Source organism: Podarcis gaigeae (assembly GCF_964106915.1).
Source record: "Podarcis gaigeae genome assembly, chromosome: 13".
In the NCBI taxonomy this organism is placed as follows: domain Eukaryota; kingdom Metazoa; phylum Chordata; class Lepidosauria; order Squamata; family Lacertidae; genus Podarcis; species Podarcis gaigeae.
Window position 1 is genome coordinate 50006292 of NC_139689.1, and position 72089 is coordinate 50078380.

The 72089-nt window shown below is 43.5% G+C and overlaps 1 protein-coding gene across 3 annotated transcripts; it reads left to right on the forward strand.

The window, feature by feature from the left end:
* The first annotated feature begins 1130 nt into the window (after window positions 1-1130).
* VSTM2A (V-set and transmembrane domain containing 2A) lies at window positions 1131-41837 on the forward strand. Of its 3 annotated transcripts, none has more exons than XM_083709918.1 (5): window positions 1131-1883; window positions 3981-4132; window positions 7239-7277; window positions 13543-13876; window positions 40457-41837. In XM_083709918.1, exons 1-5 carry the CDS (start codon window positions 1808-1810, stop codon window positions 40501-40503), a joined length of 648 nt encoding a protein of 215 aa, XP_083566044.1. In that variant the 5' UTR covers window positions 1131-1807; the 3' UTR covers window positions 40504-41837. The 3 variants fall into 3 exon arrangements, with proteins under 3 accessions (XP_083566044.1, XP_083566043.1, XP_083566042.1); XM_083709917.1 differs by having other exon boundaries at window positions 40599-41837; XM_083709916.1 differs by having other exon boundaries at window positions 1134-1883; window positions 40722-41837.
* Window positions 41838-72089: the final 30252 nt, after the last annotated feature.

Below are 72089 nucleotides of genomic sequence, written 5' to 3' on the forward strand. Positions count from 1 at the left end.
CCAGGTGGCATGGGCTCCTATTTCATAGGCCACTTTGGCTACACTTGTCATTTGAACGTGTCTGTTTCTATCCTACCCTTTGCCAATCATGGGTCAACCAATGTTGATGGACTGCAATCCCCATCATCCCTGACTGGAGCAACAGGAAATAATTGTTAACCTTCATCTATGTGCAGCCCTTCAAATGCATGCAGATGGCCATTTTACCACCTCTAAATTGAAGGGCGAGCCTCAGCTAGTTCCTAGTTATGGCAACTTTCTTAAGCTGGGGTCAGGAATAAGGAGAGCTTGTGTATGTGTTATTGTTTAACAGTATTTCTATTGCTAAGTGATAAAAAATACACTTATAAATTAAAAAGAAGTTTAATTTAACAGCGTAATGAATTTCACCCATGAACTTGTCCCTAAGGCTTCCTCTGCGCTTACAAATTACAAATCAGTAAATCACATAGACACTATAAATTATTTTTTTCTTAACCATGTTGGGAAAAATACAAATATGTAACATCAGATGAAAGAAGCTACTTACCCTTCAACACACACTTTAACCAGCTTTTTGAGCCACAATTAGCATAGTCACAGGGTAGTCCAAACGTGTCTCCCCTTTCCCTCCCCTCTGATTCAAAGTGCATCTATTTGTGGGGATTTAAATTTGAGAAGAGATGCTAGTATTCAAGTCTGCCTGGAAATACCTTGGATTCAAAGGTTGCTTGAAGTTGTTTAAAGGTGAAGGGAGACACTGGGAACATTCTCAGATGTTCTCTTTATCCTTACCTTAAATTTTAGGATACAGCATTGGTCTAGAAACAGTGTCCAGGGATGAGATCTGCTGAGTTCTACCTACCAATTAAACTTTGGCATCTATGTAGAGATTACTGGATTCTAACCTTAGCTGTTGTGCACATAAAACTGTGTGTGTGTTTACTCTAAAGCATGTATTCTGGAATTCAGGTGTCTGGTCTACAGTGGGAAGCGACTATGAGGAACCCATGTAACAAACAACATTGACTGCATATACAGCAAACCTTTCAAAAATCTGAGGCTTACAGATTCACAACACCAAACGGGGAGAGGGAATAAGCTTCGCTCATTCTTAAATATTTCCCCTTCTGTGTGTATGTGTGCCTGAGAGAGATGTCGGGGTGGGGGAGAGAGAGAGAGAGAGAGAGAGAGACCATCGTCTACGAAACCACCGCATTGACCTCTCAGTCTGAGGTGGGAGGCGGAAGATTCCCCCCATCAGCTCAATGAAAGCTGCTGCCCTCCGTGATCATCTCCATTAGTCGCTTCCCTCTCGTGCGTCTTTCAGCACCATGGACAGCGGGCGAGGGAAGCCACCGAGGAGCCACCGTTAAACGCAGCCTTTCCCAGGAAGAGGAGAACGGGAGGGGGGGGGCGAGTTGAAGTGCTGGAAGCTCAGTTAAGCTCCTTTCTCCCTCCCTACTTTTCAAGCAGGCTGAATGTTTAGGGAGGGCGCTCAACACGCAGTCCTGAGCAGCAGGGGCTGACGGAGCTGCCAGGTAGCAAGGAAGGAAGACGCCCGGGAAGCATCCGCTCTCCAACCACGGGGAGGGCTGGATCCGGACTCCAGACACCCGAGAACCCCCAGCCTCTCCTTCTCCGTCGGAAGCCGATCTTGCCCCCCCCCCCCCCCCGCCTTGCCAGGAGAATGCTGGCAGCGGTGCAGCTGGGGCTCCAGCGCCCGATAGCCTTGTAAAAACCCTTTGCCCTGCCTTGCCTTGCGGGAACCGGCGTCTTCTTGGCATTACCCCGATGTGACCCCCCCCCTCCCTCTCGCTCTGGAATAATGGGGATCTTTTGGGCTTATGTTGGATTCCTTTCCTTGTCGGTATTATACATTCAGCAAGGACTTTCTTCCCAAGGTAAGAGCTGCCTTGTTTTTGTGTGTGTGTGTTTGGCCAAAATTGCAGCCGGAGGGTCTGTGGTGGGCAGGACAGGGCGATCTTTGTGGAGGGGGCAAACCATGTGGAATGAAAACGTCGTGCTACGTTTTTGCCTTAGCCTTATTCTCGCCCCACTGGAGGGGAAAAAAGTTCACCCGAAGTGAATATGAAACCGATCTCCTACCAACATGAGCATAACATAGCCCGGCTGAGTAGATGCAATGTTTGTGCGTGAGCGGGGGTGGGGTGGGGTGGGGGGAAAATAGCATGCCACTGTGTATCTTCCAACTCTTGTTTTCAAGATTCATACAGACACAGGGATGTGCTTGTCTGCTTTGAATAGTGCAGTGTTTTCATAGGGTTGTCCCCCTCTCCCCAATTTTTTCAGGAGCCCTGAGGTCCGTATTCTTAAACCTTGCTTTTCGTCTGCAAGTATGTGTTTCTACAAAGCACACCCCCCCCTCCCCATCACTCTGTCAAAGGCGCCTCTTGCATTCCAAGTAGTCCCTGCTCTGCAGAAGCCTTCGAGTTGCTGGAGACTTTGAGGGCTGCAGTGATAATTTCAGCACCATGGATAGATCGTATCCATGCCGAATGCTGCACCCCACAACCGTGCCGTTCTCCGCCGCTTTGTTTGTTTTAACTCTGGAGAGAGGGCTGGCTGAGGTGGTGGTGGGGAAACAGACTGAGAATGCAGAAATATGATCTCTTTCCCTGCTGATGAGGTGAACAGATATCACTAGCAGCGATACAGTGCTGGCTGGGGAGCGGAAGGAGACGCTGTAGAAAACACACATGGAGACTGGTGGTGCTGGGCTTATTTTCACATATGCCTACTTGGAATTTAAGTACTTAAAAAGTAAAGGCAGCTTTTTTCTCATATAGCACTGCTATGAGTCCCGGGGCGTAACCTAGCACATATGCATGGGTTATTTTTGCAGTCTTTTCAGTCTACCCCCTATCAACCTGTAACGTCATAGAATTGAAAGAAGTGGGAAAACTGATAAATTCGACTCTTTCTGAAAACTGAAAGTGTTTCTTGTTAGTTATTATTGTTATTTCTATTATTATTATTTTGTCTATCCTGTCAGTGAGGGTTTCACACAGCTGATTGAATGGATCACATTCTTAAAGCCCCATATATGAGTAGAAAGTGGATCAAGAAGGTTGTGATGATTATGACTTCTACTAAGATATATGCTGGCATCCTGAAATGGACTGTCAACACACATGTCTTCTACTATATGGAACTGGAAAGGGTTGCCATACTGAAGTGCCAGAGGCAAAGTATTTCTTGTTTGTGAATCTCCTAAACTTAAACATGATCAAGTCTTTTCTTGGCTTGATACTGCAAGCAAAACAAGAAAATGAAATTGAGAATAAATAATCACATGACAAGCTACTTCTTCAAAATATTAAGACATAATGCAACAAACAAACAGGACCCCATTCAAGTAGTCTACAATATGTTTAATAATTAATATGGTATAATGTCATCCATAAAATACAATAAATCATCTGAGCTGATTTTCCAAATGGTTCTGCCCTAGATCCCTAAGCTAGAATGCTGAAATACTGCCTTCCTAAGAATATTTGCATGTAATTATTTGTAACTTTGCAAAGTCCAGTGAGATGCTGGTAAGGGTGTTCAATTTGTCCATTAGCAAAATAGGCTTACTAAACAATTTATACATGTTTGTAAGGGATAAAGGGGTGGAGGGAGGAAAGGGTCTGAGAAAAAAGAAAAAAAATGGGGATGCAAAGAGGAATGAGAATTAGACTCAGAAAAAAGGAGGGGCAGGGAGAGGGAGACAGGGCTGCAGTCCTGTGCATACTTACTTGTGAGTAAGCTCCACTGAACTCAGACTTGGCTTAGAAAGCACCTGCCTAAGCCTATGCATATTTACTTGTAAATAAGCCCTGGTGCATTAAATGGAATTTACTCCCACGTAAGCAGGTATCAGATTGCAAGTGAAGGCAGATAAATTTAAGAGTGGGTGGGGGAGGAAAAAGGAAAGAGAGGTGGTGGAAAATTGAGGGAGAGGAATCCCAATAAGATATGCTTTTCTTTTGCAGCCAAATTTACTGAATTCCCTCAAAATGTCACAACCACTGAGGGGCAGAATGTGGAGATGTCTTGTGCATTCCAGAGTGGCTCTGCCTCAGTGTACCTGGAAATCCAGTGGTGGTTTCTACGGGCAGCTGAGGACCAAGACCCTGGAACAGAGGTGAGGGCACTCAGGTATCAATTTGCTGCCCCTGAAATCCTACGCAAGTCAGCCACTCCCCAAAAGCAGAGAAAAAATGGGGACCAGGGGGACAAGGAAAGTCTTGCCCCCAAGGCTTAATATATCTTACAACAGTGGAAATCCATTGGGAAATAGCCACCACTAGGGGATAAAACCTTGAACCCTTCCAGTTGGTTTTTGGTAGTTGATAAATTCATATGCATGGATAATGCATTCTTTCTTTTCCTTTTCTCTTTTTTTTCTCATCAATGACAAGGCACAGTATAGATATCATAGCAATGGATTGAATTTGCAACCCAGGCTGTTGCAAAGACTCCCCCCCCCCCAATAATAATTCTGCTTGCTATCATTCTGTCCCTTCGGGGATTTTCATTGCCTCCTCCATTGTTTCAGACTGATAAACACATGGAGCGGAGATACTTACTAACACACTGCGGGAACCTATTGTAGACAGGATTTCTAGAAATCAAACAGGCCTCCTTTGTAGCAATTCTTCCTTATTTCCTATTTGGCAAGAAACAATCTCACTGGCTTCAGATGGTGCTTGTTTTCATTCCTGAGGCAGTGGGGAAAATCTGCCTCATCTCTATCCTTCCATTTCCTTCCAGCCTGTCTCCTCCCCCAAAAGTTTTTATTTGAAGAATTCATTTGAAGTATCCAGACTGCTTTAGAATTCATACTAATTTTCTGTGGAAGGCAAGCAAACATATAAACCTGTTAATATGGCACCTCACTCTTCCGAGACTGCCTGCAACGATAGGCATTAAATACAGCCAAATGTGAAGAGATCAGCCTCCATCCAAACTATGTAGCACAGTGGCTAAATGTGACAGGAAGGAACCCCATTTTGCCTATAGGTGGCAGGCTGAGCATGTGAGTGTTCTCCAAGGAAGAATCCATTTATTTAAGTAGTATTTCAACAGCAATTAGTCATCAGAAAACTCACAAGCTATGGGCAAGTTCAGTCTTACCCCATGGTCCTCAGACTGAAACAGATCAAGAAATGGGGAAACCCAAACATCAAAAATCCACACATAGCCTGTTCAGGTATCATGCCCATTTTAGATTGGTGATTGCTGTGTACCCCAAATGAACTCTGCAACTCACAAGTTCCCTGGTTAATCCATAAACATGAGCCTATTTTCTCCTTCCCAGTGAGCTGTTCCCACAATTTCGATGATTTCAAACATGTGATCAGCTTAACTTAGCCCCTTCCAGTGTGCCGAGAATTAGATAATTATCTTAATTGCCTTACAGGATGACAGATAATTCTCTGTGGCAGCTGATCTATGACATGAACTCATATATTCAGGGATATTTTAGTCACTGTTCTGATCACTGTTCCTCCTGCCCAAATTTACATCCCTCAAACACAGACATCTGCTTCCTCATGCAATGTCCCACCCTCCCTCTCTCTCTCTCTCTCTCACCCCAACACCCTCCGGTGTGGAGCTTTTACATATGCAAGGAACAGAAGTAGGATTTTCATTTCTGCTATGGCTGCTGCTCTGATCTCTCAAGGCTCTACATTCTATTGGGAGAGCCTTCTTCAGAGGCTAGATCAGGCTTCCTCAACCTCGGCCCTCCAGATGTTTGGAGACTACAATTCCCATCCATCCCTGACCACTGGTCCTGTGAGCTAGGGATCATGGGAGTTTTGGCCAAAAACATCTGGAGGGTCGAGGTTGAGGAAGTCTGGGCTAGACAGTCTGGTGGGTAGTCAAGGAAGACTTGAGCAGTGGCAGAGCCCTCCTCTCTTTTTATTTATTCATTTTACTATCTGCCCATCATGTTTCTCAGCTGGTCAAATTATATAATAATTTAAAATCTGATGAAAATGCAACTAGGCATCTTATTTGCATTGAAAACAGAGCCTTTGGGCAGAAATGTTCAGAGGAGAGGGAAATTGTCCGTTTCATATGAAATATTGTGCCACATTCTTTGTTTTTGTGAGAGTTCTAGCAATCAAAGCATCTAATTTGCATTAAATACTGAGGCTTTTGGAAGTAACCTTTTTGGCCTTGCTATGATCTAAAAATATATCAAAGGCTGGCAAAGGAAGGCTAACTGAATGTACTCAATATGGGGTTGACAGAAAGTATAGGTCCTTCAGAATGTGGAGTTTCCATATGCTTGGTCTGAAAAACTCAGGGATAGTTTAGCTCCCTTGCTCCGGAGCCTTCAGACCTTCTGAAAGCTTGCCTACATATTCTGAAACCTTAAAGAACCACCTTTTACAGGCAGTTGATTGCTTCTAACTAAACTGCCATTAGTGATGAGGCCTTGGATGTTTATAACAAAGCATTTTCTATTCAGATGCAGAATTGCTTTGGCATTCTGGGTTGCAGAAGAATTTAGGGACATGGCATCCAGTTTCTAATGCATTAGTGTAGTACAAGTTCAGCAAATTTACATCCTGAATCAATTAATTATGAACTGCAGCAGGCATCATGGAATCAGGCCATCTAATTTAGCTAGCATCCTGATTCCAACAATGACAAACCAGAGGCATCAGGGAAGTTCAAAAGCATAAAGGCAAAACCTTCCTTATTCTTTGTCATCACGACCTGATATTTAGCAGTACATGGCCTCTGAACATGGAGGTTCCACTTGACTATTAGCATTAACACCTGTTAGTCCATTCCTTTGGCTTAACTCCCCTTAAGTCAATGGCTACCACCACTTTTTGTGGCACATAGGCCAAAGAAACTGAAGGAGGTACGGTAGACACATTTTAAGCCATGTTCAATCACAGTACAATTAGGGACCCTCCTTCAATGAGTTCATTAGGAAACTACTAAGCATTTGCCTTTTTTTGTTGATATGATGTATCTCACAGCTGTGTAGCCAATTCAACTGCCTTTGAGTGAACATTTGTCTCCCACCAGTAAACCCTCCCGAACCAAACTATGCTTGAGCTCTGGTTGTCATAGCTTATTACCAAGCTGGACAGAAATTAGAGTGGGTCCAGGCAGAGACTGTGGGAAACCCCATGCAAGGAAAGGAAGGGAATAAGTGATTTAACCTTTAATGCTGGAGGTTCCTCACCTGTAGTATGCAAAAACAGTTATCCATTCCCCCACAGGTGGAGAGAGATTTGGACAACGATGGAACAAAGATAAGCGTAAGTGCATTACAAAATATAGATTGTTGCTAGATATTCAATTACTTTCCATTTACTGTGCTGTTTTTCATTAGCCACCATCCAAAAATGCATGAGCCCTGGACTAGTGAATGGGATTTATTTTCTGCAGCTTTCCCTGTGCCTTTTGGGGCATGGGCGTTATCAAAGCCTTTGGCACTCTTTTGCGCAGATGAGCTGGTTCACTTCCCTGGCCCTGCTGAGGCAGAATTTAAAGAACCTTTTAATTTGTTCAGGTCTTTAGAAGGGGCTAGGTTCCTTTGAGGCCCTGTAGCTTTGTAAAAACCGCCGTTTTAATTGTTGGACATTGGGTTTTCATTATATTTTATGTTGTTAGCCATCCAAGGCTCCCTTTGGGAACGGAGACTAGGATAGAGAATGTATGCTCCTGTATACAGAAAACATTAATGGGTGTTGTTAGTCAAATTGTGGGTGGCCCTTGCCTCTACCAGAGCTGGAGGTTTTGTGGAGAGTCCAGGCAAATGAAGACACTCTCCATTCATGGTCCTGCCAGACATGCACAGGGGATATTATTGATCCTATTACATGCTGGAGACCTGCAAGTAATACCTAGGGCAGCTGTGGATGCCCCCAGGATTCAGTAGACCCTCCTGGCCATATACCTGGGGACTTCACTTGGAGTTTGTTGAGATATAAAGGCTTCTGCATGGGCTTCCATGCTTACTGCTTCAGGTTGAGACTTCTCCACTTCTCAGACCATCTCCATGTTTACAACGGCATATCAGGGAGAATGCAGTGAGCACATAGGTGCCTATTTTTATTTTATTTACCTCTTCTGTCCCATAAGGAATTCTTTGCTTTCACACAGGTTCCAAAATGGGGTCAAAAGTTCAGTTTGACAATGTGCAGATCTAGAACCCTTACAGCATATGAACTAGTAAGAAAAGATAAAAGCAGTGTGCCTTTAAATCTGGTCATGTGATAGAACCTATTGTCCCCAACCCCAACCCCCTCCAAGCATAAACACACAACACAGCGAAGAAGAAAAATCCTTTTGTGTGTGTGTGTGTTGTTTTTTTTAAAAAAATGAATATGGGTACTTAAAAAGAAAATTGCTACAGAAAACAGCCTTTTTTGTTTTTGGAACCACACATCACACTTTCAATAACCTTAATGGAATTTTTGCCCAGCATGACAAATAACAAGCCCTTCAGAATACTCTGTATTTCTTTAATCATTATTACCAAGAACTGAGGAACATGTAGGACCTAGATTTTCTTTCTTTCCCTCAATATTATTTTATTACTTAGCTGAAATGCAATTAAATAAATATAGGAAAGTGATTTTCAAAGTGCTACAATGCCATGGAACTATGCGGGAAACACACACAAAAAACCTTAATAATGGAGGGAGAGAGTAGATTCCAGGTGTTCTTGTATTAATTGAAGCATACAGAACTTGAGACCCACCAAAACCATTAAAACCCAGTAACCCAGGAATTTTTGCCCAGCATGACAAAAAACAAGCCCTTCAGAATACTCTGTGTTTCTTTAATCATTATTACCAAGAACTGAGGAACATGTAGGACCTAGATTTTCTTTCTTTCCCTCAATATTATTTTATTACTTAGCTGAAATGCAATTAAATAAATATAGGAAAGTGATTTTCAAAGTGCTACAATGCCATGGAACTATGCGGGAAACACAAAAAAAACACCTTAATAATGGAGGGAGAGAGTAGATTCCAGGTGTTCTTGTATTAATTGAAGCATACAGAACTTGAGACCCACCAAAACCTTTAAAACCCAGTAGACTCCAGATTGCCAAGCTTTTTATTAACCCTGACATCCCTATCCCCCACGCTTTGGACAATCTCATGCCTGCAAGTTTCTGTAGCACTGAGTTGAAATGCCTCTCCCCCCAAAATTTGCTGCAGTCTTCTTGGGTGGGAAAACGGGAAAGTAGTGATTAAGATGAGGAGATCAAAAATTGGGCCTTTCCACCAGTGGCAACATTTCTCTCAGTGCCTGCCAGTCACCGTCATCCCTCCCCAACCCCATGGGATGATGTTATATGATTGCAAGTGTTCTTAGAAAGAGAATTGTGTAAACTTGGAACTGTTGGCACTACAAAAAAGGTGAGGCAGAGGAGGGGGGGGGGTTTCCTCTTGTCTACTGACCTTCCAACCCTCCTTCCAGCCCCACATTCTCCACTAAGAACTTTTGGCCCAGCTTTATTTGGGCGGTGTTTTTTGCTTAGTCACATTAGCTTTTAACATCTATACTACTTGTTTGCTTTCAGTATGACTCACAGCAGCAATTAAAGCAATTAAAACCAGAAAGAAAATGTTTAAGGATGGGGATATTGGAGATGTGCAATATCCCTACCCCTCACCCCAGGAAAAATAATGCACTCAAAGATCCTTTCACATCCTTAAAATTCTTTGCATACTCATCCTGAGTTCTCCTGACCAAAAGGACAAAATGTCACTTTAGGCAAGGGAAATTCAGTAGCCGTTCTGATCCCATATTCCACCAACTTGGTCCAATGACAGATGATGACTGTGTAGTGCTGTTGAGGGGCAGGCGACTCCTCTGGCACACTGGAAATTGGATCCTGCATTAAACATTGATTGAGCTTTTGGACCAGTCTGGTAAAGTTAGTTGTAACTAAGACTGCAGTTCTAGGCAGGCTGGCCTGAGTGTAAGTCCCATACCAGACCCTCCAAGTGTCCCTATTTTCCAGGAACGTCACTGATTTAGAAATGCCTGATTTAGAAAAGGTTTCTGATTTAATCCTGGAATGTCCCACTTATCCTTAGAATGTCCCTATTTTCATTGGATAAATGTTGGAGGGTATGGAGTTGTCTGACCCCTGAGCCGTCTGAAGGCAATCCTGTATAGGGATGTCATTTTAATGTTTTATTATGGTTTTATATATGTTGGAAGTAGCCCAGACTGGCTGTGGCAACCCAGTAAGATGTGTGGGGTATAAATAGTAAAATTATCATTATGGAATGGGACATCCCAATTTTCATCAAAGAAATGTTGAAGGGTATGCCATAGGATATTGTGGGATTTAACTCCAAGACAGAACACATTGGTTAGGCCAGGGGTCAGCAAACTTTTTCAGCAGGGGGCCAGTCCACTGTCCCTCAGACTTTGTGGGGGGGTTGGATTGTATTTTGAAAAAAATAATGAATTCCTATGCCGCACAAATAACCCAGAGATGCATTTCAAATAAAAGCACATATTCTACTCATGTAAAAACACCAGACAGGCCCCACAAATAACCCAGAGATGCATTTTAAATAAAAGCACTCATTCTACTCATGTAAAAACACACTGATTCCTGGACTGTCCTCAGGCTGGATTTAGAAGGCGATTGGGCTGGATTCGGCCCCTGGGCCTTAGTTTGCCTACCCATGGGTTAGGCCTACTGCTCCCACAGAGATCAATGGAAGAAGGCAGTTGTGTATAACTTAACTATCGCTGCTATCAATGGGAACTAGGACCAGATGTGAGAGGAGGGAGCTGTGAGGTGGAGTCATCCCTCCCACCCCAAATAAACCCCCTAAGATCAGCCTGTGGGGATCAGATCAAGACTTGGGAACTGGTGGTAGGTGATGCTCACTCCCCACCCCCCAGTGTAATTTTCTTAATAAAAATTACCTCCCAAATTATCATTTGCCTGTGGCACACTTGGTAGCTTCAGGAGAACAGTTTTGGTCAGGAAGATGGTCAGAAGGAATACTAACCCCCCTCCCAGCAGCGTAGTTCCAATCAGATCCCTGTCCCTTGCTGCACCAGTTGCTATCTTTAAAGAAAGGATATTGGTGGAATAAAGCAGGTGTGTTGGACCCCAGGCTTGAGGGCCAATCTTGCTCCTCTTGGCCTCTTTATCTGACATTCAAAATTCTCCCCACGCTCCACCTATTTTCCCCAGGCAACATGCCATCGCTGGTCCCGCTTCACCCTGCAAGAGTGCAAGCTCTGGCAATGCCTCTCTTTTTTCTTTACCTGGACGGAGGGCAGAAAGGTTTGTGAGAGCATTTCTAGAAGCCAGCCTACAGTGCAAAGGTAAAATTTGCACACATTTGCCTGCCCAGAAGAGAATGTGGCCCCTGAACATCTGGTTTCAAGGCTAAGTGAGCCAATTTAGCCCTCTAATTAAAAGCAGGCTTAGTAGAAGGAGGAGACAAATGCATGTTTGAAAAGAGCTCTCTGGAAAAACGTTGATTTATTTTAAAAGCCATTAATTAGAAGCATAGAGTTTAGAGGGCAAGAAGGATAGAGGGAAAGAAGATAAGAGCAAGAGGTGAATGAATGCTATGCTATCAAAATAAAACTATAAATAAAGCCCTATTATCTATATGGATTTTGCTGGTCCAACGCCTTTATGGAGAGTTAAGTTCTTTGTCTTCCCAAATTCCACATAGCTAGATATCATTGAGCATTGACATTCCTCCCAGAGTAGGTGGGGAACTTTCATCCCATGGCACCATCCTAGCTGGCCTTGAGCACTGTTTTTGCACTGCAATTAGGCTTCAAAAAAGCTGCAGTGTGTGTGAAGGGTAGCTTTAGAAAAGCCTGATTGTTGCATGGGGGGCCCTTTCTGGACTTTAAAAAATGCTAAGATGGAAGGGAGAAAGAGAAAAGCAGAGAGAGGGAGAGGGAGATGAGGTGGGAGGGAGAAAAGGAGTGAGAAAGAGCACATGGATGGAAGAGTGTGAATGGGCATGCATTTGTATGGATGAGTGAGGCGTTCTGGCCCAGTCCACCATTCGCATGCGGTCCCCAATAGGTCTTCCTCACCCCTGACTCAGAAGTTAAGAGTTCTGGATTGTGAAGTTCAAATCAATGCTATAACTAGACATGCCTGGAAATGGATATATGACATATTGAACAAAATAATCTTTGTGAGATTAAGACTGGTTTTGGACATTTAAGGGTCCTTTTGCTCAAATGCAGAGTTGTCATAGCTCATAATAGCTCCTCCTGCTGGGAAGCTATTGTGCAAAATGCCTCTCAAAGGTCACTATCCAATCAGTGATAGTTAACAGAATGATATGTATAATTTCTCTCCCTGCACCTGGCCATTTTCAATGGCTGAATGTGATGTAGAGTCCTAGCCGGCAAGTATAGGGCAAATGAGAAATTGCCGTGGTACCACTCTGTCCTGCCTGCTGCCCACATTCAGTCTGCAGTTGATTTTTGACACGTCAGCCACTATTTTAACAACTTACCTAATCACTACATGACCTTTAGTGCCTGTTTGGCCCCCTCCCTGTCCAGTTTGTGTCTGGGGCAGATGCTCTTTAGTGTTCTTTTTTTAGATACAATATTGCTTAGCATCTTGCTTTAATTATGAACCCACTAGGTGGTCTTGGCCAAAGCCATCATCTCACATTACAAAACTCATCCCACCATCTGCAATGGGGGAATAATAAGGATGCCAGCCTACTTTACACAGAACTGATAAAAGAATTTGGAAAGACAAAAAATGTGAAGGGCTTTGTACACTGAAGAAAATGTTATGTCAATACTAAATATTTTTATATTGTCAGAAAGGTTTATATATTTATTCTGCATTTATTTTATATACCCCCCACCTCAAAGCAGTTTACAACACATTCAGAAAATATCAACACTACCCTATAAAGACAACCAACAAACTCACACCTATTTGTAGACAGTGGGGGAGGGAGGCAGCCAAATATTTTTGTGGGTGAATTCTTAGAACTATCCTTTTTTTAGAAATGCTGTTTCACTTAATGTTGAATTAAACAATCTATTTTAATGGGTGAAGGAAGCAATGCAATAGGAGAGGACTGGGAAGTATAGGGGCACACCTATGGCTTCCCTCAATGATGTTAAAATAACATTAAATACTGATAGATCTAGAGTTGCACCCAGCATGCATGGATGGTGAAACGGGAGGGACCATTTTTCCAAATATTCTCCTGGGGAGGAGAGGTACGTGAGGTATCTAGAGGTACTTTAAAAAAAAATCCCCAGAAAATAGAATTTCCTCCTCTGCAGAATAGTTACTCACCTCCAACACATGCAGAACCCAAAAACCCTTAGTCCTCTGGGCAATGGGTGGGGGGCAGAATTTGCTTTCTCTTCGGTTCTACAGTCTTGGGGCAATTGGAAGCCAGAGTAGAATTGTTTCTGATAGAGAGAAGGGAATCACCATTCCTGCAGCTGCTCCTTCTCTAGATGATGGTTGGAACACCTGCTGGTGGCAACGTCTGATGTGATATGTTGTTTCTGGAAATTTTGCAGACAGTGAAAGTACAAGGGAACGACATCTCCCACAAACTGCAGATCTCCAAAGTCAGGAAAAAGGATGAAGGGTTGTATGAGTGCAGAGTGATTGACGCCAATTATGGAGACCTCCAGGAATACAAAGTCCAGGCCTATCTCAAGGTCAATGCAAACAGCCACACCCGACGAATGCAGGCCTTTGAAGCTTCCCCAATGTGGCTACAGGATAAACCTCGTAAAAACATCTCAGCAGCCATCCCCAGTAGCATCCATAACTCTGCCAGCCAACGTATGCGCCCCACCTCCAGCCCTCCAGCAGATGCCAAAATCCCCAAACAAAGCCCACAATCAGGTATGCGTAACTATTTTGAGCACTTGAAGGATTTTGTTGCTAATGGCTTTGCAACGTGTGATGTTTTAAAAAATAAAAAGGAGGAGGGAAAGGCTGGTTACTGGACAAAAACATGATATGCACTTTCTTACACCTGAAGCACAGTTAGGAAAACACATTGTACAAAAATCCATACTTTTGTACTCCTGACTATAAAAGACAAAAAGTGCCCTTATGTTTTCACCAGGACTACACAGCTTGTTATCCACCAAGTTAGATGCACGTAGCCCATGAGCCATGTATGTATGGATGCCTTTGGGGGATTGCAAAAAAAATAGGACAGAAAGGAGGGATTGTCAAGTGCCTAGAAGGCCTCAATACATGGCTTGATCACTCACAAATTATGTAGGTTTAATTCAAAGAAATTGCAAGGTAGCACATCTCAGTGACCTAAGCAAAGGTTTTAATAGAGAATATAAATAAATATCAAGGCCCAAAGCAAGAGGAGTTTTATTCAAAGGTGCTAAAAAAACTATTATTACTATTATTACTAAACTATTATTACTATTATTTCTCCCACCACCTTTCTTTTCTTTTCTTTCTCTTAGTTTCCTTGGTGTCTCTATAGGACTAAGCTGCACATTGTGTGACTCACTAAATTGCAATCTGCCAGCTATGTGCTGTTTCCTGCCTACTGCTTGGCCACTCTCCTTGTTTTTGAAGTCTCGTGCAGGCAACAAAGCCAAGGAGGTTTAGTCCTGGTGGACCATCAAACATGGCTGGGGGGCTGCATTTGTCATAGTGGTCTATAAGTAGGGGTGGTTTTCTCTAAATACTTGCTTATTGATAGTAAACAAGCATTTAGAGATAAAATGCGTCTAGATATCAAATGAACATCAAATGGAGAAAGAGAGAGAGAGGGAAACCGTAAAGGCATTTATATTTTGGAATGTAGCACTCTTCCAAATATAAATATCAATTCCCTCATCACCTTTGGATGTAATTCCTCAGTTTTGGAAATTGAATTAATGTGGACATCCTGTCTGCTTACCTGCATGAAACCACTAGGTAAGCCAGTCTTGTGTCATTCTGCCAAATGGCGAGGAGAATTTGACCACTCCAAAGTTCCCCCAGATTTCTGACTGGGTGTGGAAGTGTGGAGAGTTGGGGTAGCTTTACGACTAAGAGACTGAGCGATGAATCATGATGCCTTTGGCATGAGTAGGCTAGGAGGCCTTTTTAAGTAGGCTACTGGGAATAATAATATTGACCCATCTTACACAATTGTTATAAGTACAGTAAGATGATAGAGATAACTAACAATGACAACAGTAGCACTGATCACAGCAATGCCTCATTTGTAGGCATATGGGAACTGAGATGTGGATTTCCATAGTGTTGAATGAACAGACGAGACGTGAATGTACACAGCAGTACATTTGCTGGTGTGCTGCCCTGCGGTCAGATGGAATTTAAGAGGAAACCTAGCAACAGAAGGGGGAAATATAAAAAGACTCTGCTGTGGATTGATGAAAACAAGCATTTTTCCTCTCTCTCCAACACTGTAAAACACCCCAGCGGCAATACATGTTCTGATAAGACAAATGTGCAAGTTAAATATTATTTTGGTTATTTTCTCCAGGCAGATCAAATTCAATATGGTGCTGAGGACTATGTCTTGCTTTAAGGACATGTATGATTCTATGAATGCCTACAAATGCCTTAAATGTCTCGTTGATACAAGGCTACATGGCAGAAACACCACTTTTATATACTCATATTCTGTGCTCCCACTGGCGGTGACAAGTTGCAAGGACACTGCTAGAGACTTTGGTTTCCATTTGACAAGAGAGCACCGAGGGCTTATGGTGTAATCAAATATAGACAGATCTATATCTCACTGTTTGCAACTATTGGTGTGGATACATAGCAAGGTGACCCATCTACAAGAATTCTTTTGAACAAGCGAAATTAAATACTTTGATTTGCCAACATTTTCCTGCAGCTCAGGAAAGAGTGTTAGATGGTGGTTATTCAGCAAACATCCTCCAATATTCACAGCTGGGCAATAGTTTTATTGTGACACCAAACAGAGCAACATAGATAGAAACTGTGGGCCTCTAAATGTAAATAGTTGCAGCAATAATAATAAAGTAGAAGGAAGTGCAAAACAAGAGAAGAGACAAGGAAATAGTAAATGGCAGCATCTTGAACCCCCTTAGAAGCAGGTGGGTTATGATCATAGTCAAGGTCTTTGTTGCCATTCATAGAGTGGGTCATGTAGAAGCTTTGCATGTTGTATCGACAAATGATTAAGGGTTATTTCCCCTTGAAGCATGTGGCTTCGTGTTGTTTTTTTACTGGCTCAGCTTCAACTGGCAGGTTTCAAAGTGATTCACTGTTGCGTGTAAGCTTTCTCAGCAGCATTGTGGTCTAGACAGAGGGGTTTGGTCCGTGAGGATCTGACATGTGGATGGTGACGCATTGCAGTAGATCATTTAACTCACTGATCTTTTGGTTCCTCCTCAAGCACACGAAGTTGTGACGCTCCTCGCTGAAGGGGAGTATTTGTGAAACTCAGCACCGTCCAGGCAGGTCTCAAGCATTATCACTCTAGAGCAAATTTCAGAGTTCCATCTGGCATTTCCTGCCAACACATCTAACAAATGCACCTCTAAAAATACAGAAATGGATCACAAAATTCATGTAAATGAACTTTCTTGTTTTATTCATAATATCGGAAAGAATTGTCTTGAATTTTGAGTGAACAAAAAATGAGGCAACTGTGGAAGATCTTACTCTGAACTTGAAGGGAACTGAGAACTATGATCAGCGTAGGGTGGACCAGATCTTGGTCTTCTGAGGGCCAATTCTGACACATGGGCAGGACCACCCACCTGTCAGTCATTTGATGTGACAATGATGCCAGATGATTGGTATGGGGGTGGTATCACCCACCTACCAGAGTTGACCTACAGGGCAGGCAGAGAGGTTTGCTTTGCCAGCCTGTTCTTTACTGGAAATGTGCTGTTGAAGAGGCACCCAGAAAGATTGAACTTTCCGTTCATCAGTCGATGAACAGAAGGTTCAGTGTTGTTCTCTGCAGGGGTCTACTGGCAAAGCAGGACCCAGCAGGATTGAACCCCACCCATCAGCTGATGTCACTTAGTGAGATCAGATGATTGACAGGTGGGCGTGGTTTTGGGAGATGGTGCACCAAGATTTGCCTACAGACTGGAGGTTTCCAATCCCTGAAGGAGAGATTAACAATTAGTAGTAGGGGAGATTTCTCCCTCCCGTTTCATAAATATTCAATCATAATTTTTTTGCACTTTTCCAGATTAAAGCTTGTTTCATCAGGAATTTTTATTCTTTACCTGACACTAACTTTTAGATCCCCCCTCTCCCTTAGCTTTTATTTAAGATTTTGTGTAGCATCCTTATGTTTCTGTGGGAATTGTAAAGGAGAACTATTCAGTTGTGTAGTATTTTGAGTTGTGAGCCTTGTATCCCTGTTGCAGAAAGAGGCAGAATATACATAATAATTCATTTCTACAAATAGTTATCCTACTGTGAACTACAAGATGCTTTGTTTGGGTGTTGGGCAGAGGGGGGGTAAAATACAGGGCTGCACTGAATATCTTTTAGCTTAAGAAGTTTTTTAAAGAAAAGATTTCGTGGAAAATATTTATGAAAAGCCAAGTAGTTTTCACCCAGCGTTAATAAAATGTAGCATCTGCTCTTGAATGAAGTTAAAACATCACAAAGTATTTTTCATTCTAAAGGAAAACCTAATCCAAATGGGCAGGCTGTTCAGAGTTACCACCTCTTCTATTTTATTTAGCTAGATTACAGCAAATGGAGTTGGCCAACACACCATAGGGCCTTACTAAACATACAGCAGTCATTCTGCACAGTTTGTCCCCAGTATCTGGTAGTCAGGTATGATGCTACCGTAAATGGAGGGTCCATACGACTACAATGACTACTACCATAGCTGTCAACTTTTCCCTTTTTTAAAGGGAAATTCCCTTATTCTGAATAGGATTCCTTGCAAGGAAAGGGAAAAGTTGACAGCTATGGACTACTACCCACCGATAGCTCTTGCCTCTGCTTTTCCTACTGCTATACACCCCCTTCCCCGGATAATGTTGATTCCAGCTTTTAGAAGGTCTTTGAACAGCCTCCATGGTCCTGCCCCCTCAATGAATCTATATCCTCACTGCAGCAGTTCCTATGTTGGTTCCTGGTAGTGGGCATAAACATGCCAAGCCTTGATACCGGCCCTGAAAGAGGAAAAGGAAGGAATATATATTCTTGCTAAAACTCAGTTCCTGAATTCTTATGTCTATTAAAGAGTGATTTTATGTTGTTCATATTTATTTCTGTAGTGTGCATCAGTGCGTGTGAGACTTTATAGAGTAGAAGAGCCAATCCTTGCCCTTGGGAGCTTGCAATCTCTAAATTTCAACAAGAGGCAAGAGAGGAAGAGAGGGTCAGAAAAGTACATGGCTGTTTCAGCAGCATGTGCTTTGGCATAGTTGCACAGGTTGTGTCAAAGGCTCGATGGAAAAAGGTAGTTTCCAAGAAGGATTTGAATGAGTGAGAGAAGTTGCATCGTGCAGGTGTTTTCAAAGGTGGTTCCGAAAAGATGAGGTGGCAAAGGTGGAAGGATGAGGTCTTCTGGGGGAACTGCAGACTGCCATGATGGTCAGCAGTGGAGTTGGGAAAAGCAAAGAGATATATTAGGGTATAAGAGTAGAGAGATGAAGTGAGGGGAGACAGAAGACCATGGTGGACTTTGAAGGTAAGGACAGGCAGTTTTGCCAGATCTGGAAGTGGAGAGGATACCAATGTGGGGATTTAAGGTGTCACATGATCAGAGCAATGGGAGACGTGACAGCAGAATGCTGGATAGATGTAAGGAGATCCAACAAGAGACAACAAAAGGGCACAGCAGAGAAGATTGCAGTAGTCTAGGTTTAGAGAAGACCTGAAGTAGCAATAGGAATAAGTTGTCTGCTGCAGGAATTTGCAAATGAAGGGTTCCCTCGGCCTGAAGCAAGATGAGCGCCACACCCCATAGTCACCCTTGACTGGACTTAACCATCCAGGGGTCCTTTACTGCAATCATTTCTCTCAGGTACAGTAAAGAGGAATGGGCGGGGAGAGGGGAACGCATCATATGCCAACCGAGAGGGCAAGCAAAACATCCCTACTTGGTCCCGAAGTGAGAAGTGATACTTACACTACCACTTCTATGACATGAGGATGGGTGCAGTGATGCTGGCTATAAGGAGCCATGCACCACTCTCCTTCCTTGGAGGTTTCTAAGCAGAGGGTTCTAAGCCCATCTGTCAGCGATGCTTTACTTGAGATTCTGGCATTCCAGGGGGTTCGACTCAATGACCTTCAGGGTCCTTTCCAATTCTGTGATTCTATAGGTGCCACTGGGCTCAGGCGTCAAGTGGCAGGCTGAGATGGAGGAGGAGGAGGAGGAACAGGAGGATAATATGGGGGGGTGGGATAGAGACTGGAGAAGACTGGTACTCCCACAGCATATAGCTGTTATGGATGTGGGAAACAAGACTCCCTAGAATCCAGGAAGAGCATCAATCAACCATTCAGGGTAGAGGAACCAGAGTCAGAAGGGGAGGGCACAGCCTAGTTGCCCAGGACGCAGCAGTACTCCTGTCACTAGGAAGGGAGCCCCCTCCCCCAATGCAATGAGTATCTGCAAGCTTCACAGTCTTACAAGTCTCCACCCCCATCGTTCTGAGATCCGGTGCCGAGGGCCTTCTGGTGGTTCCCTCACCGAGAAAAGTGAGGCTACAGGAAACCAGGCAGAGGGCCTTCTCGGTAGTGGCTCCTGCCCTGTGGAACGCCCTCCCATCAGATGTCAAGGAAATAAGCAACTATCCTACTTTTAAAAGACATCTGAAGGCAGCCCTATTTAGGGAAGTTTTTAAGGTTTAATCCTGTATTGTGTTTTTAATATTCTACTGGGAGCCGCCCAGAGTGGCTGGGGAAACCCAGCCAGATGGGTCGGTTATAAATAATGTTGAGTGAAACTGGGAACTGACTTGTCTGTTTTGACTGTCAGACCCATCTTCTTCTGGAAATGCAATGGCGTCCAGCACACTTTCGCTGCATGGTGCTGAGTCATTCTGCTTCTCCCGGCTACAACAGAGTTTTCCAGTAGCAGCGTGTTGGTGTGTAAGGCTTTGTCAGCACGGCAGTAAAACTCTCGTACACAGCTTCTTCTATTCTATGAAGCTTTAATGTACAGCAGCAAAAATAAAATAACAGCCAGGAGAGAGCGACGGCATGTTGCCTCTCCTTTGCAGCCAAAACAGAAAGTGAAAGTAAGTTCACATTCGTAGGTGAAGCGCACCCCGGGGACAGGACGTCTTTTCCCTTGAGGTATTAACCCTGTAAGCTCTTGGACACCTCACAAATAATAAATTATTATTATTATTATTATTATTATTATTATTATTATTATTATTATTATTATTTACAAGGCATGAGACTTTCACATGTAAGCCCACCTTGTCCCATCTTTAGAAGCTTGGCAGTTGGGCATGCCAACCTATTGGGACACCTCTGTTGTTTCTACATAGTTGCACATTCCTTTCACCGAGCTTGGTCTCCACAGGGCAGAAGCACTGCTTCTAGCCGAGACCACACTCTCCTTTCATCCAGCCTGAGCATAAAGTCTGCTGTGACTCCTTAGCTGCTACTGAGGCTGTGTATTGTGTATTGAGACTGCGCCTCAATAAAGGTCTCTTCCTTGTTCTCAAGTAAGAGCCTCTGTTGCTGTGGTCTCAGCAGAAGTCAGGGCCGTATGGCATGGTGCACATCACTCCATGTCCTGCCTCACCCTCAAGAGCGAGCTGAGAGTTGTGCCCACACCACCCTATCATTCAGACAACTGGGGAAAGGGGATACACTGTTTATTTTCACCTCATGTCTAGAAAGCACTGAGGAAAAGATGAACTGAAACAGCCACACAGATTTCAACAGAACTCGAGACAATCCCACCTCTGTATGCAATTACAGTGCATTCAAAGGCTCCTATCTCATTCTCTTGTCCCGTTCCAGTTCTCTTGGAGAGATTAAGACAAAACCTGGCTTTCTTTGCTTTGTTTGAACTTACTCTAGGTGCTTTTTGTCAGAGAACTGACAAAAGATAGTGAGCCTATTTCATTTTTACCTCCAGGCTACTGTGACAAAGGGAAATGACTGTGCTTCTATCTAGAGTGCTGAGGCTTCTATCACGGTGCTGTCTTTTCAGCAAGTGAAGGACACAAAATTTTCCACTTCACATTTTGATATCAGTTATTATCCAGATTTCCTTGACAACTTTCACCACCAAACTCAATAGATGTTAGGCATTAAACAGGGGTGAAGAACATCTGGACTACGGGCCTAATTAAAAGAAGTCACACATGTGTTTGGTAACTATAGGGACAGCTACAAAGGAACTATCAGGGTCTTCAAGGGGGATTACTGGGAAATAAGAGAGGCCTTTCCTGTTTTGCCATGTGCCGTGCCAGATTTACATATAAGCTAAACAAGCTATAGCTTAGGGCCCCACTCTCTTGGGAGCCCCCCCAAAATTTAAAAGTATTTCACTATTAATGTACTTCTTCTTAATTGTATTTCAGTTCAACAATTACTTTGATAAAATACATATTTTGTTAAGTGCAAATGGCTTTAGATACCTATTAGGTCCATAAATTAAATGTTTACCAGATTTATTTCAATGAATCCGGGGACACAATCAATCAATCAATCAATCAATTTTTTTTAAAGGGAGGAAAAAAGTTATTTTTTTTTAAAAAAGTAATATCTTCTCTTCTGTGGTCTCCTCTGTTGCGGGGCCTTCCTCCAGGTCTTTCTTGGAGCACTAGCCATGCTTCCCCTTCCCCTCTCCCTCCTTGCACTGCGTTGCCCTACAGGCTTACTTGGGAGTAAGCATTAGCAGAAACCCCCTCCTCCTGCTGCTGCCATGCCCACCTGTCTGGGCGTCTCCTGCACAGGCATCATCCGGTGGGCGCCCATCCATGCCATGTTGCACCCAGTCAGCAGGTCTGGGGCAGAGCCAGCAGCGAGCAAGTGGAAGGAGAGACACTTGGACCAGATCAGCTCATCTCCTGCTCACCTCTCGTCCACAATGGCCAACTACAAGCTGGCCAACAAGCTGAGCTGCCGCTTGCAAGTCGAGCACAATGCCAAAGCAGCAGCAGCTGCAATCGCCCAAGCACCACCTGGAGGCCGATCAGGAGGCTGAGCTGGCAGCCTTGGGCAGCGGTGCCAGTGGCAAGCTGAGTGCCAAGTTGCAGCAGCACACCGAGCTCAACGACCCCGCGCAGCTCTCGCCCAGCATCGCATCTTCAGCCCCTACACCGAGTCCCCATATGATGTGTCTTCTGTGCAGGGACGAATTTGTCCAGGGACGAATTTGCAAATCTGGGGACTGTCCCCAGAAAATGGGGATGTCTGGTAACCCTATAGCATATATTCAACACAAAAAAACCAGTGACAATTTGTTGTTGACAAAGGACAGCTGGACATATAAAGGGCCCCATCACCTTCAGAAGCTGAGGGCCTGATCAAACCTATATCCGGCCTTGGCCATGTGAGGTGAAACAGGAAGATGCTGCCTCCTGCCGTAAGCCATGCTTACTGGGGTCACACGGCAGTGACCTTTGGCAAGATCCAGTGCCACCCTGCAGGATTATGCCACCCAAGGCAGCTGCTTCACTCCATGTTTTGTTTTGTTTTTTAAATAATTTTTATTAACAGGCCAATCAAATCACATTAATTCCAAATCACATTAATTCTAAATTACACAGCCAAATTTTAAATTTTTTTTGTTGGGTTGGGGGTATCCATACTTCAAGCTCCGAACGGGATCCAAACATCTTTCTTACTGCTGCTTTAATATTCACAGTTCTGTCCAAATAGTATTCACAGTTCTATTCCATCTTCTCTTTGTTGTTTTCCTCATCTTCTTGTTTTCTTTATGATCTCTGATAGTCTCCACAAGCGGGTTGAAAACAAACGTTGTATATCCTGTGTGGATTTTACACTCATCCAAGAGCCATATCAAAATAGACAGACAGCATTTCAACACCTCCATACAAAATGTTTCCCACAGTCTGTCCTGGTTTCCACAGACCTGCCGCTCTCATAAATTTTCTCAGGGGGCCCTGCCAGGCCAATCTCACATTCTGATATAGTAATGAGCCAAGTCCTCCTCCCCCTCAGTCCTCCTGCGGGCAGGCCTGCCATAACAAACTCTTTTTATGACTGCGTCACAGAGAACTTTATTTCCTTTCTCGATGTTCTCACACACCATATCTTTGATTTAGTAATTAATTTCCACACAGTTCTTACTCCTCCTGCTTGTGATCAGTAATCGCAATGATTCTTTCTTAGGGGGAAGGGTTATTGGGTACTCACATAAGACACACACACAAAAAGTCCCTCCCCCTTTTCAGTCTCACTCCGACATACCAATCCTTTGATGATTCTTTTTCGCTTGATTTATTGTTGAATCCAGTCCGTCACTCCACATCCCAGAGATCCCTTAAATTAGCAGTCTTTACTCCCGATCTTCACCTGAAGTATGTGCATTTGCTTCTTTTCTTATTGTTTATTTCGAGCTGATGCAGCCAGTGCGCGATCAGAGACAACGTCTGGGGGAGCCGGACCCACACAAGGGCTTTGTGCCTAGTGCCCTCACCCCCTTCTTTTGAATCCGGGGGTGATTTATGGCCACAGCAGGCAAGGGAGTGTTCCCCATTCTCTTGGGCAACAAAGGGAGGCTGCATACTTCCATTTCAGCCTCTTAATTACCTCGTGTGAGCCGGAGAGATGTTATTGTTGGCCATCTTCCAATGCGCCCCTAGCGCCCCCCCCCCCCGCTTCACTCCATGTTTTTAAACAGAGCACTTCTCCCTTTGCAGAGGCTTTGAAGCTTCTTCAAAGGTGCACTCCCAGTGTCAAGTAGCACTGAAATTCCATCTTCAAAGGAAACTGATTACAGTTACAGTGACACTCCTTCAAATATTGGCAAGTGTCCATCACCTGACATCTCTCTGACATCAGGTGGTTGATAGGTGAGCAGCCTCTGTTGGCGTGTGAGTTTATCTTCGACACCTATGAATTTTGCTCTCTCTGTGTGCAGCTTGGAAGCTTCAGTAAAGCTGTTAAGCTCACCAATGTGAAACAGTTGTTGTCTTAAGCAGAGTTGTTTAAATTGACACAAAACACACACCCTGTATTTTCCCACTCTATAAAAGGTTACACAAAAGCTTTTGTCTCTCTGGTGCCAGAGGGGTTTCTATACTTCAATGTCCTTGCTGAGCAAAGTCCGCGTGCAAGTTCTAAGCCAATTTGCGCAGAGTCCTGCTACTGCTTAGAACTCCCTGAGTCCTGAACTCTAGCAATTGTCCAAGTCTTCCTCCCAAATGAGCTCTTCTCAAAGAGTTCAGGTAACTTCACAGTTCTGCAATGATCCACTCCTTCCTGACCATGACCACTGACCCACCACCAACATTGCAATCTGATCCCGTTTAACACAAAGTTGCATGCCTGGTCTGCCCAGTAGCACTGATAAGGAAGTCACCAGATTCAGCCAGGTACATTTCAGGAATGAGCTCTCTCCTCTTTAATGGAATTACTGGTAACCTGTTAGCTGCATTCCTTAACACACTCACCTACCTATAAGAGATGGTCTGCAAGGGGATGGGATTTAGGAGCTGGTTGTATTGACTTTCCCCTTCCTGCACTCATTTCCTCTGAAGATTCTAAAATAATATTTTGCAATACTGATAGCTCATACACAAGGATATATCACAGAACACCAATACGTTGCAGAGATTTCTGGGAGATGTCTTAAGGCGTCTGCTTAGGTAATGAACACAGAGTGTGTCCACTTCAACAATGTTGCCGAAGAGTCACCTGTGGCTGTGCTTTGCAGAAGAAAATGAGTGATGAGGAAACCTCCTCTCTTGGGAAAGTTTTTGCACCATTGTTATGGAACTTCTCACTGAAAAACTTCTTATGTGTTTTGAGGAACCCAGGCCACTGGTATAATATATTTGACTATATATAATAGTTGACATATAATGACATCTTTTATCTGATAAAGTTCATTGGTAATTAGCATCTGACAGTGTTTCACAGTTGGCAGCTTAGGAAGTTTAATAGATGAAGCCTGCCAAAATCAAAGCAATTAAAAAAAGCAAAATATAATAACAATCTTAAGCAACTTTTAGACTTTCCAGTTTGGATGGTAAGCAACATTTATCAGCCTGCACAGCTGCCCAATGCAGATTGTGGTGGGTGACTTACTGGTGCATGGAAGAGAGGCATGTTTCAATGTTAGATGCATGGCTGGATGTGCTGGAGGGGGGCAAAGCTTTTGTGCCTAAATAAGCCTCTGCCCTCCAAGCCAGGCTTCTATACAGCTTTATAGCACCCACCCATCTTTTGGCTGCAGTATGAGACTTAGATGAGTGGTGTGGAACACAAATGACTTCTGCATCACTTCTCTCCTGCCAGTGGAGTTGGTGGAGCAGGCAGCGGAGGTGGGCTTCCGCTGCCCACTCTACCCAAAGTGGGCACCTCAGTCTGCCTCATCAGTGGGCCGAGCCTGGGTAGGGCTGGGGGCTGTAGAAACCTCCAGACTTTTGTGTACAATGAGGTACATCCTTTGTCCCACTGACTTTGGCCACCAACGCCACCAACGTTTTGCTACCACTGGCAGGTGGGCCCCAGAAGTTTTCCCATGTGTGTATTTCATCTCTCAGGGTGAAAACGATCCCCTACCTCTGGACTAGGTGGTCACCCCAGGGGCCAATTAGGGTTTTTGTTTTGCTTGTCAAACAAGAAAATCAACCAGATTTGCTTAGTGCACAATCAGTTCTGCCTACTCCACATTGTGTGTGCTTGCGAGGGGTGGGAATGCCATCTTCGGATAAAAACTGGTGGGGAGCATTTCTACTTAGAAGTTAATTGGTCAAGGAAAAATCTGCTGTGCATCTGGAAACACTTTTAAGGTGGTTGGGGGAATCAGAATTCCCCAAACCTGTTACTTCAGGATGCAGTACCCACAAATAAGGCTGTAGACACTCACCCACCTGCCCTATTTCAGCTACGTGGAACTATGAGTCCTGAGTGAGGGTAAGTGTTGCAGGGGGAGCCTCTCTCAATACTTGAACAGTGAGCTGCTCAAAAAGTTGAGTCACTAGGTAGCTCCTGAGTTTAACATGTTAACATTGGAAATCTTGCTGTATTCAAGGTAATAAAACCATGGCCCTCGTTACTCAATGGAAGATTAGGTATAATGCTTGTAAGCAGTCCATTCAATGATGCTAGCCATATATATTTGGTCAAATTTTTGATAAGCCGTAAGCTTGCTCATGAACTCTTTCTCATATGGTCTCCACCCACTTTCTCATGAAAATATCCATCCCCACTCCAGAGGAATCACACAGTTTAAGAAGGCTGAACACAAGTCTCCTACATGTTAAATCAGAAAGCATTTGGTTTTGTGTCATCACTTATCACTTTTGCTCTCGTTTGTAAGACCATCAAATCAACAGGACTGGGAAGCAGCTTTAAGTGGCCTCACATTATTCCAAGTCACTTTTTTATTTTTATTTTGAAAGAAAGAGGTTGTTGTCACATAGATAGAGACGCACTGGGTTGACAATTGCCAGGAATGCTGAGACACTGATTCTTGGCCCAGGTCAAATGCAATCAGAGGGGTGCTTGCCACACAAGGTTATCATCCTTAGGGCCACCTGAGCAGTTGAAGGCTTGTGACATGCAGCCAAAACAAAAAAAATTTTTGATGGTGACAGCACTTCATTGCCATGCTGGCAATTGTGCTGGCTGCATTTAGAACACTCAAGTGTAGGTGGTAGACCCAGTTCTCATGGCAACTAAAGCTTTATGTATAACTGTGTGCAGAGTGAGATGGGTCTATGCTTTTAGCTTTGCCCCTGACATCAGGTCTTCTTCTTTAAACTGTGTGCTGCCCACAGACCTCAGTACAGAAAGCCTGATGCATGAGCTCTTGCTAATTATGTGTAGGAGCTGCACACAATTGGGACATGGGGTTGTGTGGGTATTTGGATGATGCAGAGCCCCCACAAGTAAGTTTGAGCTCACTTTCTGGGCTTTCTGTACAAGCAACCACATGGAGGAGGAGCCAGTGGTGGGCTGTGGCACATTTACGCCCCATAAGTGAGTAACACATGTATTTGCGCGTCAAGACTCCAGCGCACCCCCAAGGATAAATAAATACACACTGACACCAAATTTTTGTTTAAGGTTAGTGGGCAAAAATTTAGGCCACAACTTTATTGATTACAGCAATGTGAGTGGTATTGGCTTAGGCATTGGCAATAACTATATTTGACTCCTGCCCGCCTTGCAGGAAGTCTGGAAAGGTAAACAACTGAATGAGGGAGCTCTGTCGATGGCTATCAACTGAAGCTCACCCCGGGTTTCCCGCTGGGTCCTGGTACGGCCCTAGCCACTCAAGCAGACTTCGGACGAGATCCAGACCCACAGATTCCTTTACTGGAGTACCCTTGTACCTGGAGGGGCAGGTGATGGCCGCACCTTACATCCCCCACATCACAATAAGCCAATGCCTAACCGCCAAACCTTACAAAAGTTGTGACGATTGCTAAGAGCTAGGCGAAAACCAAATGGTGAGTGCCAATTTGCCAAATGGGAAAAAGTTCCTACCCAGCCCCTGTTCCAAAACAGGCGACCAACCGAAGTCCAGAGCAAGGACAAAGCAGACATCTAAAATACAGGGCAGGTAGGTGGGGTTTGGCATCGCGAAGCCAGGTGAATCCCCAGAAATGTGTTGCCACCATTTATATGCCCCCACAATCACACCACCGATCTCTGATTGGCCAATAGGCCAAGGTGTGATCGTGGGGCCATTGCGTGGGCTGGGCTCAATCTCCCACCCACACCAGGATAGTGGGGCAGAGGGTGCCTTAGGCCCACACACAACGTGAACCCACAATTAGGAGGATCCAATTTGGCTTAAATAACAGTGTAGTTTGGCACCTGTGTTTTACACACACACACACATCTACACATACATACACACACACACCGCCCTATACCTGGGCCTCTCAGGGCGGTTCACAGAATAAAATCAAGATATGAAACCCACAAAATACATAATAAAAATAAAAACAACAACCCAATAGCCCCCCAATAACATTGCAAAATATAAACAACAAGAACATACTTGCCCATAAAATATACATTTAAATATTATTTTGTTATAAAATATGCATTAAGTGGATAAATAGGAATTTTCATGTTCTTTTAATGTGGGAATGGGACAGAACCAACTTATGAATGAACCCCTGCAAAACTAACATGGACCAGAAGTAGATGGATCTGTCCATCCCTAGTTTGCATCTCTGCTCAGCTGTGAAGCTCACTTAGCGGTCCTGGGAATTATATTAAGACCATAGTTTGCCATAAGAAGATAAGAAGAATCTGCTGGATCAGGCTAGTGGCTTAAATAGTCCACCTTCCTGTTCTCACAGTGGCCAACCAGATGTGTGAGAGAAGCAAGAAAACAGGACCTGGGCACAACAGGTTTCTCTCGTCTTGTGTTTTCCATCACCTAGTACAGTGGTGCCTCGCAAGACGAAATTAATCCGTTCCGTGAGGCTCTTTGTATAGCGGTTTTTTCGTCTTGCAAAGCAAGCCCATTGACAGCTTAGCGGATTAGCGCTATTAGCGGCTTAGCGGCTTTTAGCGGATCAGCTGATAAGCGGCTTAGGGCTTAGGAAAAGGGGGGGGGAGGGAAAAAACCCCGCAGGAACTCGCAAGACATTTTCATCTTGCGAAGCAAGCCCATAGGGAAATTCGTTTTGCGAAGCGCCTCCAAAACCGAAAAGCCTTTCGTCTAGCGGGTTTTCCGTCTTGCGAGGCGTTCGTCTTGCGGGGCACCACTGTATTCTGAAGCACACTGTCTCTGAGAGTGGAGGTAGAAGATGGTCATTGCACCCACAGATAGCCTTATCTTTCATTAATTGATGCATCTCCTTTTAAAGTCATCCATATATGCTATGTGAATAAGTCCTTTATTTTGTTTGTCCTGACACTTGTGACATTAAGCTTTGCTGGATATCCTTGAGTTCTAGTATTACAAGAGAAGAAGGAAAACTGTCCTCTATCCAGTTTCACAATGCTATGCATAATTGTATACACCTCTATCATGTCTCCTCTTACTCAGTTTTTTTAAAAATATTATTATTATTATTATTATTATTATTATTATTATTATTATTATGACAAAGTAATAATAATACATAAATAAGAATAAAAATATGCACCCTACCACCAAGACCATTCCATTGTAACCATCCAACCTCTCAAAAGTTCAACACCTCTTGTGATGGTTTTACCCCTTTCCATTTTAACAGTACAGTGGTACCTTGGGTTACAGATGCTTCAGTTTACAGACTCCGGTTACAGCTAAAGTGGTGCTTCAGGTTAAGAACAGTTTCAGGTTAAGTATGGACCTCTGGAATGAATTAAGTACTTAATCTGAGGTACCACTGTACACTGGTACCTCAGGTTAAGAACTTAATTTGTTCTGTAGGTTCTTAACCTGAGGTACCACTTTAGCTAATTGGGCCTTCTGCTGCTGCTGTGCCACCACCGCACAATTTCTGTTCTCATCCTGAAGCAAAGTTCTTAACCTGAGGTGCTATTTCTGGGTTAGCGGAGTCTGTAACCTGAAGCATCTGTAACCTGAGGTACCACTGTACAAATTCGACAAACATCCTCCATATCTCCTCAAAACCATTTCTCCTGCATATTCCCCATCTTACCTTAATGGCACATGATAATTTAGCATTAATAGCTATATCCCACGCCTCTTTATACCATTCTTCCATTTGATATCCTGCTTGCCCCTTCCACTTCCTAGCTATCATAATTCGTGCAGCTGTCAATAAATTTGTGAGCAAGTCCTTCCTAGCCTGCGAACCTTCCACCCCACCGTAAATTTATAATAATGCTGCCTCTGGACTTTTGGACATACTCAGCTTTTCTCTAAATTAAAACCCAAACCCAAACCCAAATATTGTAACCTTTCCTGATAAGGAAGTTGCTCCATCCTTTTGTTTATTGGAGTTGCCCTTCTCTGAACCTCTTTTGGACCTTTTCTGAATGCTTCTAGGAGGATGCTGTTCCATAATTTGGGTGCCACCACAAAAAAGGCTGAGATTCAGGTACCCTCTGAGAGGACTCCCATGAATGGAAAACCTTGTGTGAGGCATTATGTGATTACCTTAGCAAACAGAGAAGATGACATAGGAGAAGGTAGCCTCTAACAGTGGAATTCCATGCATGAGTTCAATGAAATTTACTTTCATATAAGTAAATACATGCTAAAGGACACAAAGCCCAGACTGTTTGAGATTTCTAATGGTGGTAACTGCCCCTGACACCTAAACAATTGCTAAGTAATCATATTTTGGCAATCAATCTTTAGACCAAAAGGCAGAGGACAAGAAGGCTTGGATTTGAACTAGTTTCAATTAAAAACTCAACTCTTTAACAGAATACAAACATTTATATAGTCAGATTTTCTAGCCAAACCTTAGTAAGGTGTCTGTTTCAGAATTGTTGTTGTTGTTTAGTCGTTTAGTTGTGTCCGACTCTTCGTGACCCCATGGACCAGGGTCTTCCACTGCCTCCCGCGGTTTGGTCAGACTCATGTTTGTAGCTTCAAGAACACTGTCCAACCATCTCGTCCTCTGTCGTCCTCTTCTCCTTGTGCCCTCCATCTTTCCCAACATCAGGGTCTTTTCCAGGGAGTCTTCTCTTCTCATGAGGTAGCCAAAGTCTTGGAGCCTCAGCTTCAGGATCTGTCCTTCCAGTGAGCACTCAGGGCTGATTTCCTTAAGAATGGATAGGTTTGATCTTCTTGCAGTCCATGGGACTCTCAAGAGTCACCTCCAGCACCATAATTCAAAAGCATCAATTCTTCGGCAATCAGCCTTCTTTATGGTCCAGCTCTCACTTCCATACACCACTACTGGGAAGACCATGGCTTTAACTATACGAACCTTTGTTGGTAAGGTTTCAGAATTAGGCACCAGGCAAAAATGTTCCTCTTCAACCTGGCCTTTGGCTGATTCTACACACTTTTCAATGTGTTTGTGGGAAGGGGGCTATTGTTTCATCATTTTTGTTTTAACCATTTATCTGTGTTTTTTTCTAGTATCTAGTATTTTTATCCTGTGACAGCCCTGAGATCTTTTGTTGAAGGGTGATATGTAAATCTAAATAATAATAATAATAATAATAATAATAATAATAATAATAATAGAAGAAGAAGAAGGAACATAATTCTGCTTCCCATTTTTGTTTGAAAAACATCATAGCACACTTGTGAATGCTGCAATGAAAAGAACATCCAAATTGTTCAACCCCATTTGCAGTATAAAAAGAAAATGTGACGCATAAGTGAGAATTTTTGTGGGAGCAGCTGCAAGAACCCCCTGGGTACTTATATTACATAGGGCTATAATATGTGCATGAGACTAGGTTACAGCTGACCTTCTTATGAAAAAGAAAATACCCCTCATTTTCTTTAATGCTTCAGAAAAGGAAAAGTTCTCACATCTATTGTTGCAAGGTTGTTCCTCTCAGTGCCCTTTTTCTTCGTCTTCTTCACCCTCGCCGTTCTTGGCCTCATTTTCCCACACTGCCCTTGTATCCTTTTCAGTGTCCTCACAATGCTATGTCTGGCATCATGGATGCTGTAAAGGGCAACTCCCTGATCTCAATCTTGCCAAGTATGATTGACAGCAAGGTGTTATTTTGGGTTTATTTGCTCCTGGTCTTTCCGCCACCGCTTTCTTTTTAAACCTATTCACGTCTAAACCTATTCATGTCTAGAAGGAGATTCAGACTTGCAATATTTATAGTGAGCTGAAAGGGGAATAAATATGCTTTGAAACTACGTTACAGCCAACAGCCGTCTAATATGCAATTCCCTGCAGAGGAGGATTTAGGGGAGTGCAAGTGGTGCAGCCAAGAAGGGCACCTTCTCAAAGAGCAGCAAGGGCTTGCCTAGCTTCAAGAAGGAGGTGTGAGAGCTCTGATAGGGTCCTACAGCCAATCAAGTGCTTGCCAGGTTTTGGCAAGGAGGTAGGAGGGCTCTAGCATCCTGCCAGAGCCTTGTGCCTCTTTCCCAAAGCCCATCTTAAGCCACTAGGGCTGCAGGGAGGGCATCAGATAGCCTGGCACAGGGTGACATACAGTGGCGGAGCTTCATGCTCCGGCACCAGGGGGCAGAGAGCAGGCGGGGGTGGGGCTCTCATGTGTCCCAGGGGTGGGGCAGCCGCAATGGCACCCCACTGAGATCGCGCTGCCAGGGGCGGTGCGCTCCCCCCACACTCCTCTTCCTCTGCCAGTGGTGACATATTATCTGCACCCCAGGACCTGCCCCTGAAAGCTTAGAACATGGCTGAAATGGTGTGAGGCCATGTAAGTACACCAATTTTTGTGGCTATACATAAAGGTACCGTAACCAACTCAGGGTAAACAACAGAATTATTATTGTTATTAATCTGTGCAAGAAAATGGAGGAAAGCTTTAGAACAGGCATCCCCAAACTCGGCCCTCCAGATGTTTTGGGACTACAACTCCCATCATCCCTAGCTAACAGTACCCGTGGTCAGGGATGATGGGAATTGTAATCCCAAAACAGCTGGAGGGCCAAAAAGAAAGAAAGCACCTATCTAAGACAACCAACATAACCTACAAATATTTCCAGGAAACATGCAATCCATTTTCAAGAGAGGGACAAAGCGTGCTGGAAAATGTTCTGCAGGAGTGGCTGGCAAGTTAGGAAGAGGAATCCAGATATTTATCACTTATACAGAGGGAAATCTGATTGTTCCCTTTCCCAACTAGGTGGAATTAGAGGTTGTGAAGGGGATGAATCACCTCTTGAATTTTCTTGTCAGATGCGATGGAGAAATCTCCTGTGGAGTTGAGTATGAAGGCTTCCATGTGACTTGTTCGCTCCCTGTTAATGGCATGGAGAGTTTGTGGGTACAGAGCAGATACCCACTTAGAAGGGAGGACTTGCTTTTTACTGTAGATGTTCATTAAAAAGCACACAAACACACATGGGTTGCTACTGTGAATTGAAGTCAACAGCTGTGTCACTAAATTAAGCTGAGGAACGGGAGGCAAAGAAAGAAGAGGGGGAAATGCTCAGAGGAGAAGCAGCAGCAGCAGCTAAGGGGAACAAACAGCAGTGGGAAAATAATAATGTAAAGTACTATTGACAGTTGATACAGCTCTCTGAGGTCTCAAGCTGGGAAGGGCTTTGTTCTGTATCAGAAAAGGTAGCAATCAGGAATGTGGGAGGAGAGGAGTGGGTGTAATGAAGTTATGTTTTGAAACCTCACTCACATTTCTGCAAGTAATGCAAAGGTCTCATAAGCATCAAGGCTCTGTGTTGGTATTGTATTTCCCCCCCCACACACACACACTTTAATTATAATGCAGCGAATATTATTTTCTCAGGCAGGGAATGAAAAAGATTTAAAATCCCTCCACAATAACGCTGGCCAGATGCAGAGAAGTTTCCAGCACAGACACAATGTGCGCTGCCACTCCAATATGACTGACTCCTACGTGTGTTAATAGCGACTCTCTTCGGGCACTGAAGACATTTTTAAGGGCTGAAATGTTTCTTTATTTGCTGCAACGCTCCTCAGCTTCATTTGCTGAGACTGCTGTTGAATCCTGCTTGCTGTAGGAATGCATGTGGGTTGGCTTGTTTGTTTTTTCATGGCCATTCATGTCAGACATGACATTGAGATGCCATTGAAAAAGATCCAGGGGCAGTATGGGAAAATGAGGGCAAGAAGAAGAATGTGGGTGAAGAAGAAATGGGGCACTGAGAGGAATCACAATGAAACACCGAGAATCTGTTTCTAATTAATTCTGCAGGGCAATAGCAGAAAATCAGAATCATTCTCAAAACTCATGCAAAAGACCATCAAACATTCCCTGATTTTATGCTCAAATTGTAGCCCTGTGTATTCTCCATGCATACAATATTGATGGGTATATAAGGGACTGATGCTAGGCCACTGGTGATTGATCTGAACCCTGACATTGCACACAGTGCTCTAGCCGAACACCCTTTTGTCCACAGGTTAAGCCCAGACATCTGCAAAGGGGCGCTGACTTGCATTCAACTACCTGGAGGCATGTAAGTCCACCACACGATTGGACACTGGGGGAGACACATGGATGTTGAGGACTACCCAGTTCCATGTCATGGCACATAGGCCAATACAAAATCATATGGGTTTCTGCAGCTGGCTAGATTAAAATGTACTGAGAGCAGATGAGGCCAAGGAAGATTGACAGCTACTCCCCTGAGGTTAAAAGATATGCCCACCTAACATAGGACAGTAGAGACAATATGGTTGGCTATATCAGGGGATGGGCAGAGGAGGAATGGTAGAGACTGCCTCCCCAGCCTGACCCTTCCAGAGAAGAGGAAGGCAGTTCAGAATTACAACAGGGCTTTGAGGGAGATCACAGCTCAGAGGCAAATGAGGGGGAAAGTTGGGAAATAATGGGAGAGGAGGGTAAGGAGGAAGAAGCACCAGGGGAGAGCCAGCTGACGGACTCAGTGTCTTTAGAAAGCATTCCAGACCCTCCCTCTCCCAGAACCAGGTGGGCATTGAAAGTAGGAGAGCAAAGAGCTCAAAGACAGAAGGTTCTTCTCAGCATCTGTAGTAGAGACATTGTGCTTAATGAATGAGGAAGTGGGAGAGACGGGGGAAGCAGATTCACTCGGGACAATGCCATTATCCAAGAGCCTGGGTTCTAAAGCCTCTCTCTGTAAATACTGAATAAAAAGTGGACAGTAAGAACATTCCTGGTCATTGTACATTCCTGGCCAACTGGCCATGGGAGTTGCTGGAAGCAGCCTGACAGGCTGCAATTCTGCAGCAGGTAAACGGTATGTGCATCCCTGCATCCCCTCTCCAAATAAATAAATAAATAAATAAATAAATAAATAAATAAATATTTATTCCCCAGCCACTCTGGGCGGCGTCCAACAAAATATTAAAATACAGTAGTCCATCAAACATTAAAAGCTTCCCTAAACAGGGCTGCCTTCAGATGTCTTCTAAAAGGCTGGTAGTTGTTTTTCTCTTTGACATCTGGTGGGAGGGCGTTCCACAGGGAGGGCGCCACTACCGAGAAGGCCCTCTGCCTGGTTCCCTGTAACTTGGCTTCTCGCAGCAAAGGCAACTCCAACTTCTCAGTTAACCCATGGAGTAGGTAGTCTGGGCAGAGACAGATGGCAAGAAGGGTTGCTGCTCATCCCCAGCCCATAATGAATTATGGTAGGGGCAGTTCAGCACCCACCCTCCTTATTTTCTCTCTCAGGATATTCAAATGTTTCACATTCATTACTTCAAAAATATTTATGTTGCAAGTTTCTTCTTCATCCTCACGCCTCAAATCACATACCGGGGGGTGGGGGGCAAAGTTGAGAAAGAGTGCCTTGCTCATCTGTTTTATTTTTAAAAATCTCGTTCTTCCCCGAAGGAGTTCAGGATGGTGTATATGGTCTTTTACACTTTATGCTCATCAACTACTGTATGAGGTGGGGCCAGCTGACAGAGAGGGAATGAATGGCTCATGGCGAGCTGAAGAGCTGTGTAAATGAGCAGAGATTTGAACCCAAGTCTTCCCATCAAAATTGACAACTGTAAGCATTGCACTGCCAAAGAAAGTCTCCTTCTATCTATAATGCAAAACTTGCACCCACACTGTGTCAAAAACATTTCCCACTCCCGGCAGTCTCTTAAATCAAATGCCTTATCCAGAAAGGGAGACCAGCTTCTTATTTGTTACAGCTTATAAAAATAAAATCTCATTTGTTTCTCCTTTTATGTACATTTGTGGACTAAGTGCCTAGTTGTCTCTCACTCCTATGAAATGATGGAAAGGAAGAGTGTTTCCAATATGTTAAATGAACCATTTCAACAACTGCAGCTGCCTTAGGAATAATTAATCATTGAGCTACTTACCGAAAGAGGACCTAGTGCTGGGGATGTTCCAAATCGGTTTCACAAAGGCATGCATAGGATCTGACCGAACAAGTCCCATTTCCTGCTGACAACCACAGTGTCAACAAAGGGAAGAAAGCCAAGCCCAAGATCCCTTTCTCATCCAACATACCTTACGAAGGGCATTTAGCTGAATGAGTTTAAATGCCAGACAATATTTCTAGAAATACCCATGCCTAGTGTAATGGTTATAGGGGTTGCTCGTGCGTAAGTTGCCGCCACTCCTGGCTAGGTTACCTGGTTGAACCCTTTCTGTCTGGACAGCCCTTCACTTCGTGGCTGTCTCAGTCGCTGGCAGAATCCGTCAGTGGGTGTTTATTGAACTTCTTCCAGCAAAGAAGTTCTGTGATGCCAAGTCTCCTCCTGCTCTCCCTGCGCGGAAGTCTTCTGCGCAGGGAGGGTGTGGGCAGTGGAGCACCTGTGCTCTCTCCGCTGGTCTCTGGTGAAGAGTCCTGGAGCCTCCTCTCCGATTCCCCCATCTGCCCCCCTTCTCCTCTGGTGTTACGCTGATTTCCTTCCCCAGCAGATGGGCTGCCTCTCTGCCTGCTGGGACCCTCTCCGGCATCGCTCTGGAGCCTTCCCTCCGCCTCTGGCTCCGATGGCAGTTCCCTGACACCTAGTTTCAAAAGTAATGTTTGAAAAAGGCCCAAATAATCAATCTTTAAAATGCAATCTATCTTTGGCACTGACTTAAGCCCTCTATAATTTCACGACATACTCTAAACTCTGTAAAATGGGAACCCAAAATCCAGTGCATAATGTAAGCAAATTAATATACTGCAGGCAACTATGTTTGTTTTGCATGAGTTTATGTGCTTGATTTTCAACTATGGTTTTGAGGGGCAAAGTACACATTACTTTTAATGAACGGAAGTTGCCAACATTCCCACACACCCAAATAATGTTTATTCAGAACTGACACATGGTGCGATGTCATCATGCTGTGTATCCCCCCCTCCATGGTTTGACTTCATTGGCTCCTGTTTGCAGGGTGTGGGGCAGCATTGAGGGTGATGTAGGGTGACTGTGAACAGAGGACATTTGAAGGGCTTCCAGAGAACAGCCCTCAACTTGGAGGAGCCTTCTGCTATTGAAAGGGCTGCTCGGTCCAAGTTCGGTTTAAATATAGAAGAATGGAAGAAGGGAGAGCCAAGAAATTGCCTATCAACAGTTAGGACTTGGGCAGCAGACTTAGCTAGCAGGCACATGGGGCTCCAGTTCACACAATGTCAGGGATAGGACTCAAGAGGTTGAGATGGAGGAGGAGGAGCTGACACTGCAGGAGAGGGGGAAGGCAGCACTGAATTACAGCAGGGCTTTGAGGTAGCTAACAGCTCAGAGACAGGCGAACAGCAGAGTTATGCTGTGTTAGGAGAAGGAGGAAGGGAGGCAGGACAGCTAGCTGACATGTCACTGGACAGCATAACCAACCCCCCTTCTCCCCAAAGGGTGCAAGAGCAAAGAGCCCAGAGACAATTGTCCGCGGACAGACACCATAGAAGCAGGTGTTGTTGTGAGAGGGGGAAGGGGGAGGAGCTCAGTGTGAGCAACTCCATTATGGAGAAATGACTGGAATTCTTTGTCTTTGACCGTGATGACTGAATACATCATACGTAAGAACTGTCTTGTTTCCTCCCTGCCCCATGGTGGCATGGGGTCCGAGGGAGAGGATTCATCAAGCCTGACACACAACCTCTCTATCTTATTATGATACCCAGTGCTAGTTTTCCAGAAAAAGAGGCGCTGGAACTCACCATGAACACCTTTCTTGTTCTCTTATACTGGCAATGATGCCCATCTGAGAGGTGCCAGAACTGAGTTCCAGCGAGATCCGGGATTAAAAAGCCTTGGTTATAGCCATTGTTTATTTATTTGCAGCTAGACATATAAATCGCCAGGTGCAAATTTGCATCCTCTTTGGTCTTGTTTTGCTGATGTATTTCTTTGTCAGGTGGAGCATGTGTGAGTGGGCATTCTATCAGGAGACGTGGCATGGAGGTGTGGAGCAGTTTGGTCCAAACTCTTTTCAAAAATTCAGGTTGTTGGTGATGAGTAATTTTAGATCAGGAAGAGAAATATTGATATGTGAGGTGGGAAAACTGATAGGTAAGAATATGGCTGAAGTCACAGGAAGATGGAAATATATAGCCATGCAAGGCAGGGCAGTATTGCCTCCTGAATCCTGGACTCTTTTGCTGACGCTAGGAGATTAGACCTGTATTTCCAAAATATAGGGCAAACGTTTTTTCTTTAAAAGTTCATATTCTACCAGTAGATTTTTTTTCTATATAAGAAATTTGTGGAGGCATGTGTAGACATATAATTGCAGAAGACGAAAACTTGCTATGCTACATCTTGGACATTTCAATGAGAAATGTGAAAGGGATGAAGTTCCTTTTCTTTTAAATTTATTTACATATTCAGGTCTGCTTTAACTTGCACATGTCTTGTCAAACATGATTTAAAATGAAACTGTGTTTGTGGTGGCAGTAACCTGGGTGCATACCTGATTCTTGCCATGCACAGTCTTGACCTTAACGTGCCAGTTTTTAGTTCTGAAACTATAAATGTCCATGGGAAAAGGCTGTTTTGCTGTCATACAACAATATGCTTGAAGTGTTTTAAACCTCTCAAGGCCAATGGAATCCCAAGCCTCGGGACAAATATGTCTAAGAACATAGGCCATAGTCAGGAGACCATGAAAACTGTCATAGCTAATTACAAGAAAGTGTCCATTTTAGACGTTGCTCACACTTGAAAAGTACACATGGAGAAGAGAGAATGGGACTGTACTTCTGGGGCATCAAGCTCTCTCGGTGCTCTATATGTTCATTGTGATAACTGCGAAGTAGCTCTGAGGCATGGCAGCTGAACACAGAATCATAGTATCATATAATTGTATAGTTGGAAGGAATCTTCCAGGAATTCCCAACCTGGGTCTTGAAACCACAACCCTGAGATTAAGAGTCTCATGCTCTACCAACTGAGCTATCCTGCATAGGTGTGCCATGCATTTGGACCTGCCAATTAGAGGAGCGTCTCCATGCATTTAGCCCAGCTGAGCTTGAGTAGGCACCAGCTGGCAAATATTGTGTTCAACGTGTGTATATTGTGGGTGGAGAGGGCATCATAACCAAAGTTCATGATATCAGGGTGGAGTCAATGATACAGTCCCACTTCCCCTTTTCCATATGTAGTATACACACATTAATTAATTTCTGCAAAAGTCCACGTGTTCACAATCTTTTGGGTCACAGCCATATCATCAAAGTAACAAAAAAGAGAAGAAAAAAGAAATAGATTTAGCAGATTCTTTCTCACTTCACTTTGTATGAACCTTTTAATATTTGTTATTCTGTTATTTCATTGTGCTTTATAATGATATTATCATACTAACATGCATATTTTTGTGATCAAAGAAATGTTCTGTACATTGCAGTCCCCAAGTCACACCTGTTAATGTTTCTTTGAGCTAGCCCCTGCTAATTTTATAATATATAAAAGTGCAGGCTCTCAGATCTCACCGGCATTAATCCAGTCCAAAACTTAGTTAGGCACACTTAAACCCATTGGTTTTTACCGGATTTAAGTACACATCTGGTTTGGCTCTAACTGAACACAGTTTACTAGCTGTGTGACAGTGGTCTACCAGCCAAGACAGCAAGATATGTAGAAGTCAGCTATCTGTGCCATACCACCATTTTGTTTTTATGAACGTTTGTAGCAACCTAATGCTCTCTGCAGCCTTGGGCAGCTGGAAGTCTTCCCTGTTCTGGCCACCCAAGATCATTTTCGGGTGTCAATATTGAATCTGGACCTTCTGCATGGAAGGCTAATTTTCCACTAGTGAGCTCTGCCCCACTCCCAGTTTTATAATTATTGTTTTTAATGAGAGGGGAAATTGCCTAACCTGAAATAATAAGCATTTAGGAAGAAATATATGCTACATATATTTTTGAACATATCCTTTTTGTCCGATGCAATGCTTTTTTTTTACAGACTCTTTAGCACAGGACTGCACAGCTTGTTTCTCACCTAGCCAGACACAACCCACCAGCTGTGGGTGTTGTTTCACAGGGGGCTGGATAAGTCTTCTGTGATAAGCACAGCCACAACACATCACTCCTGGACTGTGTTCGGTTTGATGTGTCACAATCTGCACAGCGCTGCCTGCTTAATTTCTGCAGGAAGTGTTTTCTAGCCAAGCGGGGATTGCTTTGTCAGTGACTTTATATATGTTTTGCATTAAAGAAAGAAAAATAAATGCTTTGAGGTGGAAGGTATATCAGTTTGTTCCTTTTGCCATCGGCAATTGGATTGCATTGTTGAGACTGAGAGAGGTATACAAGAAAACTAAGGAAAGAACTTCCATGGGACTGAAATACTTTGTATGTGTTGTTATTTGCAGTGCATGCCAAGACAGTCATGGGCACAAGAGCCAAGCTGGCCAGCTAATTAAGTATAAAAAAATATGTATGTGTTTAAACAGCCTTATAAAGGAGCATTGGAAATCTGCAAGATGAGCGAATATCTTATAACTTCTTCCGCAGGTGCGAGGATAGCTACAAGCCATGGACTTTCTGTCCTGCTTCTTGTTTGTGGCTTTGTGAAGGGTGCTTTGCTTTAATCTAAAAAGTGCTGACTTTTTCCAATATCACTTTCTCTTCTTAAAGCAAAGAGCAAATCGCCTGTAAAACCTACGGAGCGGACAGCAAAGTTGACCCTAACTTCCAACCACCTCTCTGCACCCAATGTACTCTAATTCTCTACACAAAAAGGAGCACCTTCTTCAGGACACACACACAAAAAACAAAATGTTAAAAAGAATTTTTTTGCAAAAGGAGAGAAGAGGCTAGCATATAGTTTCTTCAAGTCTTACTTTCTTTGGAATGTACCACTCGTCTTTTCTTTGAGGGGATCTGGAGTGGTGTAACAGAACATTGTTCAACTTGACGATAACATTTGCTTCCACTTTCCCCCCTCCTTTTTGATTCAGTGAAGAGAAGCATTGAATTCCCTTGAGTCTTCAGGGGTTGCCTAGAAATTTTTAGCATCATCTAACTGAACATTTGTTCTTATACTTGGACAAGCACCACTCTACGCGGAAAGGAAGCAGAATCCAAACTTCCCCTTTCCCAAATCCCAACCCAAAACTTGCTCGGCCTGCAAGATCTAAAACAACACAACCTTGTGTTGAAAGTGCTTTTTGTTCTAGGCAGCAAATCTGACAAGAATTCAAAGCTGCTCACTGTACAAGAGGACTATATGTTTCTGGACGAGGCGGAATAAAGTGTTGGAACTTCTCCTGCGCATCCTATCTTCTTTCATTTGATTTTCCCTCTCCCATTACTGTTTCTTGCTTTCTTTCCTGTTTGATGGTGGCAGCTGCTGGCCCTCACCAACCCCTGGGGAGCACTTGAAGGTTTCTATAAATACATCTTTTATTTGTGTGTGTTCTCTATTTTGATGTGTTTTCTCTAATTTTGCAACCCCTGTATATGCAAACCTAACTTAAATTCTGTAAATTGCTTACAGTATGTGTGATATAACTTCAGAATAGACATTCTGTGGTCCATCCTGCAAGCCAGTTTGAGTATTATCTCAGTGTGGTGCCACCAAATGACATCTCTGTTTCCTTTTCAACAACGCATTCATTTTAATTTGTAATTCAGTGCTATGTGAGATTTTGTAATCCATGCAATCACTTTTCACTGGTCTGAGCCCTTGCAGATGGCAATGCGCCCCTCTGTTTACTCTGTAAAAAATGCACATTAAAATTTGTTATGGTCTCCAAGCATTGAATTATTTGCATTGGATATATGTCATGTCGGAATTGTATTGAATCGTCTTTTAATTTATGTATGTTACTGGAGATGAAGTGATCTTGATTATATGGCCAGGAAAATGTAGAACTACAAATATTTTGATTATTTACTATATTTCCATACCACCGTTTATCCAAGGATTACAGGGCGGTTTACAATATAAAACCACACAAATGCATAACATAGTAACAAACAAAAACAGTAACTCTTTCACACACAAGGCCATAGCTTTTTTTACTGAGTCAAAGGCTTGGATACAGAGGAATGCTTTTGCCTGGCACCTAATGGTGTCTCATGAAGGTGCCAAATGAGCTTCCCCAGGGAGAGCATTCCACAGAAAAGACCTGCTCTCATGTTGCCACTCTCAGGACCTTTCATGGAGGAGACACACAAAGAGAGGCCTCAGATGGTGAACGCAAGATCCAGGTCAGTTCATATGGGGAGAGGCAGTCCTTGAGGTATTGGGGTCCCAAGCTGTTCAAGGCTCTATAGGTCAAATCCAGCACTTTAAATTGGGCCTGTAAACTAATCGGCAGCCAGTGCAGTCAGGCCAGAATTGGCATTATATGCTCAAAACGCTGCTCCAGTGCGCAATCTAGCTGCTGACTTCAGCACTAGCTGAAGTCTCTGAGTTGTCTTCATGCATAACACATTGCAGTAATGCGTTACCAAATCATAGACCAGGCACCCCCGAACTCAGCCCTCCAGCTGTTTTGGGACTGCAGTTCCCATCATCCCGGACCACTGGTCCTGTTAGCTAGGGATGATGGGAGTTGTAGTCCCAGAACAGCTGGAGGGCCGAGTTTCGGGATGCCTGGCATAAACAACAGAAATTAGGCTCTCCTTCTCCAGATAGCGGTGCAGCTGGGCCACCAACTGAATTGGATGGAAGGCACTCTGTGCTACTGAGGCTACCAGAAGTACCCCCAAGCTGTGTACCCGTATCCCATGGCATGCAATGGAAAGGCACAATGGAAAATCTGCCTCTGTATCTGGGTGGATCTTCTTTTAATTATGAGGCTAAGGAAAGAGAATTTGCTATCCTGCCTACCTTAGGGACATGGGTGGCGCTGTGGGTTAAACCACAGAGCCTAGGACTTGCCGATCAGAAGGTCGGCGGTTTGAATCCCTGTGACGGGGTGAGCTCCCGTTGCTCAGTCCCAGCTCCTGCCCACCTAGCAGTTCAAAAGCACGTCAAAGTGCAAGTAGATAAATAGGTAACGCTCTGGCGGGAAGGTAAATGGCATTTCCATGCACTGCTCTGGTTCGCCAAAAGTGGCTTAGTCATGCTGGCCACATGACCCGGAAGCTGTACACCGGCTCCCTCGGCCCATAAAGTAAGTTGAGCATGGCAACCCCAGAGTCGGTCACCTAATGGATCCCTAAAGGGGTCCCCTATATCTTTTACCTACCTGAATTCACTCAGAAGTCCCGAGGTTGCTTACTTTTTCCTTTCTTTATGAGGATTCTAATGGAATGTTTTGATTTTTATTGCACCCCTTATGTGAAAATGCGAGGTTTGCGATTTCCTGTACATGATTTGTAATGAGAATTGCTTTTGACTTTGGTAACAGGTAGGCAGATATGTCCAGGTCTTCAAATTATTTGACTCAAGGAGGAGGAGGGAGAAGGAACAGTACAATAAACTATCACAACTCTTTGTCGGTGGCTTACAATCTTAACAAGCAAGACACAAGGGGATAGCAAATGATTAAAAATGAGCATTTCTGCACTTGCTAAAATCCACAGTGCAGGTCCGTACCAAGTATGTATGTTCCGTATCTGAATCTATGCTGAAGTATTAGTTTTATTCCAGTTTCATTTTCCCAAAGAATCTTGGGAATTCTGGTTTGGTGAGAGTGCTGTAAATTCTCTGGTGAAGATCCCTACCTCTCTTCACAGAACCATTCATGCTGCCATTAGTTTACTGGAGGAAAGGGAGGGTTTAAAACAACTTGTTCCCAGAGGGTTGGGGAGAGGGTAGAGTGAGTATTATATAAGTTTATGGTATAGGAAGGATGTCTTCACAATATATCATGTGATAACAAGGTTTAGTACCTTTAAAAGTTGTGTAGACAGGAAAATGCCAGCCATGGGCATTCATAAGAATTTTTCGGATTCCCACTCAAAGGTGGGAACAGGGGAATTCCTCACAAAAAATGGGAATAGCACCTGCACACTTTGCCTCATATCTCAGGTTCTACATATGCTAGACATTTAATGTTTGTTATAAATTGAAAGCTTGGGACTCAGGGGATTATGGTTCTTGTGGGAGGGGGCAACTGCCTCACATCCCATGAATGGCCATGATGGCAGAACCTGCCACTTTTCTCACTCCTGCACAATAAGATGAATTTCCTTCTTCAGTGAAAAAAGAAGAAGAAGAAGAAAAGTAGAGGCTGTTCCTGAGGAACCAAATGAAAAAGTGAAGAATGAGAGGTAAGCAGTTATTGCAAAAGATACATTTCATACATGGATCAGATAGAAAACATAATAGACGATTAACAACAACACAACCAAATAAGCAAGTAAACAAAGCCTCTGGAAACAGACATGATTTCCATGAACTCAGTTCAGCAGATGTCTGAAATGTGAAATAGCCCCAAACTCTGAAAAATCTACACAAATCATAGTATATAGCTGATGGAGAAGCTGGTAACTTTGCCCATTTTACTGTTGCTAGTAGTTATCCCTGTGGCGATCACGCAGGGTCCCCAGACATTTAACGGTCCACTGATCCCTGTGCCACCATTTTGCTCAACTTCCCCGCTGCCACCAATCCATTACTCTCGGGTAAAACACTGAGTCCAGACAGTTGTCAAAAGTGAACCAAATAAACAAGTTTATTTTATAAACATTAACAAGTTTATGGTTTCTCAGATAATATTACTGTCAGTTTCTTAACTTTAGTTTCTTTAGCGGTCTATACCTTCCTAATACCATCTGACTGATTACAGTGGTATCTCAGGTTAAGTACTTAATTCATTCCGGAGGTCTGTTCTTAACCTGAAACTGTTCTTAACCTGAAGCACCACTTTAGCTAATGTGCTAAAGTGCTGCTGCCACCGTGCTGCCGAAGCACAATTTCAGTTCTCATCCTGAAGCAAAGTTCTTAACTCGAGGTATTATTTCTGGGTTAGCGGAGTCTGTAACCTGAAGCATATGTAACCTGTATATCAACGGTTTGACTGACTCCTCTTAACAGATTCTCACATCAGACTAGCCCAGCCCACAGACTTATCCTCTCTGCCTCTTCTCTAACTCCAGACTGACTTCTCAACCACCCTAACTCTAACTCCTCCCCTTGGGTTCCCATTGGTTAGTCATTTTACAATTAGTTAACCCTTTCCTTATGAACCCAGTATGATGTCACACACCTAGGAGGGCAAACGCCACAATCCCTTTTAATTTTCTTTATCTGAAATTCATTCTTGTAGTCAACTGGGTTTCTCTCTTCTGGCAGAGCATCCTCCTCCCCTTTGTCCACATTAGAATTGTTGCACTACAACTCCCATCGCCCATGACCATTTTTTTCCACATTGGCCAGGCTGATAGGTATTGGAGTCCAGCAAAGTCTGAAGGGTCAGTTTAGCTTCTTCATATACTGAGTTCATCAGGTAGGCTAGGGAACAACAATATACTTGATTACCTTCTTCCCAAGGTGAGGGGGGCGGGTGACCTAGCTAAGCCTGGCCTGTCAGTCTTAAGCATATTGGTTATATGAGGCTGATTATCCCACAAAACCATCAATATAAGCAGAACCACCATCAGAACACTCCATGCACATGACAGAGTGAACTGTGGTCCACTTATGACACAATACATTTATTAATATTTATAGTACCACAAGCAACGCCGGATTTAGGGTGGTCTTGGCAGGGTGCTGAGACGAAGGGGCACAAAATCGAGAAGATCCATAATTGAGAAATTTGGGGGTGCCAAATTTTGGTCTCTCACAGGGTGCCATATTACGAAAGATTCTGTTTTTGCTGCAGCAAACTAGCATGGCTATCTGTCTAAATATAGCTATAAGAGAGAGATGAATTACACAGATATTAGATTGTGTGAATTTGGTTTAGGCATTAAGAATATTCCTTCCTAACCCCCTTCCCAAGTGGAAAGCCCATATTAGAGATGACTATTTGCACTTGGCCATGTTATCAGCAAATGTCAGCTGGTGTTGACAGAGCTAAAAACATTAAGATCGAGGAATCAGATCGACTTACACATTTCAAAGGCTAATCTGCTATGATTAGTTTAGGCAAACAATGCTAAGCACAGAATAAATTGTTTAACACGAATCACTATAAATTGCTTAAGCCATCTGGTCCAATATTTCTTGAATGGCCAGTTTGGCTTATTTTGTTTTCTATATCTGAAGATTGATAGAATTATATAGGGTCACCTAGTCCAACCCCCTGCAATGAAGGAATCTCAACTAAAGCATCCATTACGGATGACCATCCAACCTCTGCTTGAAAATCTCCAAGGAAGGAGAGTCTACCACTGTTCAACAGCTCTGCCGGAAAGTTATTCCTGCTTAGTTCCATGAAACTTGAATCCAATAGTTCAGGTCCATCTTGCTCCATCTTTCATGCGATAGCCCCTTCGACATTTGAAAATGGCTATCCCCGCTCTTCTCAGTCTCCTCTTTTGCAGGCTAAGCTACCAAATGTGCAGCTGGAACATGGATTGGCCAGGAAACCAAGATATGCACCATGTTGAGTTTTATTTCCATTGAGTATGCAGAATTCACCTCTTTTTAATCAGACACATATTTCCCTCCCATCACTGGTGGGATTTAATCCCCTTATTGGAAAGGTCACTAGGACAGGAGAAAAGGGAATCCCAAAGTTCAGGTGGATCCTTGGAGAGACAAGCAAAATATTCAAAAACATTTCTGCAACAAGAGAAAGAAGATAGTGTGGTAGACAATGGAATAGCACTATGGAGCATAGCACTAGTTCTGTATAAATGCCCTGATTGATTAAAAAAACAACTTATGAGCTGACCCTACATACTTTGAGGAGCTTACGTAACTGCCATTACTCCTAAAACCACAATGCACATACAAAACTGTGTGTTGTGGCATCTCATTTTAGTACTATAAACCATGGACATTTTTAAACAGCCCTGTGCATCATCTAAAAAAACCAACCATATTTTTTTTTAAAAAATAATAATACAATGCCTATACAGTGGTACCTCAGAAGCTGAACAGAATCCATTCTGGAAATCCATTCAACTTCCAAAATGTTCAGAAACCAAGGCGCGGCTTCCAATTGGCTGCAGGAAGCTACTTTGGACGTTTGGGTTCCAAAGAATGTTCGCAAACTGGAACACTCACTTCTGTGTTTGTGGTGTTTGGGAACCAAAATGTCCGAGTTCCAGGGCATTCGGGATCCAAGGTATGGCTGTATCCCATGCTAATGCTATTAACAAGGTAATCACATAACTGTGAACATGATCTATAGTTGCAGGTTGTTTAGAGCATGGTTCTGATAACACTAAGGTTACAGTTTCAAGCCCCATATGGGACAGCTGCATATTCCTGCACTGCACAAGGGTTGAACTAGATGTCCCAGAGGTTCCCTTCCAACTCTACAATTCCATGATTCTATGGTATCAGTTAAGGGATGCGGGTGGCACTGTGGGTTAAACCACAGAGCCCAGGACCTGCCGATCAGAAGGTCAGCGGTTCAAATCCCCGCAACGGGGTGAGCTCCCGTTCCTTGGTCCCTGCTCCTGCCAACCTAGCAGTTCGAAAGCACGTCAAAGTGCAAGTACATAAATAGGTACTGCTCTGGTGGGAAGGTAAACGGCGTTTCTGTGCACTGCTCTGGTTCGCCATAAGTGGCTTAGTCCTGCTGGCCACATGACCCGGAAGCTGTACGCCGGCTCCCTCGGCCAATAAAGCAAGATGAGCGCCGCAACCCCAGAGTCGGTCACGACTGGACCTAATGGTCAGGGGTCCCTTTACCTTTATGGTATCAGTTATGCCACAAATGGTGCTTCTTGCGAGATCCATAAGTGGTCAAAGAGTATAAGAAATCATCAGTGGGAGGGTAAGAGATCCAACTGAAAGAAAGCTTGGAGTCAACTGCCTCTGACCTGAAAAGTCTGATCCAGGACTGATTGTGCACACACAATCCTAATCAAACTGTCTCCAGTAATACCAGCCACCTGCCTGTGGGGAGGAAGAGGGAACAGATGGCTGAATTCAGCCCTTCCTGCCATCCTCCCTATGAACAGATGATCACAGGCATTAAAAGCTGCCTCACTAGCAGCTGCAGCTCTGAGACTAAAATTTTCTGCCAGGCGTAAGGAGCACACATCACCTATTTGCAAGTGCATTTCCTTCTGTTGAATCAGGGAAACAGAAGGAAGTGCAAATAAGTGAGGAGAGGATTGACGACAAAACTACATGGCTTTGGGTTATAGTCAAAGAAGCTGGTTTCTTACTCAGCATTTGGTACTGTATAATCTCCAAATCTTTCTGTATGCTCTGAATGACCAGCCCAGAATGTCCCTACAAAATCTTTTTTTATATATAGAATATTTATTAAAATTTTCAATAATAATACAGTAAAAAGAAAAAAAGAAAAAAATAACAAAAATACAAAAAGAAAAATAATTAAAAACACACAAAGTTTCCATTACTTATTTTCATTAACTTATTTCCCGGACCTCCTCATACCTCCCTTTTTTGTATTCCAATTCAAATTGTTAGTTCAGCAAATCCTTACCAATAAATTTTTACCTATTTCTAAACCTTTTTTTTCCCCTTCCATATTCTCTTAAAGCATTACAGCTGGAAACCACTTAGTTTCTATCCAACATCATTCTAACATTCCTTAATTTTGCAATATTTCTGTAAATAGTCTTTAAATTTCTTCCAATCTTCTTCCGCCGATTCTTCTCCCTGGTCTCGGATTCTGCCAGTCATTTCTGCCAATCCCATATAGTCCATCACCTTCGTCTGCCATTCTTCCAGAGTGGGTAGATCTTGTATCTCCTACAAAATCTAATTCATCCGAGGATCACAGGGCAGTTTACAGTATCAAAGCACAAAAATACATACCATAATAACCAACAAAAACAATGCTCTTCCCCCCAGTTTAAAAGGCCTCCCTGAGGGAAAATCCCACAAGCAGGAGCCACCATAGAAAAGGCCTACTCTTGCTTTTCGACCCTCCAAACCTCTCATGAAAGAAGCATATGAAGAAAAGGCCTCAGATGATGATCACAGGGGCTGGGTCAGTTCCTATGGACATCAGGGCAGTTGTGTGGCAGTTCTGAAAGACTGCATAACTGCATTTACACCTCTGTTGAACTGGTGGAGTGTCTCTGGGTCAATAGAAGTCTGATCTGTTTGCAAGTCCCTGAACAAGAGTGTAACAACTGCAGACACTGAACTGGGTCCTTCCCCAAGGTGGATCATGGAACATAGGCAGAAAGTAAGTTGGTGTTTCTTGTTTCGTGGTGGGACTTGTGATCCCCACTCCCTATGGAAGAAGGCCGGGTCCACCCTCTAAGCAAAGTGAGCCAAGGGAGCACAAAATTGAGAAGACCCATCACTGAGAAGATTCATTTGGGAGTGCCAGATTTTGGCTTTGCTGAGGGCACCATACTATCAAAGATTACCAAAGTCCGCCCAGTGTCAGTTACTTCTGGTGGCTGATGAGGGGCAGTGAAGGAGAGATTGGTAGCTCAATCTCAGCTACTAATCTGAATGTTACAGTTGTTCCCACCTCTCTTCTTTCCACTTCTGGCAGCACTTTTCAAGATCAGCACTGCCTTCACTGCTCGCCTTCCTAGTCATTGCATGGAGGGCACATGTCCCAGTTAGGAGAGGGAAGAAAAGTTGTTGGGGGCATTTTAAAATTGCAGCCTTCTCTCAGCCCCTTCCGTGAGTTTAGTTGCTTGCCTGTTCTCCACTGCAAGGTGTTGGGGGAGGGGATCCTTAGTAGCCTAACTGGACTTCTGACAGCTTGTCAATCCTCAGGCAGGAGCTAAATGTTAAGGGAACTGGGCAGCAGCAATAGGAATTTGCCTTCATTCATGCATTTCAAAACACATGGCAGGGCTTTAGCTCAGTGGCTGTCAAGCTTTTTTTCTCTGGGCCACACGTTTCAGAATGAAAATTTGCTGGCGCCACACCAATTTTTTTTTCATTGGTAAGAAATATTTTGGAAGACAAAAAGAAACCACAACCTGCTGTGTTTGATATATAACATAGAACACAATTACTTTATAATAAATAAATAAAATTTTATTATTACAGGCCTTTGGCCAAGGCTCAGTCTGACCCCCTCCTTTGGTAATCCTCATAGAACTCTAGCCCAATGGTTGCCATTAATTTAATTCTGAATTGATTTTAGAATGAATTGATTTTAGAATGTATTTCAATTAATAGATTGTGATTTTATGTAAACTGTGTTACTTTTACGCTCTGAGCCCGGCTTCGGCTGGGGAGGGAGGGGATATAAATAAATATTATTATTATTATTATATGATCATGGGACATCCAGAAAGTATGAAACAATCCAGCTACATAAGAACATGAATCATTCCCAAAATGCGATGATAAACAAGCCTTTTGCATACGTATATTATAAATATGTACACAAACTCAATGAGAGGTGTGAGTTTGCTTTTGCCAGGTAATCTCATTTACAGTATATTAGGTCTAATTTGAGAAAAGCAAAGTCTCATCTCCTCATCAACACAACAAAGCTTTTCTCTTTCTAGATCCTGCATATTTGTCACAGCTGAAAATCCCTCTTCACAGCAATATGTTCTGCAGAACTGTAAAATAAGAGCCAATGCTCTTGAAGAGAGGTGTGGATACTGTTTCTGGTTGAATATCAAAACAAAAAGTATTTTGATGTTATACTATACAGTCATACCTCATGTTACGTCCGCTTCATGTTACGTTCTTTCAGGTTACGTTCCGGAAAGGGCTACTTCCGGGTTTCACCGCTCGCGCATGCGCAGAAGCGCAAAATAACATCACATGCATGCGCAGAAGCAGTGAATTGCAACCTGCACGTGTGCAGATGCACCTCTGCGGGTTGCGCTTTTTTCATGTTGCGAACGGGCTCCGGAACGGATCCTGTTTGCAACCAGAGGTACCACTGTACTACACGGAAATGTTTAAATGTTTCTTTTATTGTCCTTGAATCTTCCTGCCACACTTGCCATCCTCTCCTGCCACACCAACGCGGTGCGCCACACCCTTTGAGAACCACTGCTCTGGCTGGAGCCTGGCTTCTTTGTCAGAATGGCTACCAGCACAGAAACGTGGTTGATGACGGCGGCGGCGCCCCCATTCAGGTAAATTACGCTTGTAATGTTGGCTGTTAGGACAAACAGTAGGCAGAAGACAACACATAACTGCATCCAACCAACTCAGTCTGTTTGGAGGCACCAGGAGAAGGGAAAATGTTCTCTTCCCCCACACTTCCACACACACACCTTGTTTGCTAATTAAAAATAAGTTTCTCAATGCAGTCATCTTTCCTCCCTACAGAGAAGTGCAAACTTCAGCAATTGAACAATTCACAACACCACACCAACGCAATGATGTGGCACTTTTAGATAAAGTAAAATGTCCATTAGATAAAGTAAAATGTCCACAGAAGTGTGCATATGGAGAATGCTGAATTGGGCACTCTCCAATTGGTAAGAAGAAATCTGCTGTGAAATAATTATGTCTTCTTTTTAAAAAAATATGGAGGTAGGATGCTAAAGTCTCTATTTGCAAGGTCTGCACTTGTTTAGAAAGAAATCTCTTGATGTTAGCCACCCGTAGCTATTTAATTTCACTCTGTGCTTTGTAACAGCTCATATGTAAATCATTTATATGTGATCTGTTCTCTTATTCTTGCAGTGGAAGGAAGCACCAGTCAACTTCTGAAAGTGATTTCACCCTCTGCAAAGCCTTTCTCCACCCTTGCCACAATATATAATATTGTGGTCTGTCCAGTAGGATTGTATCAAAAATGGGCAATTGCCAGCATCTGTCCTTCAGTTTTTCCAAAATTTTCTTCCCCAGTGAAAGGTTTCTGTTTTTCTTCCTCATTGTCTTGCTACTACAGAATTTCTGCGGGGTGGGATTTTGAGCTTACATTATAATTGCAGTGTGGCTTGAAGTTGGAATGCCTCTCCCTGCCCCACAACACTCCACAAGCTCATTGGCTGCTTGCATTTCCTGATCTTGAAAGAGACCCATGGGAGGAGTTTCCTCCTGATATTTTCCCCTGGGTTTCAATTGATGTGCCAGCAGCTGAGAAGCCTGCAGAGTGAAGACCACTGACTGGTGAGATTTGTAGAATGGAAACCATTCACAACCATCCCTTCACCAACTCAAAAGCAAGACAAGTGCACCTAAAGCCTTGCAGTTGCTTTCGCTGCGCAGCGATCCCTCTTGCTGTTCTGGCTTCTGAGATTCAGAATATTATTTTTTCTTGTTTTCCTCCTCCAAAAACTAAGTGCATCTTATGGTCTGGTGCATCTTATAGAGTGAAAAATACGGTAAATAAGCAACCCCACTATGGTGGTACTTCGGGTTACAGACGCTTCAGGTTACAGATGCTTCAGGTTACAGACTCCGCTAACCCAGAAATAGTACCTCGGGTTAAGAATTTTGCTTCAGGATGAGAACAGAAGTTGTGTGGCAGCAGCAGGAGGCCCCATTAGCTAAAGTGGTGTCTCAGGTTAAGAACAGTTTCAGGTTAAGAACGGACCTCCAGAACGAATTAAGTTCTTAACCTGAGCTACCACTGTAACTCTTTAAAACAAAGTATTTAGGGGACGCAGGTGGCGCTGTGGGTTAAAGCCTCAGCGCCTAGGACTTGCCGATCTAAAGGTCAGCGGTTCGAATCCCTGCGGCGGGGTGCGCTCCCGCTGCTCGGTCCCAGCGCCTGCCAACCTAGCAGTTCGAAAGCACCTCCGGGTGCAAGTAGATAAATAGGGACCGCTTACCAGCGGGAAGGTAAACGGCGTTTCCGTGTGCGGCTCTGGCTCGCCAGAGCAGCGATGTCACGCTGGCCACGTGACCCGGAAGTGTCTCCGGACAGCGCTGGCCCCTGGCCTCTTGAGTGAGATGGGCGCACAACCCCAGAGTCTGTCAAGACTGGCCCGTACGGGCAGGGGTACCTTTACCTTTACCTTTTACCTATTTCCCCTTCTTCCAAAGGACTATAGACTTGCAAAGTAGATCATGAGGTGTGGTTGTTGTTGTTGTTGTTGTTTAAGTGGCAAGGGAAATAAAGAGAAAATGAATTTCAAGCATTCTTTCTTGAAAGAATGTGTTATCTTTGACAATACGGCCGTGGCATATTTTACCCCTTGCATTAACTAGAATATAGGATTTCCATGTGAGGCTGCAGTTCAAAGAATACATACTAATGAGCGAGCTCCGTTGAGAACAGCAGGACTTACTTATGAGTAAGCATGTGAAAGAGTAAGCTGTTTAGTGTGCAGCCTTGGTAAGAATTTTTCTCAGTTAATTGGGACTGGATTGAATAATTTTAAAACTTGATTAATATAGACAAAATAAATCAGCCTCTGGTAGATTTGGAGTCATTTCAGCTCTGGTCTGAAAGAAAAAAGGCAAGGATTTTCTTCAGCAGTACACTTGTTTTTGTGGGTGATTGATGGATAATCCAGCCCTATGTCAGCACCGCAACAGATAGTTAATTGCACCGAGAGAATTATCCAACATCAGCACTTCAGTTTACTGACTTTTCCCAGAAAAGGACACAGAACTGCATCTATTTATCAGAACTAATCAGCATCAGCAGTCAATCTCCAGAGCTACTTGCCTTCCTTCTTCAGATAATCCTTGTTCTTTGTTTGTGGAACATGGCTGATTTTCTTACATTGCTAGACGGGCTTAGATGCTCCAGCTTCCTGTCTGGGATTTGACCACAGGACTTTTGTTGTGCTGCTAAAGTGAAAATCAAAACTAATTTTGGTGGTTAGTCTATAATGAGCCCAAATCCATGTTGTGCTGGATATTCTGAGAGTCTGGATGATAAACAATATTAACAGGTCTGGATGGTATGCAGCACTAACAAACAAACAAAAAATCATTCTGTAAAATACAGTTAGCTTGAACAGGGCACTCAACAACTCATCCACCACACATGTCTGCTATTGCTGCCCCTTTTATAGAAAATCTGGTCCTCATAACAGTCGTAGGCAGTTGAGTCTAGCTGCCATTTCAGTTTCCATTGGAGTATCAAAGGGCATTTGTTCACGGTCAACTCAAACCCAGCACTGTCCCTGAAGTAGAATTTTTGCACAAAGGGCCGTAAGTGGGGAAAGTACAGAAGCAATTTCTATCAACTAATACAGCTTTAAAAATACATTTTCATGAGACCTTTTAAGCATTACTACCTTGCCACTAGCAGACAATTTTCCATGGATTCATTCCACTGTAACATTTAAAGGCCTACTACAACCATATGAGGCAGGATTGGTCACATATATTGCAAAACTGGGAAAGAAGTTTTCTTACAAGCAGAGCTGTCTCCAGACATTCTGCTGCCTGAGGCGAAGGGCAAGATGGCTTACTCCCCCCAAGGCTCATGCAGAAGCCAATTGGATTGGTGTTGAACCTTGCTCCAGTACTGAGGAAAGGGCAGGTTCTTCCACTGCACTTGAGGGCAGCAGGCTAGTGCAGTGGGTACAGGGCAGGTCACATGGCACTCATAGTTCTGTCCACTTCCTGCATCTCAGCATCTGCCGCCTGAGGCAGCTGCCTCACTCTGCCTCATCATAGGGCTGTCCCTGCTTACAGAGGTGAAGATATGGTGTCAGACAGAGCAGATAATACTGGACTAAACAGACCAAGTTTGGAGGGAAAGTCTCATCAATTGTAGGTATAGTACATTGGTTTGCATATTTACCTGAAACTAGCAATAGCTCTTACTGGTAATAGACAAGTCTGAACTATCTACCTTTTAGTGGGACCTATAAGTCAGAATTCATCATGCGAAAGGCTGGACTGGATGAATGCCAAGCTGGAATCAAGATTGACAGAAGAAACATCAACAACCTCAGATATACAGATGACACAACCTTGATGACAGAAAGTGAGGAGGAATTAAAGAACCTTTTAATGAGGGTGAAAGAGGAGAGTGCAAAATACGGTCTGAAGCTCAACATCAAAAAAACTAAGATCATGGCCACTGGTCCTATCACCTCCTGGCAAATAGAAGGGGAAGAAATGGAGGCAGTAAGAGATTTTAATTTCTTGGGTTCCCTGGTCACTGCAGATGGTGGCAGCAGTCACAAAAATAAAAGACGCCTGCTTCTTGGGAGAAAAGCAATGACAAATCTAGACAGCATCTTAAAAAGCAGAGACATCACCTTACTGACAAAGGTCCATATAGTTAAAGCTATGGTTTTCCCAGTAGTGATGTATGGACGTGAGAACTGGACCATAAAGAAGGCTGATCACCAAAGAATTGATGCTTTTGAATTATGGTGCTGGAGGAGAAACTTGAAAGTCCCATGGACTGCAAGAAGATCAAACCTATTCTTACTTATGAAACTCAGCCCTGAGTGCTCACTGGAAGGACAGATCCTGAAGCTGAGGCTCCAATACTTTGGCCACCTCATGAGAAGAGAAGACTCCCTGGAAAAGACCCTGATGTTAGGAAAGATTGAGGACACAAGGAGAAGGGGATGACAGAGGACCAGATGGTTGGACAATGTTCTCGAAGCTACTAACATGAGTTTAACCAAACTGTGGGAGGCAATGGAAGACAGGAGTGCCTGGCGTGCTCTGGTCCATGGGGTCAAGAAAAGTCAGACACAACTAAATGACTAAACAACAACAACAATAAGTCAGAGGTAGAGGAAGAGCACATGCCTGCTTGCAGAAGGTCCCAGGAGAAATCTTTAGCATTCTCTATTCAAGCAAACCTTTTGGAAAAATGAAAATGTGCCCTCTACATGTTTTGTACCATAGTTCTCATCATCCCCGACCATTGAGCATGCTGGCTGGGGCCGACAGGGGTTGGGCTCCAACAGCATCTGGAAGGTACCAGGTTGGGAAAGGCTGCAAATGATCTTGGGCTTCAGGTGCAGGGGAGAGCCACAGCAAGGCCGGGCAAATAACAATGGCTGCATGGACCAACAGCTTGGTTCATTATAAAGGAGCTTCATATTTTAAAAAATTCTGTACACAGAAAAATACATATAGTGGTACCTCAGGTTAAGAACTTAATTCGTTCTGGAGGTCCGTTTTTAACCTGAAACTGTTCTTAACCTGAAGCACCACTTTAGCTAATGGGGCCTCCCACTGCCACCGTGCCGCTGCTGCGCGATTTCTGTTCTCATCCTGAAGCAAAGTTCTTAACCCGAGGTTTTATTTCTGGGTTAGCGGAGTCTGTAACCTGAAGGATCTGTAACCTGAAGTGTCTGTAACCTGAGGTACCACTATATTGGGGAGGAGGGTTGTAGTGTAACTTCCTTTCCAACACACCTGGATTTTAAAATGGCACAGCCCTGAGACAGGTTGACCTCTGTTTGTGAATCATAGGCCAGAGTGATTTGTGGAAGAATTTCCATCCAGATGATTATTACATTGGCACAGCAAAAAACCAACAACAACCAGAGCTGATTTCATAATCTCATGTGACCCCACTGACTAATTTCATCTTAAGCATGCACAATCTCTTCCTGAAGCAGCCGGCGTCAACGTCTCCCATGCCAAATGTTTGAAGTCAGTGAATGCAGAGCTGCTGAATTAGGAATTTAGTCTTTTGCAGAGACAGGATTTAAATTTGACTTCTTATTTGGGGCGAGGGGGACTGGGCTGCCTTTTCAGCTGAATCTGCTTCCTGTTCCAGCTCCCTTTTTCCTCTTCTCTTCTATGCCTGGATGCATTTCTGTATTTCCCAGTTACCTGGGAACTTGCTGGAACTCAGTTCCAGCACCTCTCAGCTGGGCTTCATTGCAATTATAAGGAAAAAAAGGGAGGCATTCACGTTGAGCTCTGGCACTTCTTTCTCTAGCACTGGGTACTATACCCTCCAACATTTCTCCGATGAAAATAGGGCCGTCCCATTCCATAATGATAATTTTACTATTTATAGCCCACACATCTAGTTGGGTTGCCCCAGTGCTCTGGGCAGCTTCCAACATATATAAAAAGATAATAAAACATTTTTAAAAACCCTTCCCTATACAGGATTGTTTTCAGACAGCTCGGGGGGTCGGATAACTCCATACCATGCAACATTTCTGCAATGAAAGTAGGAACATCCTAAGGAAAAGTGGGACATTCCAGGATCAAATCAGAAACAGGGATGGCTTCTCTAAATCAGGGATGTTCCTGGAAAATAGGGAAAGTTGGAGGGTCTGCTGGGTACACTTAAAAAAAATGATCATGTGCCCACCCTATTTACAAAGACATCATGAGTGTGTAGCTTTACCTTCAAAAGGGGTAGATGGGTGAGGAGAGAAGAATCTCTCTACCTTCTCCAATTTCCATCCCTTCACTCTTTGAGATGTAAAAGCAGGCCTCCACAGCCAGTTTATGTGTAAACAGAGCAAGCTTCTAAATTAATAAGCATCATATTCAGTTTAAGAGACAATATTTTCAAAGCCTAGTTCATACTTTTCAAGGGGAGCTGCGTAGAGGTCTTGATGACCCCCAGCCATCTTCACCAGATCTTTGTTTTCAAAGCAAGAGGGACCATTTGGAGACATTCAGAGCGGAGGGTAGAGAGAGTCATTTGACTTCCGGGTGTGGGAGATTGCTTATTAAACTTACATTTATGAGGGGGCCTGGAGGCTTTTTCTCCATTATTTCTTCTTCTGCTGCTTCTTTTGGGAAAAAAGATTGCCTACAAAGGTAAAAGCTTCTCTGAGTGGTCGGGAAATGTGGCTCCCGAAATATACATTTCCAGGGACATTATTCCAAACCCCACTTAAAAAGCACGAGGCAGCAGATGCACTTTCTAGCCTCTCGATGCAGCTTTTGGCTTTAAATAAGTTTTTTAAAAAGGAAAAGGAATAATGAAGAACAAGCCCTTGAATCACCTCACAGTCTTATAAAGCTAACTAGTATTCCCATGCCCTGAAAGTGGGCTGCCCCCACCCACTTTGCTTCAGAGTTTTGCCCTCTCCCCACACCCCTGAAAACTGGTAGATGCTCTGCTACAGATCCAATCAGCCCAAGTTTAAATTTCCCCCTGTGTAGAATTGCCTCATGAAGGAAACAACATGTAAGTTGAGTGCTCCATGTCAAGGCCCAGTTGGAATTTCAGTACTACCTTTGAATGGGGGCTAAGAGATCATCTTTGCATGTGAAGACCCCCAAAACCACCACCCCCCAAAAAATAAAGACACAGTAGACACAGAATTTAGTTTTAAAGTTTTTCGCATGAATTTAGGCCACAACTTTATTAATTACATCATGTGAGTGGTTGCTTAGGCATTGGTTCCAGACTACCTGAACCTGCACGGTGGCAGGAACCAGACTGACACTGGGCACCACCATGTCAGTAAGGGAAAGAATCCTGGGGGAATGAGAACTCCTTCGATCTCACAGCTCAACCCAGATGCTCCCACAGGCTCTGGCATGGCCCTAGCCCCTTGACAGGGTTCGGACGAAAGCAAGGCGAGCTCCTGGATTCCTTTAATGGAATTCCCTAGCAGCAGCAGCAATGGAGGGGCAGGCACAGCCAACCACGTCCCCTTCCCAAAACATTAAACCAATGTCTAACTGCCAACCTTACAAAGTTGTGACGATTTGCTACACGATAGGCAAAAACCAAGTGGCACCAACCAATCAGCCAAATGGCAAAATTCCTACTGGGCCCCTGCTCCAAAACAGACGACCCCATGGCAGGCATAGCAAGGTCAGAAGAACAAAGCTAACTAAAGGGAGAGGAGGGTGGGTGATCTGCTGCCCGTCCCGTTGCTCAGTTCCTGCTCCTGCCAGCCCAACAGTTCGAAAGCACGTCAAACTACAAGTAGATAAATAGGTACCCCTCCGGCGGGAAGGTAAAGGGTGTTTCTGTGTGCTGCTCTGGTTTTGCCAGAAGCGGCTTAGTCATGCTGGCCACATGACCCAGAAAAACTGTCTGCGGACAAACGCCGGCTCCCTCAGCCAGTAAAATGAGATGAGTGCTGCAAGCCCAGAGTTGTTTATGACAGGACTTAACTGTCAGGGGTCCTTTACCTTTACCTTTTTTTACTTCCCCAGAACCATGAAGACTCATTCCTATTTTGCAGAATGTGGAGACCAGACCAGATTTCATGCAAGATTGTAGATAAGAGGTATATAAGAGAGAGAGAAAAGGAAATTGTCACATCCTCTTTAGATTTGCATATTATAATTTTAACTCACTGAGTTAAATTGATTTCTCCCCCCCACCCCCACCCCCGCCTAAACCTGGATAATTACAATCAAGCTCAGCACTGGTATTTCTTTTCTTTTTTTAAAAAAAAAAAAAGCTTCGACAAACCTCTCGTTCTTGATGTGCTTTGCACTCTGCCTCCTTGTAATTAGGTAATGTTCCAGAATCTTGGGCCAATTGGCACGAGAAACAGGTGCTTTGTTAGCATAGCGCCGTTACAAGAGCTCTCCAGCCCATCTCCTTTGACGATTATGAAAAGCTCTTGTGAACTTGTTGGGCAATAGTGAGGACTCTGAATCAGAGGTGAAGTGGAACAGCTATTTATTAAAACCGCTGGCTGTGATTACAGGAGTGGCACGCATCAGATGATCAACATCTCTGCTTCTTGTTTTCTCCAAGGATACCTGTTAGAAATGCTCGTTTGAAGTTTAAAATGAAAAAGCAATCTCACCAAGGGGAAGAGCAAAAGAAGAGGCGCAAATTGTTACCTGCTTTTCCCTTTTCCTGTGCTCTACATTTGCAAATGCTTTGGGTTGTTTAATAGATTATAATTCAATGTGTCTTCATTATATCATTTTATTCTATTTTACGTATTCTAAGCTTTCTTTCCTTTTTTATCTGGTGCAAATATTCTTTTTTTAAAAAAAATATTAACATATAAAACACATACATATACATTTACACAATTACATAATACACATACATAACACACTACTTGTGCAAATATTCTAAACATTAAATAAAATAAATGGGGGGGGGGTGTCAGAAGGTCACAGGTACCCATGGAAAATATGTAGTGTCCCGAGTATCATTGCATTTAAGTACAATTAAACTTGATCTTTATAGATCTAAATTATAAATGTGTGGTGTGTTTTTTTTAAAAAAAAAAAACTTGGAGTGCTGTGGCTGTTGTTTTTTTTTAATAAACTTGACTTTTGACTTTCTGTCAAAAATTATTTTAAACTCTTTCGTGTTTTAAATGGATTGCTGCTTATATGAATTGTTTTGAAGCCTCTGTATTTTCTGTGCGAAACACTGCGAGGGTTGATTGTGGCAAACAAGACAATCTATAAGTGTTTGGACTATTTAAAGTAACAGAGAAATGTGCATATATGAATGTCATTTGAAATCTCCCAATTCCCCTTCTATTGAGATAAAACTCTGTGGCATATTGTTCACACCCTGCTTTCAGAAGGGCTCCTTTTGTAGTTATGGGAATGCTACGGTGTTGTTCCTTTAGGTCAGGAAGATGAGTTTATTGATACTGGAAAGACCTTCATGTAAGAAGGGGTCAGCAAACTTTTTCAGAGGGGGCTAGTCCGCTGTCCCTCATATTTTTTTTATTCATCCATAAAAAAAATCAACAAATTCCTATGCCCCACAACTACCCCAGAAATGCATTTTAAATAAAAGCACACATTCTACTAATGTAAAAACACCAGGCAGGCCCCACAAATAACCCAGAGATAAATTTGAAATAAAAGCACACATTCTACTCTTGTAAAAACACGCTGATTCCCGGATCAGCCACGGGCCAGATTTAGAAAGTGATTGGGCCGGATCCAGCCCCCGGGCCTTAGTTTGCCTACCCATGATGTAAGACCACAGAGAGCCATGGCTCTACATATTTTTAGGGAACACTAATTGACCTAACAATTTGCATTTTAGCTTTCTCATTGTTATTCTCATCTTTCTTAATTTGAACCATATTTGTATAACTATGCAAGTGATGGAACTTTTCTGCAATATTCACCCTCTTTTTGTTCCAGTAGGGGCATCTGATATTGCTGGTGTGACATCTGCATATGTTTCATTAATTAATGGGCAATTAACAAGGCATTTTTTAACCAGTTCATCTGTATAGTTTCTGCCTCTGCTCTGTAAAACACACACTGGTGATTTATTCATCAGTGCTACCTTAACATCTAAAAATTGCTGTTGGGGAACTCACAGCAGCAATGACATGAACGGCTGGTTTCTGACATACTGAGATTGCCCCATCTCACCTGATTAACAGAGTGCTTGCATTGATTTATGCATGGGTTTGGTGGGAACATTCAGTGAAGTATAAAGCCACTTTAAAAATGAGCATATGCGGGTGGTGCTGTGGTCTAAATCACTGAGCCTAGGGCTTGCTATCAGAAGGTCGGCGGTTCGAATCCCTTCAATGGGGTGAGCGCCTGTTGCTCGGTCCCAGCTCCTGCCAACCTAGCAGTTCGAAAGCACGCCAGTGCAAGTAGATAAATAGGTTCCGCTCTGATGGGAAGGTAAACAGAGTTTCCGTGTGCTGCTCTGGTTTCGCCAGAGCTGGCCACATGACCCAGAAAAACTGTCTGAGGACAAATATTGTCTCCCTCGGCCAGTAAAGTGAGATGAGTGCCACAACCCCAGAGTCCTTCGTGACTGGACTTAACTGTCAGGGGTCCTTTACCTTTACCTTTAGCCAAGCACAGACAGATTTACAAATTCTTGTATATCTGTGTTTGCGTGTGTGACAAATTCCAGAGGGACCATTCTGCTAGGCTGCAATAGATTGTAATGGATTGCTTTGAAGTCACTTCAGCACCAGATGAAAATAAAAATTGCCCCCCCCATTCGCCCCACCCACCCTGTCCTGTATTGTGCCAGAACAAAGGTGGCAACCCTAATATACACACACAAACACCTCTGCTTACCACCACCAAATGGGTTTACGGCTTAGGTGACTTGTGAACCAGACAGTCAGTACATGAATCAGCCACCAGATTGCACTCTGTTTTCTTTTTTAATGAATTAAATGTCTCACTCCCACATAAACAAATCTGTGTATCTGGCATTAGACATGAGGCAAATTTGGTAATTATGTCTTTAGCCTCTTGGTAGCTATAGTCTTTCTTGGAGAGCGCTCTGGTAAACAGCGGAATTTCCACAGCCCATAGGAAGGACAAAAATATGAAATACTATTTGCACATGCAACAAAACAGGCCTTTCCATGCCAGACATTGCTCACACAGCTTCTCTGATGGCATGTGTTCTAGTATGTAAGCAAAATGACAGCCCTTTGATGATGTTTGGCTATTATTTGAGGCACTTTGGCCGTAATTTCCAGGATTGCTTCAAAACCAGGTGTGGATTTTATGAGAGGAAAAGTAGTATTAGAGCAGTAATGTTATTCTGGTGATTACAGTGGAACAGCAGCTTTCACGAAATGTCCATGGAAGGGCTCATTCAGACATTCCTTTTCTCCTCAGATTGCTTCTATCTTAAAGCAGGGTTTGTTTGTTTGTTTGTTTGTTTGTTTGTTTGTTTGTTTAAAAAAAGAGGAGGAGGAAGAGGAGGAGGAGGAAACACCAACTAACTAAAATCCTGCAAACATGAAATTTTATACATAGGGCTCATCAATGATTCTGTTTCTACCACAATTTGTAGGCACAGGTCAGTAGTTTCCAGACATGATGGGTGCAAATGGGGTTTGTTTGTTTGTTTGTTTGTTTGTTTGTCCCACTGCTTTTCCCAGGAAAACCGACCGTTTACCACTGAATCAGAACAAATGACATTTGTTTGACATTTGTTCCTGATTGACATTTGTTCCAATTCAACGGTAAATAGTGGGTTTTCCAGAGGAAAGTGGTAGGACAAAACAAACAAACAAAGCACCCCAGTTGGACCCCTGCATGGAAATCACAGGCCAGTGCGTACAAAACGGAAGTTTTAGTGAGCCCTTAGTTCACATCACTGTTCAGTCCTCTCTCTCTCTCCCTCTTCCTGGTCCCACTGCAGTCTTCTTTATCATCTTTAGAGTTTGTACAATGCAATGCTCTATAGCAAAAGTAGTAGTAACAACAGGCGGAATCCCCCTTCTGATTTATTTATTTTTTATTCGCAGTGAAACTAACATTGTCCCTTGTCAGAGAAGGTAGACTGTGAAAAAGAAGACTGATTTATTGCCCGAGAAGTTGGAATGTTAATAAATGCTCTGTATCATCAAAGGCTTTGACCAAACTGCGGGAGGCAGTGAAGGACAGAGGTGCCTGGCGTTCTCTGGTCCATGGGGTCACGAAGAGTCGGACACGACTAAACGACTAAACAACAACATCATCAAAGGCCACAACCAGTTCAGCCATTTCGTGGCAAAGACTTCACTTTCGCAAGCACCATAAATATACACTCACTTAAGGCTATCCTTGTGATTGACCCATAGAGTGCAGTTAGGAACAAGAATGTGGACTGAGATGAGTCCTGGGTTGAGTTCTGGTACCACCCTTGTGGTTTGAGGACCCGACCCCCACAATGTGAAATGAATACACAAGGACACGAGATATAAGGTTAATGGGCAAGAAAAGGCCACAACTTTATTGATTACAGCAGTGAGAAGCTATTGGCTTAGGCATTGGATGTCTAAAACAAGGGGGGTTTATTCACCAGTAGGTGGAGCCTGTTGAAGCTAATCCAACTATAGGCTCTCCCCCTGATGTCACCGAGGGTCGTGCCATGGCCTCCCACCAAGCAGGCATCGGACAGAATACACGACCGACGGATTCCTTTAACGGAATACCCAAAAATTGAAGGCATAGGCGATGGCCACACCTAGCTGTTCAACTCCACAGCACATTATTCCAATGCCTAACCTACCCACCAATACCACGAAAGTTGTGACGATTGCTATGAGGTAGGCGAAAAAACCAAAAAGCCTAATGCCAAATGGAAAAAATCCTACCAGGCCCCCCGGACAACCAGGGCGACCAACCTAAGGTCCATAGCAAGGCCAAGGAAAAATATAGGACCCTGAGCTCAAAGGGAGTGGAGGGTGGGTGACTCGTGACGGGACGAAGGAGAATGAGGCCGAGGAGGGGCTGGCGCCGCAGCATTTAGGATGCTGACAACGCCCCCTCGGAGGCACCTGGTTGGGTGCCTGCCGATGGGGGTGAGTGCCAGCCAGGTGAGTGGGGGAGGCGGAGCTCAGGCTCCCGCCCACAACCACTCCCCTCTCTTCCAGGGAGGAGAGTCCTTACCATGACAATGTCAAGCAAGCCTCTGCCTTTTAAAATTCCCTTTCTTGCTCATTCCCTTTCCCCCACATTCTCTTCTGTTTCTAGGCTCCTGGATGAAGTCTGCAGCCAATCCCTCAAGCCCCTACAATGGAGACAGGTGCAAAATTTGTGGGTAGCATTTTTAAGGATTTTTGTGGGTGGGAAAGGCTGAAATTGGGGCCTTGCTCCTCACACCAGCTGAATGCCTCAGCACTCCACCTTGGAATAATGCAGGCACGTCCAACAGGTAGATCATGATCTACTGGTAGATCACTGGACATCTGTGGTAAATAGACTGCGGTATATCTCTCTATCCTCCCAGATCACAGCCAGTATTTTATAATGTGAGTAGATCACAGCCTCTTGGGAGTTGGACAAGCCTGGAATAATGCACTGGAGTAAGGTGCACTAAACAACTTTCCGAGTCCCTTCCAAATTTACACTTTTATTATTCTAATGCAATGTGATAGAGGAGAATTTCAGGTTGCGGGCAGGGAGTGGCTGCTGCCTGCCGGAAGCTGAAGCATTGCCACCACTTCAAAACAGTCCCCCCCACCAGCATCACAAAACCAAAACTGAACTTTCCCCAGATGTAACTTTTGCTTCAATCTTTAAAATGGCCCTTGTTAGGTTCAGCACGTCTCTCAGGCACAACACGGCAAGCTGGCAGTGCGTGTTGCTTTATTTAGCAATTACAGGCTTACAGCAAACAGAGCCGCCCACAGCTCATTCTTCACTATCGGAGTCAGTTGACTCGACTTCCAAGTCCCCTTCCAAGGCCAGATATGTGCCAAGCCTGCCCCCGCTTCCAGCTGGTCTTCCTTTGCTGTAACCGCTTGCTCCGCCTCCTACTTCTGGGAGACTCAGGTGCAGCCAATTCCTCCTCCTCTGGAGTTGAATCCAACCCCCTCCCATTGGCGTAGTGTGGGTTGTCAGCATCCGGGGCAAGGCAAGTAATTTGTGCCCTTAACCCACCGCCGCTGCCAGCTTCTTCTTGCTGCTGCCTGAGCTGGTTGGATGTGGTTCTATCCCGCACTCAGCGCTGCGCTGGGCGGCCGCTGCACTGTCCCTCCCCCAGATAGTCCCTCCCTCGCTCTCTCTCCGCTCCGCACCGCAACGCACGCCTGGCACCCTCCCCCTCCACAGTGGGCGGCGACCCGGCAACTCGGATCGGATTCGCACAGCCAGCACTGCAGTGAGAGAGAGTGAGTGAGCCAGGTAGGGGCAGAGAGCTGCGACCGCGCCCCCCAAATGTTGCGCCCGGTGCGGCTGGCACCCCCTGCACCCCCCATGCTACGCCACTGCCCCCTCCTACTACCTGCCTCCTGTTCCAGCATCTGAGTTGTTGCTTTGAGGAGTGACAGGCAGCAGGGGCATCTCACCCATAGAGGCTAGTGGCGTGGGGCACCAGGGCACCAAGTTCTGGAGGGAGCCAAGGAAGAGGTGGAGGCTGGATCAGCTTGCTCTTGGCATCAGCTTTCTGCCCTCGCCTGCCTCCGCCATGCTGTGCCAAAGCAGCGCCGTGCCCAGAGCCTCCGTCTGCCATGGCCACAGTGGCACGAAGCGGCCCCCTATGTCTATTCCTCTGTGGGCCGTGTCTCTGACAGCTCTCCTCCTGAGATTGGGACATAATGAATTTCCCCAAACCTGCTGTACTTCAGAAGTGGGGAAATCCATGAGATCATGATGTAAGGGCATGTCGAGGTTTTGCTACCTGATCCAAAGAGGTGTGAAAGTGAACTCAGTTGGGTTGTTGTTGTTGTTTTGGTAACTTGCAGCATCTTTTACCAAGTATGCCATTCTCCGTACAGATTCCTGGAGTATTTTGATCAACCTAATCCCCAAAGTGTTGGGTTTTTCCTGCTCCAGTGAAGGTTATTTTAGAAAAATTGAATGGCTTCTGCATTTCACATATTGAAATGTTCCAATACATAAACAAATGTAAGGAGTGGAAGTGGAATAGAAAAATAAAATAAGCTAATGAGTCCCTGGGATATTATATGTTGTTTCCTTCACTCTGTTAAGCTTACAGTTTAAATCAGAAAGACTATTCTTCAGAAAGAACAAAATTCTAATTTTCCAAAATATATGGCAGGCGGATGCATCCTGACTAATGAGTGAGGGGTTGTTTTCTTCTTCTTCTGTTCCTAGCAAAATCTTTAATGCAGTCATTTATTTTAGATATTTAAAGTTTTTTAAAAGTTCAAACAAGTCCCTGTTGTCATCTCTGCCAATGTAATGACACTGTTATATGTAATTTATCATCAGTATGACATTTCAGTGGGACTGATGGGGAAGGGGAAATAACCAATTGCAGCATGGGACCTTGAAAGTTGCTATTTCAGATGTCCTCCTTATTGGCAGAAATCCCTAAAAGAAAGTATCATTTCTCCTTCTGGCATTTCAAAAATCTTTGCAGTTGTATTTGATTAAACACTCTGTTAATGCCCAAGACAATTATCAATTTATCATCAAGGGCATTGAGTAAAGATATTCTGATATACATAGATCCCTGCAATTGTATTCCAGCATCTGCAGTAGAGGAACATTCTTTTCCAGGCACAATCCGAGATGCTGAATACTGCTAGTTTGCTACTGAGAGACAAGTTCCTGTGGCCTGAGTCATAATTACGATGGTTTTCTGAGCTTTCCCAGAGAGAAGAAGAAGAAGAAGAAGAAGAAGAAGAAGAAGAAGAAGAAGAAGAAACTCAGTTTTAAATCCTTTTTTTCCCATGAGGAAAAAAGTCTCAGAATGTTGGCACAGTTGGGGGAGCTTCCTGCCACTCACCCAGGGCCAGATTTAGTTTCGATGAGGCCCTAAGCTACTGGAGAGGGATGCGGGTGGCACTGTGGGTTAAACCAGAGAGCCTAGGACTTGCCGATCAGAAGGTCAGCAGTTCGAATCCCCGCGACGGGGTGAGCTCTCGTTGCTCGGTTCCTGCTCCTGCCAACCTAGCAGTTCAAGTAGATAAATAGGTACCGCTCCGGCGGGAAGGTAAACAGTGTTTTCATGCACTACTATGGTTTGCCAGAAGCGGCTTAGTCATGCTGGCCACATGATCCGGAAGATGTACACCGGCTCCCTCGGCTAGTAAAGCGAGATGAGTGCGGCAACCCCAGAGTCAGCCACGACTGGACCTAATGGTCAGGGGTCCCTTTACCTTTACCTAAGCTACTGGAGGTAATGGGGCCCTTTATATGTCCAACTAACCTTTGACAGCAACAAATGGTAATTTATGGACCTAATAGGTATCTAAAATCATTTGCACATAACAAAATATGTATTTTATCAAAGTAATTGTTGAACTGAGATACAATTAAGAAGAAGCATATTAATAGTGAAATGCAATTAAGAAGAAGCATATTAATAGTGAAATGCAATTAAGAAGAAGTATATTGGGGGGGCAAGGGAGTGGGGGCCTATGCTATAGCTTATTTAGCTTATACGTACTCTGGCACTGCACTCACCCCCATATTAGAGTTGATGCAAATGGAATCCCTGATTTGGACTTTGTGCAGAGCATATACTAATGACCTCTCCACCACAAGAAAGAGTTGCAAAATGTTTCACTGCAAACAGTCTTAAACTAGTTACAAATTGCAAATACAAAATAAAATATTGCGCTTAAACAAACTAGCAATGCAATGCAGTCTTCTTTAAGTCTTTAAGTCCAAAATTATCCCCTCTCTCTGATCCCAGAGAAAGATCCTATACAAGCAACTTCCTTGTTCAGCAACACTGGGCTGACTCACTGGCTCCAGTGACTGTTGGGTTCTCCAACTTCCCAAGGATTAATAATCACTTAGCATACACATGGAAATGGAACCTTCTTATACAACTAGAAAAATAATATGGAAGATTATAGGGATATATGATCACAGTGGTGAGATTGTCATATGCACAAAGATGGAAGGACTTATTATTAACCTCCTATGGAAGAATGGTTATTGAAATTAATGAATTCGGCTGAGATGGCAAAGTTGATGCACTTAATTAGAGAAAAATCATTGTTGACATTTATTAATGATCGGGAACCCCTTGTGGACTTTTTGCACAAAAAGGAAAGTGAGGTTGGGATAGCTGGGTTTAAAGACTGAATAAAAGGTTGGTTTATAGAAAGTAAAAGCTGGATGTTATTATGAAGCAAGAGTTTTGCCCAAGCTTTTACAGCTGATCAACAGAGAATTGGAAGACTTTTCCTTTTATTTCTTTTCGTTTCTACGTTAAAAACTCTTGATATTTGTATTGATTCTGTATAACACCTTTTTTTTGTTTTTCAAGCTTTATAAAACAAATGGCTTTTTAAAAAATGAAATGGAAATCTCCACCCTCTACTGCCACAGTTAAACCTTCTTGTCTAATACACAACACGCTTCATACACAACACCGAGTCCCTGGGGCCTTGGGTGCCCTGGCTACCACAACATTTTAAGGGAGGGGCACCCACAAAGTGCGGCACCCATTATGTCTGGAAACTACTGACCCGTGCCTACAAATTGTGGTAGAAACAGAATCATTGATGAGCCCTATGTATAAAATTTCATGTTTGCAGGATTTTAGTTAGTTGATGTTTCCTCCTCCTCCTCCTTTTTTAAAAAACAAACAAACAAACACTGCTTTAAGATAGAAGCAATCTGGGGAGAAAAGGAATGTCTGAATGAGCCCTTCCATGGACATTTCGTGAAAGCTGGGGGGGGGGGATGCATGCACTGAGCCATCACACCCACTGGCATGTGCATGCTACATCACCACACTCTGCTATGTGTGAGAGTGACATCAACATGATGGGGGGTGCGATGAAATAATGTGGATGCACCCCGGTGATGGCACATGGCTCTGGGCACCTGTAGTTGCAGGGACAAGCTCATGCTGCTGACTCGTTTTGTAAATTGCATGCCTCTACATAAGTTTCCAAATACAACACATTTCAAATATATGACATTTTATGCACATTAAACTTATAATTTTAGCACCCCACTTCCCAAACGGAAGTATCTGTTTTGACTGGATTTGGCAGCCCAGATAACTGGCTGTCAATTGCTGAGATGTAACAACAACAACAACAACAACAACAACAACAACAATATTTATACCCTGCCCTCCCCAGCCAAGACTGGGCTCAGGGCAGCTAACACCAAATATAAAAACAATTGATTGAAATACAGCTTAAAACAAGATGAAAATGCATTAAAATGCAGCCTCATTTCAGTGGAAACTCAATCAAAAACTTTTGGGGGGGATAAAAACATCAAGTCTTCACCAAGGCCAACTATCCAGACTGGTCCTACGTGGGCCAGAAAAAAGCCAGGGAACTCCCCAAGTAGGAGTTCCAGCACAGGAGAAAGGAAAAAAGAAAGAGGGGGAGGGAATCAAATTGATTCCGAGCCAAAGGCCAGGTGGAACAACTCTGTCTCACAGGCCCTGCGGAAAGAAATCAGATCCTGGAGGGCCCTGGTCTCATGAGACAGAGTGTTCCACCAGCCCAGAGCCAGAGTTGAAAAGGCCCTGGCTCTGGTTGAGGCTAATCTAACCTCCTTAGGGCCCAGGACCTCTAGGGTGTTGCTATTCATGGACCTTAAGGTCCGCCATGGGGCATACCAGGAGAGGCGGTCCCGTAGGTACGAGGGTCCTAGCCATGAAGGGCTTTAAAGGTTAGAACCAGCACCTTAAATCTGACCCTGTACTCCACCGGGAGCCAGTGCAGCTGGAAAAGCACTGGGTGAATATGCTCCCATGGCAGAGACCCCGTGAGGAGCCTCGCTGCAGCATTCTGTACCCGCTGGAGTTTCTGGGACAGCTTCAAGGGCAGCTCCGCATAGAGCGAATTACAGTAGTCAAGCCTGGAGATGACCATCACATGGATCACTGTGGCCAGGTCGGGGCTGGAAAGGTAAGGGACCAACTGCTTGATGCAGCGAAGGTGGAAAAACGTCGCCTTGGCTGTTGCTGTAACTTGTGCCTCCATGGAAAGGGAGGGGCCAAGGATTACACCCAAACTCTTAACGGAAGGCACTGGCACTAATTGGGCCCCTGCAAGAGAAGGGAGTTGGTTATAAGCCTTATCCACATGGCCTGAGCTCACCACTTGGATGCATACGAATTGGGTTTGTTTTGAGGTTTTTTCTGTTTGCTCCCAGGCCTAATTCAGTGTACAAGGATGCACTGGAAAATTCAGCTCTCATGCACCTCAGAAGCAAACACGCAAACAAAAGTCTGAAAATCTACCTGCTGCTCTGAGCAGCACAACGGAGTGAAATTTGCAATGTTTGGAGAAGTAATTGAATTGAAGTAATTGGAAAAAATCTAAAGTTACAAATTGGAAATAGAACTCATAGGTGTTTTAATATCATGGGGAAAATACCAGTTACAATACAAATTATAAATGCAAAATCTTGGAAGAAATAGCATACATCAGCAATTTTTTTTAAAAAAAATGCAGTTTGGCGTAGGATTTTTGATGATAGATGATAGATAGATAGATAGATAGATAGATAGATAGATAGATAGATAGATGATAGATAGATAGATGATAGATATAGATAGATAGATAGATAGATAGATAGATAGATAGATAGATAGATAGATGATAGATAGATGATAGAAAGATAGATATAGATAGATGATAGATAGATAGATAGATAGATAGATAGATAGATAGATAGATGATAGATAGATAGATGATAGATAGATATAGATAGATAGATGATAGATGATAGATAGATGATGATGATGATAGATAGATAGATAGATAGATGATAGATAGATAGATAGATAGATAGATAGATAGATAGATAGATAGATGATAGAGATAGATAGATAGATAGATAGATAGATGATAGATAGATAGATAGATAGATAGATAGATAGATAGATAGATAGATAGATAGATAGAGATAGATAGATAGATAGATAGATAGAGATAGATAAATAGATGATAGATGATGATAGTTAGATAGATAGATAGATAGATAGATGATAGATAGATAGATAGATAGATAGATGATAGATAGATAGATAGATAGATAGATAGATAGATAGATAGATATAGATATAGATATAGATAGATAGATAGATATAAATAGATCTATATAGATATATAAACCTAGCATCACTGGGTTATAAATAAGACTAGAAGTGTTAGTTTTAGAGCAAAAGGAAAAGTTTCTCCCTCCTTGTTTCTAGTTGTTTCTAGTTCAGAAATTGCTGTAGGATATTTGGTAGTCTGTTCTGGTGTTCAGTAAAATAGATGACTCATCTTGGAGGGGGCAAGCCATGCAGCTGGTTTTCCAACTGCAGCAATCATTTTTAATTATTCCTACATTTAAAGCTAAATATGACAGCTGTATTTCCATGCAGTAAGACTCAGTTGCCAGAATACAGTAGTTTTGCAATCAGGAAATGGCTCATTTGAAGGTACTTCTTTCTTACAAAAAGCCGGTTGATTTAGTAATAATACAGGACCCACCTCTGCAGCACATGAATCAAATTAGCAATGAGCAGATTTCCCCAGTTCAAATCTGCTATTGTTCCATGAATTGGCTATGCTCAACACTTTGCCCAGATTGCCTTCTGGGTTTAACTTTGGAGAGTTTCTAAAATTAACTCCAGAACTGGAGCATGTCGTTTCTTGCATCCTTGTGTTCCTTTTATTCATGAACATCTTTCCCTCTTCTAGATAACCATCATCATCAAACCTTTTATTGGCATCACATACAAGCATCCATAGCAAATCAATACAGAATTACCGCCTTCCCAGTGACACAAAACATTTGTCAAATGAAAGAGGCAAAGCAGTCTAACATTACATCTCTAGGTTTCCAGG

What these genes read in the sequence shown, in the direction of transcription:
- VSTM2A (XM_083709916.1), top strand. Translation starts at nt 1,808, where the DNA reads ATGGGGATCTTTTGGGCTTATGTTGGATTCCTTTCCTTGTCGGTATTA. An exon ending in GCAAGGACTTTCTTCCCAAG is followed by an intron (nt 1,884 to 3,980) that starts GTAAGAGCTGCC and finishes TTTCTTTTGCAG; the next exon opens with CCAAATTTACTGAATTCCCT. An exon ending in ACGATGGAACAAAGATAAGC is followed by an intron (nt 7,278 to 13,542) that starts GTAAGTGCATTA and finishes GAAATTTTGCAG; the next exon opens with ACAGTGAAAGTACAAGGGAA.